The 64,804-nt window shown below is 32.5% G+C and overlaps 7 protein-coding genes across 9 annotated transcripts in view; 4 read left to right on the top strand and 3 right to left on the bottom strand.

Annotated features, from left to right (window-relative positions):
* The first annotated feature begins 15,159 nt into the window (after nt 1-15,159).
* Nucleotides 15,160-29,313, top strand: LOC106773153 (proline-, glutamic acid- and leucine-rich protein 1). Its single transcript, XM_014659849.2, has 13 exons — nt 15,160-15,538; nt 15,639-15,755; nt 16,738-16,802; nt 20,583-20,688; nt 20,987-21,058; nt 21,757-21,816; nt 23,100-23,229; nt 23,305-23,498; nt 23,595-23,779; nt 24,088-24,215; nt 25,255-25,541; nt 26,214-26,457; nt 28,290-29,313. The coding sequence occupies exons 1-13, from the start codon at nt 15,269-15,271 to the stop codon at nt 29,066-29,068; spliced, it is 2,637 nt and encodes an 878-aa protein (XP_014515335.1). The 5' UTR covers nt 15,160-15,268; the 3' UTR covers nt 29,069-29,313.
* A 2,237-nt stretch (nt 29,314-31,550) lies between these two features.
* LOC106773178 (serine acetyltransferase 5) lies at nt 31,551-33,446 on the top strand. 2 transcript variants are annotated; one of them, XM_014659893.2, is made up of 3 exons: nt 31,551-31,659; nt 31,735-32,159; nt 32,617-33,446. In XM_014659893.2, the coding sequence occupies exons 2-3, from the start codon at nt 31,791-31,793 to the stop codon at nt 33,106-33,108; spliced, it is 861 nt and encodes a 286-aa protein (XP_014515379.2). In that variant the 5' UTR covers nt 31,551-31,659; nt 31,735-31,790; the 3' UTR covers nt 33,109-33,446. The 2 variants fall into 2 exon arrangements, with proteins under 2 accessions (XP_014515379.2, XP_022641941.1); XM_022786220.1 differs by having other exon boundaries at nt 31,570-32,159.
* Nucleotides 33,447-34,321: 875 nt separating this feature from the next.
* LOC106773129 (metal transporter Nramp2-like) lies at nt 34,322-38,699 on the top strand. Its single transcript, XM_014659820.2, has 4 exons — nt 34,322-35,551; nt 35,934-36,070; nt 36,201-36,853; nt 38,068-38,699. Exons 1-4 carry the CDS (start codon nt 34,908-34,910, stop codon nt 38,293-38,295), a joined length of 1,662 nt encoding a protein of 553 aa, XP_014515306.1. The 5' UTR covers nt 34,322-34,907; the 3' UTR covers nt 38,296-38,699.
* Nucleotides 38,700-40,328: 1,629 nt separating this feature from the next.
* Nucleotides 40,329-42,526, bottom strand: LOC106773130 (cytochrome b561 and DOMON domain-containing protein At3g07570). The gene is made up of 4 exons (XM_014659821.2): nt 42,347-42,526; nt 41,747-42,149; nt 40,756-41,033; nt 40,329-40,662 (listed from the first exon to the last, which is right to left on the bottom strand). The coding sequence occupies exons 1-4, from the start codon at nt 42,524-42,526 to the stop codon at nt 40,387-40,389; spliced, it is 1,137 nt and encodes a 378-aa protein (XP_014515307.1). The 3' UTR covers nt 40,329-40,386.
* A 350-nt stretch (nt 42,527-42,876) lies between these two features.
* Nucleotides 42,877-50,443, bottom strand: LOC106773158 (cytochrome b561 and DOMON domain-containing protein At3g07570-like). Of its 2 annotated transcripts, XM_022786467.1 has the most exons (7): nt 50,070-50,443; nt 49,571-49,976; nt 46,034-46,206; nt 45,438-45,843; nt 44,339-44,622; nt 44,022-44,241; nt 42,877-42,914 (listed from the first exon to the last, which is right to left on the bottom strand). In XM_022786467.1, exons 1-7 carry the CDS (start codon nt 50,238-50,240, stop codon nt 42,892-42,894), a joined length of 1,683 nt encoding a protein of 560 aa, XP_022642188.1. In that variant the 5' UTR covers nt 50,241-50,443; the 3' UTR covers nt 42,877-42,891. The 2 variants fall into 2 exon arrangements, with proteins under 2 accessions (XP_022642188.1, XP_014515345.1); XM_014659859.2 differs by lacking the exon at nt 42,877-42,914 and having other exon boundaries at nt 43,477-44,241.
* Nucleotides 50,444-50,592: 149 nt separating this feature from the next.
* Nucleotides 50,593-56,519, bottom strand: LOC106773179 (ribonuclease 2). The gene is made up of 9 exons (XM_014659894.2): nt 56,233-56,519; nt 55,739-55,767; nt 54,820-54,893; nt 54,366-54,467; nt 54,253-54,256; nt 53,897-53,988; nt 52,756-52,917; nt 52,259-52,355; nt 50,593-50,996 (listed from the first exon to the last, which is right to left on the bottom strand). Exons 1-9 carry the CDS (start codon nt 56,427-56,429, stop codon nt 50,950-50,952), a joined length of 804 nt encoding a protein of 267 aa, XP_014515380.1. The 5' UTR covers nt 56,430-56,519; the 3' UTR covers nt 50,593-50,949.
* Nucleotides 56,520-63,096: 6,577 nt separating this feature from the next.
* The window catches only part of LOC106773133, a 6,351-nt gene continuing 4,643 nt past the window's right edge, over nt 63,097-64,804 (top strand). Inside the window, exon 1 of the mRNA XM_014659822.1 lies at nt 63,097-64,077. Within this exon, the coding sequence (XP_014515308.1) occupies nt 63,097-64,077 (981 nt within the window). The remainder of the gene's footprint in view (nt 64,078-64,804) is intronic.

Below are 64,804 nucleotides of genomic sequence, written 5' to 3' on the forward strand. Positions count from 1 at the left end.
ATCGTTATTGGTTTAATACCCATAATGGAAGCCGTTTCAGTATAGTAAGGATACATATGTATCCGCGTGTGAAAATTCGTTAATCTAATTTTGTCTTCTATTAATGATAATAAGTTTTTGTGATTATCTATTAGTTTATAAAATCTATTTTAATTGTAAATGGATGCAGGGAAGAGCTAGTAGGACCAACAAAGGCACTAATTATGCATGAAATATCAATAATAGGGTTAGAGAGTTCCACCACCTTCCACATATGCAGTTCTTGAATTTTTTTTCTATACACATTTAATACTTCAATGTAATCATTTTCATTTTTCAGCATTACTAGTAAGAAAAAATAATTGTTTCATAACTTATTACCTTCCATTGTCACTATTTCTTTTCCTGAAAAAGAAGTTGACTAAGTGCAATCATTTGTATGCAGCTTGATAATGCAATGAGAGCAAGAAGTCTTATCTTTGATGGTGCAGAGACCAAATGTTACTTTCGCATATGTGGTGCAGTCCCTAGAGTTCAATTTGAAGATAGTGTGTTGGAAACTTTATTAAAGTCGATTAATCTTGGTGTTGGTTGAGTTTGAAAACCCTTTTATCATTGTAAATGATTTTGACATAGTGTCAACTTAGATTATTAAATTTATTTATTATGAATATATATTAAAATTGTGGTTATTGAATAGGTAACATTGTAAGAGATTTATTAATGTAATTGTTTAAGAGTTTGTTAAAGAATAAGAGTTGTATTTGTTTTTTTGAATTCTATTTATAAAAAATAATCCATCTGTTTGACTTTTACCAACTATATAAAACTCCTAACTATTGAGTGTAGATGTAGAATCACATATTTTATTTTTTTTACAAAATCATAATTACATACAGATTTTATTTACGGACTTTTTTTGTATGTAATTATATATGAATTTTACATACGGTTTTTTTCGTATATAATTACATACAGAAAAATCTGTATGTAACGTATCTACGCCCCTTTTATATACGGATTTTTGTCCGTATATAATCCGTATATAACATTATTTTATATACGAATTTTAGAGGTTACATACGGATTTTGGTTGTATGTAACTACGATTTTTCTTGTAGTGGTTAGTCTTCATGTTTTGTTGATCATTTTAGTCCTCGTCTTGCTAAGTTATCTCTTTGATCATACAAATATGCTTTTTTAGAATTTCCTATATCACAAAATGGATGCAGGTGTTTATGCAAATGTCACATTCAACGAGTCGTTTTTTTACTTTAAATGTCTTTTTTCTTCTTATATGTATATGTCTAATACAATCAATATTCATAATACAATTTTTATTTTGTGCTTCTAAAGTTGTGCCTAAGCTTCAACAATCATCAGGTGACTCAATTTAAGTGTCAACTACCATGTCTCCTTCGACTCTAGCAACAAAGTCAAACCTCCCAATTTTTCTTCGTAAAGGTCTACATTCTACTCGTAATCCATCTACCTTTTTATACCCGTCTTTCATTTACTTTTTATATTTTACCATTCCAAAACCTATCAGTGATGCCTTAGCATCTTGGTTGGCGTTATACCATGCTAGGTGAATTAAATGCTTTACAAAATAGTAAAACATGAGAGCTCATCCCATTACTGTTTGGAGAAATTTTTGCTAGTTGTAGGTGGATTTTTTCTATCAAAGTTGGTCTTGATTGTACTATTGATCGCCTCAAAGCTCATCTTGTAGTCAAAGGTTACAAACAAATTTTTGGGTTGGACTATTGTGATACTTTTTCTCCAGTGGCAAAGATGACTTCTATTAGTTTATTTATATCCATGGTTGTTCTTCAACAATAGTCTTTTTATCAATTGGATGACAAAAATGTGCTCCTTAATGGAGATTTGTAGAAAAAGATTCATATGGAGCAACCTCTAAGATTTCTTGCTTAAGGGAAGTCTTTTTGATTTGTATGACATCTTCACAAATCTATATATAGCCTAAAACAGACTCATATGGTTTGGTTTGGAAAATTTAACAACAATTTGGTATGACATAGTGTGAGGCAGACCGTTGATAATGACCTATTTTACCATGATTTCAGTATTGAATTTAGAGAAAATATCAACTCTTTCTTAGCTTTTTGCCTTGTAAATCCTAGTTTTCCTCTTAGTTTAATAAGTGGTTTCATCTTAAACTTTAATTATATAAATTGATCATTAACCCCTTCATTTACACGCTTAAATTAGTTGGAAGAAGTCTTTGCATCAAATGAAGGTGCTGGAACCAAAGTAAAGCAGAAAGAATAGCAAAAATGCTAAACTAGAATTTTGCGAAGTCAGGCTCGAGCTCCCCTAGCTTAAGGGGGCTTGAGCGCCAGTGCACCACGACTATCGTGCGCTCGAGCGCCCCTCACCCTGGGGGCTTGAGTGCCAACTTTGCTGACATGGCAAATTTGCCCTATTTAACTCAGAGGCGCGAAGAACTTTGGATCTTTGGCTGCCCATACACGATTTCTCTCAATAGGAGCTCTTGGAGGCGGGCTAGGAGCTGTGGGAACAATCTTTCTTCATCCTTGGGTCTTCTTCCCTCTTCCATTTCCACCATTGTTGTAAGCTTGAGCTCTCCATTCATGGAGAGCTAGTTTCATTGTTGTTGAGGGATTGATGTAGCCATTAAACTATTATGTAAACTAGTATGTTTTGAATGAATATATGTCTCTTTCATTGATTGTTAGTGTTTAATTTCTTCTCTTAATGCTTGTTGTGAAGCTGCTACCCATGACATGATTTTAGGGTTTGCTTGATATTGGGAAATGTTGGGTAAATCTGGACTTGAATTAAACACCTAAAGGAAATAGTATCTAGGGATAGAACTAGGACCTTTAGTTGTCTTAAATCTCAAATCTTAATGCAGAAATACTTGTTAGGTTTTCCAAGGGATTTGAGTCTAATGAGGAAGTCTAGGCTCTCTCTACCAAGGGATTGGGGTTTGAGTAAATTAGTAGATTGACATTGACATATTAATGAAGAGAAAGTGATTTTTTATACATAAGAGTGAAGTAGGTGAAATCATACCCCCAACAATACCATTCCATATCATTTCTAATCTTTCCATTTCGAAGTATTTGAGTACCTAAGATCACTTTTATCATTTATGTTTCATGTTCATTTTAATTGCACAAAAAACCCAAATTATGGAAGAATTCTTTAGTTTAGGTTAGTTAGAAATTATACGATTGTCTAGTGAAACGAGTCTCTTGGGAAGCGATATCCAGTCTTACTGGTTTTATTACTTGAAACAATTTGGTACACTTGTCAAAGTCTCAACAATCGTTTAGTCTTTTATTGTAACTCGAGTATTGGATGTGTCTACTTGATAGTTTATGTTGATGACATCGTTCTTACAAGCATTGAAAATCATGACATCTCTCATATGAAACATCTTTGTCACCATTTTCAAACCAAAGATCTTGACTAACTCAGATATTTCATGCGTATTAAGGTTGCACAATCCAACGATGATATTCTTATATCTCAAAGGAAGTATGCATTGGATATTTTAGAAGAAACTTGGTTGATGAATTCAAAATCTATTGACACATCATAGAGCATAATACCAAACTCCTACCAAATCAAAGGGAGCTTATGTAACACCTCGATCTGGGAGTCATTGTTTATTCGTAAAACACTCATTTACTTTTCAAAATTTTGAAATTTCAATTTCTTTGATAAAAACTATCTTTAATACATCATAAATATTGAAAATCGAGTACACAGCTTAAAATAATATTGATTTAAAATTACAATCCTTAAGAAAATTTCCAAATATTTTTCCTAGAATATATCTCATTTCTATGCATGTTCAACTTCTTCTACAACATCATTTACTCCCATATAACAACACGAGTAATACAATCATCGTACAAACACAGATACAAACAAGAAATGGTGAACTAACTAGAAACACAAAAGAGCATACAACAGAAAACACTCACGCACACTGCTAAATCATTCATTTCAACATACATCATCAAATTTCATATACATGACCACACAATTGCCCTCAATTTAATTTCGTTGTTATGTCTTTAATTTCCCCATATCATGTCGTTACTTTGGCCTCTCCTAGAGTCACTCTATTTAAGCCCAAAGCCTTACTAGGAAAACCAGCAACAATCATGACTTTACAGTTACAACATTACAACCATAACAAACAAAAAGCCTCTACCTCAACAGATCATAACTCAATCATACTCATTCTTGATTTAACGTCTAGCACCAACCTAAATCATCAAACTTATCAATGATTCACAACTCGTTCAATACACATACTCATCATATAGATATATCCATCACATTCACATCATACCCAATCATGATTCCAACAATCAACATGATAACACATCATATAGAATCATTCCTTAATAACAACTGAAAAGACATATCTCATTATCCTATTGCTAATCACAACAACATCCATACACATAGTTTTACACATGCATATCTCATCTCTAGTCATTTCCATGTTAATCCAAGATAACCATCTAAATAACACACAAGTATTCTCAAATAGTCCATTTTTATTAAAACATTCATCTTACCAAAGATTATTAACATTGGTTATGCCAAGCGTTCAGTAGGAAACACTAAAGGTTGACATCGTTTCCAACACCACAATAGATACATCACTTACTAAAAAAAATGAGCAACTTTTCATTTCAAAATTAAAATTCAATAAATAACATACCAACAAGGATAAATTAGTACCTCACTTACATATCTTCAATTCATGGACCAAGCAATATCAATCTAACATTTATCATATCACAAAAATGTTTATTTAACATTAGTACTTTGACAAAGAAAATTACTCATCACATGAACACACCAAATCCACGACTCTCACATGTAATTACTCAATCATTCAATTGTTCAAAACACATTTATATTCAACATTTGCAACATCAATTGAATCTCATTCCTTCTCAAGCTTCTCATGCAAACATTATAATGACTTCATTCATATTCATACTCATAATTGTCTAGGCATATATAAATAACCATTCAGTTTAGCAAAAATGAACGCTCATACACATTATATAATTAAAATTTCTAAGCGCTCGAGAATATGTTTAAATCCATTAATAACCCAAATCCTCACTTTTCAAGTCTCTTATAATATACATAAATTGTGGACCAAAGACTTGACTTACTTACCCAATAAGTGGCAACAAAAGTAACGTTATTAATCATCAATTTAATTTATCTATTTATTTCCTATTTGAAACTCATCTTGTATGACCATTACGCTGGCAAGCTTCTACACATTACCATAATTTTTTTTTTTTTATTTATCATAACATAATATTTCCCTAAACTTATTTTTATACACTAAAGCACCAAAAATTGCTACACAAATAAGTGAATATTTCTATTTAAAATATACACCAAAAACACCATATAACAATCTTTCAAAAACAAAACAATAAGTCATAATACAAGTATTTATATTGTAAAATCTGCACCAAAAATAACATGTAACAATTATTTTTTTGAACAAAAACAACAAGCTAAATACCACAACCAACATCACATTTAATTATAAATAAAGACAACATGTACTCTTTATTTTCTTGAAAAGATATAATTGAAAGCTTGTTGAGTAGACTTCCAAGAAAGAGAGGTGTGTCTTAATGGACAACTTAAGTACATTGTCTTTCCTTAGCCAAAGTGTTTGCCAACAAGTTTCACAAATCTCACATCCATTTACACACATCATGTTTCTAACAAAACTTAATAACTTACACTTTAAAACACTCCATATATCATCACTATATTGGCCAACAGTCAATAAAATTTCATACTTAACAAAACAATTGCTCAAGAGGTATATTTTCCAAACAACAACCAACATTCGTGTCCAACCAATAGGCTCATATCATCATCTTCCACAAAAAAAAAAAAAAAGATACATGGTTTAGCTCCCCTTACCTCTTGATGAACTACTTTGATCCTTTTTCTACGAAATCTGAGCAACACCTCCCTTCTCTACCCTTCAAAACCTTCTACACTCATAAAGACAACCCCTCTTTACAAACAACTTTATTTCCAACTCAATTTAAACACCCTTTCAAAAGTTCTTCCAACCTTTTCTACAACTCAGATCCTAGCCCTCAATTCTCATTATTTGCTATTGAATTCTTTTTCTCTATTCACAAATTTCACTCCAATGATGAAAAGCTTCATTTCCTCACCCTTATTTATAGTTGAAGTTAGGGTTACTGTAGCAGTATTGTAGTAGTATAGTTGTACTACATTGTTACTATAGCAGTACTGTAGTTGTACTACATTGTTATTGTAGGAGTATTGTAGTTCTACTACATTTTACTGTAGCAACACACTTTTCACGAGATATTTTCACTATAGCACCATACATATTTTACAATAGCATTATATGTATTTTACCGTAGCATTATACGTATTTTACTATAGCATTATATTGTAGCATTATACAAAATTTGCGTATTTTTTTAAAAAATATAACATCTCAAATGCAACTATTTTCAAGGGTCTTACAGGTTATGTCAAATTTTAGCAATATAGAAGATGAAGTTGGAAAATTGAATTATCTTATAGTTACTCGTCTTGACATTTCCTTTACAGTTAGTGTAGTAAACCAATTTCTTAATTCCCCATGTGAAGATCATTGGAATGCAATCATCCGTATATTAAAGTACATTAAAGGATTTTTTGGAAGAGGATTGTTATATGGTTCCAATAATCATACATGAGTTATTTATTATTCAAATGGTAATTGGGTAAAATCTCCATCTGATAACATATCTACTTCTAAATATTGTGTCTCCATTTGAGGTAACTTGATTTATTGGAGAAGAAAGAAACAAAGTGTTGTGGCAAGATCTAATACAGAAGCATAATACAAAGTTGTGACCTCAACCACCTATGAACTTGTTTGGTTTAAGCAATTGATTATAAAGTTATAATTTGAAGATATCACTTAAATGACACTTTTATGTGACAATCAAGTTGCTCTTCATATTATTTATAACTTTGTATTTCATGATAGGATCAAACACATTGAGATTGATTGTCATTTCATTTGAGAAAAAATTGTATATGAAAATATCAAGATTGTGCTTGTTAACTCAAGTGACTAGTTAGCAAATACTTTTACTAAACCTTTACGAAGATTGAGAATTAATTTTGTAACAAGGTCGATACATACAATTTATATGCATTTGTTTGATAAGGAATGTTAAATAACTTATATTTATCTTTTATATTCAATTATTTATCTTTTGTTATTATTTTTTAATTTGTATTTTGGATTTAATTCATATTTCCTTCTTTATAATGTTTATTTATTTTTATATAAGGGAGATTAATTTCATATATAATTTTTCACTATATTCAATGATTTTTAAGACATACATTTAATTTATTTTTAATATTTCTATATTTTGCTTGTTTTTATCTAGTAGAATATTGTTTTTATGTTTTTTATATCATTATTTCTATTTTCTAATTCATCATTATAAACGTGATTCTATCACTATACATGTATAAAAAAATCATTTTACTATAATATAATAATTTAATGTTATTGTCATGAATCTTATTTATCATTTTTCAACATATGTCAAAGTTGAAAAAAAAATGAAAGATTTAGGTTAAATTTAAATTATTATTAATTTAATATTTTTAGATAAAGAAATCTAATTATAATTTAAAGTGCAAGAGTAATAATATTTAAAATATTTTTATATTTAATTATCTATTTGTTTTAGTACTATTTTTAAAATATTGCCAAAATTTATTTCATTAACTTTGCAAATTTAATAAATGTTTTGGTCTTATGGAATTTTATTTGATAATTTAATTTGAAATGTATATCGTTATAATTTACTTTTATATGTTTGATATTGAAGAACGATATGTTTAATATTTGATAATATTATGTTTTTTTTTGTAAGATATTTTTTATTTTATAAAAATTATTCATATTAAAGAATGATATTAAATATTTAATAATATTATGATTCTATTTTGTAAGATATTTTTTATTTTTATACATCATTGTGATATTAAACATTTGATAATATTATGTTCTTTTTTAAGATATTTTTTTATTTTATAAAAATTATTTATATTAAAATATAAAGAAAATAGGTATGAGTACAAATACAGATATTTGTTAATAGGTGAGGAAGAGGATGAAACACAAATTTCATACTAGTTGAACTTAGGTGTGAGATAAAGAAATTCATCTTGGTCTTACCCATTGTCATCTTTAATGACATCTATCAAATCATTCACAAAATTTCTTAAATTATTCTTTCAAATCTTTACTTACCCATTTCTATCATTTAAAACAAATAGCATGACAATCTCCTCTCTTTCTCTTTATATACGTTCACTTATTGTCTCATAGATGTATCATTTAAACAAAGTGTATAAATCGATTATAACATCAGAATGAATAACTTATATATCCCAAAATTGAAACTTATCTTTAGTATTAATTGGGCAAGACAAATAAAAAAAATTGTGTTTTAAAAAATAATATAAGATGAGAACACTTGACACATACTATTTCTTTTATAAAATTTATTTTGTTTAAGAAAATTGAGAGGCGAGATATTTATGATAAAAATCACTTTAACGGTCATAGTTAGTTGTTTTATTTATTGACAAATTCAAATATTTTTTATTAAGTCAAGGAGTATTATAATTTCATTTGGATATTTGATATCACTATTTACTTACTATGAGTATTTATGACACCTTTGATTTGTTGTTACTTGGACTGGGTAATCTGAATTATACTGAATTATATTGATAAAACCTGTACATAACCAAAAACTACTTCTTTTGAACTGAAATAAACTAAAAAATAGTTTAGACGGACCAAACTATTTTTTATCTTATTAAGTTTTCCTGCATTCTTTACTTCATATTCTCATTCAAAGCCCTTTGTCGTTGCTTGCCAATTGAACTCAAATAGAGATAAATGTGAAGAAAGAAGAAAGAGTGTTGGTTGTAGTACTTTCAATGCAAATTTGAAGCTAACATGTCTACCCTTGTTGATCTCAACAAATTTGAAGCTAAAATGAGGGGTGAATTTGGGATAGGATCGGCTGCATTTTGCTTTACATGTCTTAGGTTGGTTTATTTCATTCCATTTTATCTTTACGGATTCATAAATAACACTTTCGGACTAAGTTTTAGACAAAAACAAAACTGAATTGTCTTCGTAGATTGTTTTGCAGGAAAACAGTCCATGTGAATGAAAATTTCAGGTAATTTTTTATTTCAATTGGCCATGCGTTATAAAAAAATTAGAAATGAACATGATGCAATTTCGTGGTTGACAGAGGATGCAATGGACAAAATCAGTGTTAATAACACAAACAGTTCATACAGACCTGCATTAAAATGATGTAAAGTTCATTTTTTTTAATTGAATTAAAAAATAGTTTAATTAGTTTTTTTTAAGTATAATATAATACATATAACTGTAGTTTAGTATAATTTATTAAATTATGTCAACCTTAGTTGTTACAAGTTATACATTTCATATTACTAAAAGAAATGTACAGACTTATTATTACTGTTATAAATATTATTATTATCACATATGTCCATGTCATTGTTATGAAGCAATTAAACAAAAATATTACTAAACATTACGTTAATTTGTTTTACTTATTAAAGAAATTCAAAGTACAATGTTATTTTTTGTCTATAATTCAACCATGCATTTGAAAACTCAGTGTAAACAATAGTGTAAAAATGGTCTTTAACATCACGCATATAACGTCCAACCACCGAAAATCCAACGAAAAAATGGTCGGTAATATTTTTGTAAATAAAACGTTATTATGGAAGTCGGTTCCTCTAGGGTCAGACGTCAAAATCTCCTTTAGACGTCGACCCCCCCTCCCCCAAATCAGACGTCAAATCCTTTTTTAAACGTTGACCCTTTAGATCAGACGTCAAAAAAGTCCAAAAATATCTCATTTTAAGTGTCAATGTTAATTTTTTTTACGACATAGACGTCGGGCCCCCAAAATCAGACGTCAAATCCTTCTTTAGACGTCGGCCTCCCAGATCAAACGTCAAAAAGGTCCGAAAATATCTCATTTTAAGCGCCAATATTAATTTTTTTACGACATAGACGTCGGGCTTCCCCAAATCATACGTCAAATCCTTCTTTAGACGTTGGGCCCCCAAGACCAGACGTCAAAAAGGTCCAAAAATAAATGTCGGTGGATTAGATGTTAAATCTTCTACCAGAAGCTGCAAAATCATAATTGAAAGGTCATTTTTGCAGACATTAGACATCGAACATAAAAGGGGCTGACGTCTAATACACATTAGACATCGGATCCCCTTCCTCAAACATCAATAAGCTGCGAAGATATCCCAAAAGTAGCGCCAAAATGATTTTTTTTACCAACTAGGCGTTGGATCTAGAGGGGGGCTGACGTCAAATGCCCTTTTAAACCACAAACACTCAGAATGTGAGCCTCACTTTCTTTCAAGTTTGAGTTTGAGTTTTTGCTTCATTCACGTTCGCCAGTTACGTGTTTTCTCTCTCGTTTCTTTCATCTTCTTCCTCTACTTTCTCTCGTTCGCCATTAACGTTCATGTAAGTTTTCTTCCACTTTGCACCATTTAAAATTATTTTGCGACAATTATATTACGTTTGGAACCATTATCTTTCATTTGCAGCGATTAAAATTTGTTTTCATTGGCTTTTGGTCTTTGGCGCATTCTAACACAGTTGCGACAACGATTTTTGAACTGCTATTGTGTGCGTTTTTCTCCTCACCCTTACAGCGACACTTGTGTACTCCTTTACCTTCATGGTGGATAATTTAAAAAAAAAAACCATAAATTGACGAATGTTATTCTTATAACAAATGTTAATTAACATCTGTTATAAATTTATAAATGCAACAAACGTGAATTGACGTCTCTTCAAAGACAACAAATGTTAATTTAACGTCTTCTGCTATGAAATCGGACATTTAACAAACGTTAAAAACCGACATTAAAAGCTATTTTTATGTTTATGAAAGTTGATAAATTATATCACAATCGTGTAAAAGACCTAAAATTTCACCTTAAAAAGTTTGAAACAAAAAATCGTATCAAGGTGTGTGACAAATCACAAATAAGTGTCATGGATTGAGATAGTAAATTATGAATTAAAACTAGAAATAATGCATACAATCAAGAGACCTACTTGAAAAATCAAAACCTTTAAATTTAAAGCTTTAAATTTTTAGGTTGAAGATAATATCATTTCACATATACAAAGTTATTAAAATTTACTTTTTATCCTTGAACTTTATTTATTTGTCTTTAATTACTAATTATCTCCAAACTTACAGTATTATATGGACATTCGATTTTAATATACATATAGTTAGAAATGTAAAATATATATAAGTGGATGCTCTTTACTTTCAATAGTATGACTAGTTGTATTTTTTATTACATTAATTTGAATTTTTGTTATTAATTTTAAATTAATATTTTTTTTGTCATATATAATATTTCAAACATATCTCTGGTGTTTGTATTTTTAAATAAACGATTTCAATCTTTAAAACTTAACATCATAAAATTTATAGAAAATGTTAGACTAATATAATATGTAATCTTTATATATAATTATCACATTTAATGATATTCATTTACCATAAAAATTTCATAAAAAAATTATATTCGTATATCTTTTAACTAGTTAACTAATTTTCAAGATAAAAATTTAAACTAAAATTTGATAGAAAATTCAATAAAAGTTAACACTCTAATTTTTCTCTTACTAAAATATATAATTAACACAAATTAAATAATTAAAATAAAACTTCATTTCTCTCTTGTTTGAAATGTAATAAAAAACAATTGTTATACAAAAATCGACTTTATTGAAAAGGAAAAAACTAATACTAAAATATTCCAAACATCTTTTCATATTAATTATTTTTCTTAGTTTTATGTATCTTTCTTAGTTCCTCTAATATCATATACTTTTGTATATACCTATCATTTGAATCTCATTTATCTTTTGCCCATTCAATAAGGAGTTTTCTGAAGCCCTAGCCCCCCAAACTCATAAGGAGTGAGTTGAGGTCGGGTTAGGATGAGACTGACCCTAAGTTTGAAATTCCTTCTTTTCATTCAACTATTTTTCGTGAATTCTTGCTCTTTCACGATTCAATCAAGTTTCTTCGTTCTCTCTCTTCCACGAGATCAAGGGACTCACCTCTTCTATCATCTTCGAGGGTGTTAACAACTAAAGAATTGGTTGTGATTCACCGATGGTGCGTACTCCTTTCCCTTCTTCAATTGTGTTCTACATTGTTGTAATAATTGATTCTTTATTACCATCTTTACTCGTGCATTGAACTCGTACCCCTATTTTATTTTTTCTTTGAAATTTTATATATCATTTTCTGATTTTGTATATACATTTGTACAAATTTAAAGTTTGTAGACATGATTTGTCTTTGTTGTTGTAGAAGTACTTTGTCTTCTTTGCAATTGTGTTTATGATTGTTGCAACTGACAAATTAAACTTCATATAGGTTATTGATATCTGTACAATAAATGTCAATTGTAAACACAAATTCTATGACTAAAATTTGCTTATCTAATCTTTCAATATACATATATATATATATATATAACCTTGTTGTCAAATGTTGTTACATGAAAAAATGGCTGAGAAAAGTGAGGTTCTTTGATTATGATCGCACTAAAAACATCAGCCAAACATTTAGAGTCACACATAAGCAAAATAAATGTGAATTAACATATAAACAATTAACTTTACAATCACATTTCACAATTAAATAATATAAAAGTCATATTATATCAATAGACCAATCTATGATATCAAAATAATAATGTAATAATTCATGATCTTATACACAAGTTCAACACACAAATGTTTCAATGCAAGGTATTGACTCATACAAAACTATTTGATAAACTACTTTCGCAATTGTTATATCTTTTCAAAGTTTTCAACCATTCATTCTCTAAAATATCACATTCTCAATTGTGAACTAAAATTTCTTATTACTCCTTATGGATAAAGTTCACTCCTCTGTTCTTTCTCAAAGATACTTACAAACACCATTCATACATAGAGTCACCTATTATTAGAAACACATTCAAATATGTCAATAGTCACTTCTTGCCCATACAACATTTTTCATGCAACATCAATACACCACCAAAAACTCATTGCATATTCACAATTAACAAATAAGATAGAAAACACAAGTTAAAACATATTAAAATATTTAAAACAGTTAAAAGAGGTAGCTTGCATTCACATTGATTTGTTATTCTTACTCTAATTCTTAATATTTTTGTGTTTCCTTTTATCCTACCAACTTCTAAATACTTCTATATATATTATCCAAATATTCTAATCAAATAAATTATTTAACTTATTTCATCATTTTATTTATACTAAAAATTATAATTTAAACTTACTTCATCATTTTCATTATTTGACTTTTTTAATTTAATTAAAGTAATTCAGAATCAAAAGCAATCTTCAATCCATAAATATTTTCAAGAAAAGTTCTCTTAAACTAAAAGGAAAGGTAAATGTGGATCAAATTATCTCAGCCATGTTTTCTTATTCTTGGACAAGTGATTTAAATTGCAAAAAAAATTAAAATGATTATTTCTGTACTTTGCATTATTTGTGTTTGTTCAAAAATGGTCATTTTGAATTAATTTTTTAGTCATATTTTAACACTGCACAAAAACTATTTAGTGATGAAGTTGTATTATTAATTGATTTATCTTAAATATTTAATAATTTTCTTAACAGTAATAAATAAATAAATCGCGCTGATCATTTAATAATTCTGTATTTTGCATTATTGTGTTTGTTCAAACATGATCATTTTGAATTATTTTTTTAGTCATATTCTAACACTGCACAAAACTATTTAGTGACAGAAGTTGTATTATTAATTTATTTATCTTAAATATTTAATAATTGTCTTAAAATTTGTTGACCACTGAATCATTCAGTTTGATAAGATACAATCAAATTTTCCCTTTTTTTATTTATTTATCATGCTAATTAATTTGTTTTAATACTTTTACGCAGAATACTAATTATATTAAATTAAACACTGAATACAAAAATAATTACAAAAATAATATAAACCAGTGATCATATTATGCATGATTATTATATATTAAAAAAATGGTATAAAATGATAAAATTGTAAAATATTAATTAAATATAAATATAAGTGCATCACTGTTTTTTTTTTATAAATAAAATTAAGTTATTATGACAATTTATCAAATTTTAGTTTTATATGTACTGGAAGTTAGACTTTAACTATAATATAATTAATACTACATTTAATATTAAAATTGAATGTAATTATCATAGTTAATGCTGACAAATTCAAAAAAACAAAACAGTGCACATAATATTTAAATTATCATAATTTATAAGAGAACATTTTAAACAAAATATATTTTTTAATATGAATAGTTAGATTTTAAATTGGTGTGACACAAACTTAATCATATTATTAACCAATTGTAACACCTGAATATTAATAGTAGAAACTATAAATATAATAAAAAAGAAAAAAATAAATAAATTTTAAAAATATTTTATATAGAACATTTCAAAAAAATTGTTATATTTAAAAATATATTTTAAAAAAAATCATTTAATAATTATATTATAAAAATAAAATGAGAACAAAATCGTATAGAATTCTTTTTTTATATATAAATATAAATTTATATTTATATTTTTTATTTTTTAAAAATAACGCACATCGTCTTAAGTAATAGGTTAAAATATAAAAAAATAACTAATTTTATTTTAAAAGGTATCTTAAAACATATTAAACCTATTAGCATATATATTATTTCTTCGATCAGTAGTATGTAAATTAAAAAAATATAGAAGATGTAAATAATATTTTTGTGTCTCTGTCAACCCTAACCCGATATAATGTAGATATCGGGTCCCCTTATAAATCCGGATCAACCCGTGAATAAACAAATAAAACATAATATTATATATATATATATATATATATATATATATATATATATATATATATATATATATATATATAATTTTCTTTCCCTTTTCCTGAGAAAATGAGGCACTATCTTTGGAAGCCGCAGCACACAAGCTTTTTTTGAGGTTGCTTCTCTTCCGCCGCACCCCTGTTCACCGTCTCCGAGGTTGCAGGGTTTCACGGCTCCAATGGCGGCTTTCCACCACTTCGGGAACATGAACGAAGTCGCATTCAAGCCCCGCCTGCTTCTCTCACTCATAAGAGACCATCTTCCCGACGAGAAAAGTTCCTTCTCCGACCCCTCTAAACTCTCCAAGGCCGTGTCACTTTTAAAAACCCACTCTCTTCTCTCCGAGTCTTTTCTCGCAGACTCCACCTCCACCAAAGTAATCGAAGCCTGGAAATCCGCATTCTCTTCATGGCTCAACCGCATATTCTCCCTCCTCTCCACCTCCATGGTGTGAATCAAAAGCAGCAAGCTTTTAAATTTTCTTCATTTTTTCCTTTCTTGTTTTGAATGATTTTTGTAGTTGAGATGGATGTGTTGTTCTTTTCTAGCCTGATAAATGCTGGGCGGGGATCACTCTGCTCGGGGTGACATGTGAAGAGTGCAGCTCTGAGCGTTTTCTGGAATCTTACTCTGCGTGGTTCAACAAGTTGCTGGCTTTTCTACAGGTACAGAGATGTTTTGCCTTTCATGCTGATGATTATTTTGTCAGACTTTGGGTTTAGGAATACAAAGTGCTGTTCACTGCAGACATACAGTTGCATAGGGTAGTCTTGTTTGGATGAACATTTACATAAGTCTAGGAAAAAAAAGTAAGGCTTTGGGAAATAAATTTCTTCATTAGTCAAAATTAACATATGTATTAGTTTAAAGTAATCTTTTAGAGAAGTTGGAATGAGAGAATTTCTATAAATTAATGTATGCATAAACTATTTTTAGTTTATAGAGAAACTCATTTAATTTTTTCTTATTCATCTTCTTTTTCTTTGTGTTTCCGGAGAACTTTATCCACATTGATCGTAGATGAATTTAGACTTCAGTAAAGCTCACATGTGACTAGTACATTGGTTGTTTTGAGCATATGATACGGGTTTGATCTCTTATCCGTGGTCTCACAGTGAGAATATCTCTGGTCCAGTTCTGGATCTAAAACATAATGATTCTTTTTAACTGTAATGTTTGGTATGCTATCCTGCACATATTTTAGCCTACAAGCCAATGCTGGGACTTGAAAGAGAAGTTAATGCATTTGATACCGAGTAAATCTAATGTGCTTGTACTACTCACCTTTACAGATTTCAGGCATCCTTCCTGTAAATTGTAAATGGGCAGTCCATCTTTTACTGATGTCTTTTGGAATTAGAAAATGTGCTTGTTCCTTCTGTATGTCATTAAAGAGCTCACAAAGCTTCCTTTCTTGTATTCGATGAGGGTGCCATCTTTTTCTACATGATATGTTACTGATTAACACTATACATCATTTATGTGATACTGTCTTTTTTCTTTGACTTTCTTTTGAATCTTTTAAAGGACGAGCACACTCAAACAAGATGTCCATGTTTCCATTCATCTTTGTATAAATCTCTGAAATGAATTTTGTATTTTTGTATGGTCAATTGTGATTAGCTCCTTGATCTTTGTTTGAAACAGTCACCAGCAGATTCACATCTAGTGAAGGTAGCGGCTTGTGCTTCATTGTCTGATATATTTATAAGGTTAGATATTTCTTTTCCTACCTTGAGACTATTAGTTAGTACAACTATTGGTCTGTAATGTAGAGTGCTCATGCTTGATGCATCTGATTAATCTCTCTCTCTTTGTGCATGCTACTGCATGGTTGTCACCTAGTCAGCAATAATTTTTTATTTCTCTTTATGCATAATACTCAATAGGAGGAGGTCAAGGTTGTTGGACTTGAGTCTGCATAAACTTGTCAAACAAACCTGCAAGAGTTTACTTGATAAAAAAACAGTATTAAAATGTTTTTTGCAGTATCTAAATTAAATGAATACCATAAATTAATAAAAAGAAATTCCATGCCCCAAGTTTCAATTTATTACGAGTCTTATTTTTAGGGCATTCCTCCTTGTTTTGAAAATGAGCCTAGCAACTGTATTGCTTGAGCACCTCGACCACCCTCTAATGTGAGATATCTTTTGGACTACAAACCAAACAAATTGGGGATATCAATTACACAATCCACTCTTTAACAGTGATCTCAGTTCTCAACTAATACTGCAAGATCAGAAAGAAAAAAGAAACAGAGACACCTTTTTCACAATTTAGGCTTCATAATGGCAGTCAACCAACTAGATGGAGGCCAGTAGTAGTTGCGCAAGTTCGAGTGTGTTAGTGAGGTGACTTGAGATTAAAACCAGAGAAATATAATTTTAGAGGACTTAATAGACCCTTCTCATGTTCTACTATATATATATTGATAAGGAGTTAATATAGTAGGGAGATGGAAGATCAAGAGACTATCTTAGACTGCAAGGTACCATAAGTAGAGATAACCCACACACTACTCCCTACTTTAGTGCTTTCGACTTCACTAGCATAAATAGACTTAATAATTATTCCAACACTCCTCCTCAAACTGGAGCATACAGATTATAAGTACCAAGCTTGGAACAAATAAACCCAATCTGAGGTCCCCTTAAGGACTTGGCCAACACATTTGTGAGTTGGTCATTTAATCAAACAAACTTTGTACATATTTCTCTTGTTAACAACTTTTCACGAACAAAACGACAATCAATTTCTATATGTTTAGTTCTCTCGTGAAACACTGGATTTGTTGTAAATGAAAAGCAGCTTAATTATCGCACACATCTTCATAGGCTGGATGTCACAGAAGTTAAGTTCTTGAAGGAACTGCTTCATCCATATAAGTTCACACGTTAGTGACACCATTGCCCTATATTTAGCTTTAGCTATTGATCGGGAAACTACACAATATCCAGTAGTAGATTGTTTGTCAATAGGCGAACCTATCCAATTCGCATCACAGTACCTGGAGACCTGAATGCCTCCTCTATCTTCATATAACAACCCTTGCTTGGGAGCCTTTTTGAGGTACCTTAGAATGCGAATGATAGCATTACAGTGGCGAATATATGGAACCTGCATGAGCTAACTAACCACTTCAATTGCACAAGATAAATCAGGCCTTGTAAGAGTGAGATAAATCAGTTTTCCAACTAGCCTCCTATATCTCTCCGGATCAGAAAATAATTCACCTTCTTTTGTCAATAATTTCTGATTTGGGTCTATAGGACTATCTACTTATCTACAATCAATCATACCTTTTTCTTGTAATATATCAAGATCATACTTCATTTTGAGAGATTACAACTCCATCTTTTGACTGAGCTACATCAATGCCCAATAAGTATTTAAGGCTTTCAAGATCCTTGATTTGAAAATTTCTACACAAGTACTCCTTCAGTTGAGATATTCTAGTAGTATCATCAACATATGCTATTAAGTAAACATATTTCCCGAGAGATGTATGACAGTAAAAGACTGAATGATCTGCTTCATTGCGTCTTAGCTCAAATTTTTGAACAATGGAGTTGAATTTTCTAAACCAAGCACGTGGTGATTGCTTCAGGCAATATAGAGTGCGATGCAATTTGCATACTGTACTAGACTTCCCTTGAGCAACAAACCTAGGAGGTTGCTCCATATAAGTTTCTTCCTCAAGATCATCATGGAGGAAGACATTTATGATATCCAATTGATGAAGTGACTAGTGACAAATTGCTAACATTGCAAAGAAAAGACCAATAGTAGTCATCTTGGCCATTAGAGAGAAAGTGTCACAATAATCAAAGTCATAAACCTGAGTGTACCCTTTTTGCAACTAATTGGGCTTTGAGCCGATAAACTTCACCATCGAGGCCAACTTGAATTGCATATACTCATTGACAACCAACTGCCTTTTTGCCTGGTGGAAAGGCGATGAGCTCCCAAGTATTATTGTGGTCAAGAGTTTGCATTTCTGCAATCATGGCTTGTTGCCATCTAGGAGGATCAAGTGTTTCATTCACATGTTTTGGGTATAACCATAGAAGACACTAAGGATACAAGAGAACAATAGGAAGGCGATAGCTAAGAAAATTATAAACAGGATTTGGGTTTCGAGTGGAACGAGTACCTTTTCTGAGAGCAAAATGGGTCAACTTGAATCATCTTCACTAGGAGTCGTGGTATTAAGTGACAAGGGATAAGAATCTAAAGTAGGGAATTCACCATTTTCTTAGAGTTGGCGGATATCAATATGTGGAGATGATGGTTCAGGAGGACTTTGATCAATACTTGAATTGACAAAGATATGAGAAATATTGGAGTCAACCACTAGAATAGGAAGGACCTGCTGTATGACATGAACATCTTGAACTGAGGGAGAGAAGTAATGAGTCTATTCAAAGAATGTAATATTGGCAGACATGTAGTACTTCTTGGTTTCAAGAGAATAACACTGATACCCTTTTTGAAGTCGTGAATAGCCTAAGAAGATACGTTTGATAGCACGAGCAAAAAACTTGTCTAACCCTCGAGACATGTTACGAACAAAACATACACAATCAAAAACTCGAGGAGAAGTGTGAAAGAGAGAATTATTTGGAAATAGAATGGAGAAAGGAACCTTATGATTGAGAGAGGAGGAGGACATCCTCTTAACGAGAAAACATGCAGTTAAGATGACATCTCCCAGTGATGGACAAGAATATGGGCACTTAGCAAAAGGATACGAATAATTTCAACCAAGTGTCTATTTTTTCTTTCTACCGTTTTGTTGTGGCGTATGGAGATAATTGGCCTGATGTAATTTATCATGTGAACTCAAAACTGCAGAAAAAGTGCATGAGAAGTACTCTTTGGCATTGTCACTTCTTAAGATTTTGATTTCTTGACCGAATTGATTCTTGATTTTATTCAAAAAAGATGAATGATCTTTCATAGGATAAACCCATGTACATCTCGAATATTCATCAATGGACATAAATAAAATACTTAAAACCAAAAGATGAGATGCGACTAAATCCCCAAATATTAGAATGGATAATAGAGAAACTAGAATCACACTTTGATTGAAATTACACTTTAATAGAGAATTTCACTATCATAAATAGACTTAATAATTATTCCAACAAGCCCAAATTTGTAATCTTAAACTTACAAGTTTACGTGTGAGTTTGAGAACAATGGATGGTCCTATGAAGTTGCTTAGATTTGACATTCCATCTACCTAACCGCTTATTAAGTTTAATAGCTTGCAGGATCTCTACAGAAACAAAAATTAATATAGACATGCACTTATTCTATATGTTTAAATGTTTCCAATATTTTGTTTGTAGTATATTTTTTGTCACTTATTGCGTGAGTCAAACTAGTAAATCTTGGAACCAGTCTTAGTCCTATCGCTGGTGAGATCTGTCTTCATTAAAATAGCTTGCAGCTTCCTGTACTAACTTTCTGTTACAAAATAGGTTAAGTGGATATCCTAAGATCAAGAAAGAATCATCTTCCTGTGCTGTTAAAGTTGTTCAGCCTACATTGAAGATGTTGACTGATGAGAACTCAGAGGCAATATGGGTAAGTTGGTTTTGGCAGTTCCTAGATTTGCATTCGGAATCAGTATATTTGAAGGTATTTTATATGTGCAATGTGTTAAGAGATGTAATGTCTTTTTGTTTTAAACTTATCTAATGAGGAAGATAAATGTTTTGGTTGAGTGTCGACAAATCTTTAAATATAAGTTCTGTTTGCTGTTGACATTAGATACCCTACTTTTATTTGTCAATTCTCATATGCCTGTTATTCTTTTTTTTCCCAGAAATTATATGCTTATTTGCTTACAGCGTTTTTAATATTTGAATTGTGGTGAATGCAGGATGCTGCAGTTCATTTGTTATGCACCATAGCAACCTCATTTCCATTTTCGATTCGTAGTCATTATGATGGTGTAAGCTTCTCATTTTTGGAAGTCCTTAGTTTCTGTTTGCATGAGTAGAATTTTGCTTTAGACAAATTCCACTGCCTCCTTCTATACTTTTTCCAGAGCAAGAATTTCAAACTCAAGTGGTATTTTTGATATGTTCCTTTGCTTTTTTGCTCTTATTATTAGGCTGGTAGATATTGACATGCTGTAGGTAGAGTTTGGCATGTTGTGCTGTATGCCTCATTCTCAAGTTTATGTTATTTTCTCTTACATATTTTTTTGGTGTAGAAGGATTTATTATTGTCATCCCTTTGTATTTTTCCTCACTTTCTCATTGAAATTCTTTTCCATTAAAATAAATACTCGGGATATACTTATGTTTATTCAATGGTTCCAATGGGGTTTTATTTTGTATATTTACTTTAATAATCTTAAAAGTTAGTCATAAAACAAACAAAGGATGGACATTTGTTCTGAGATTTACATAATTGGGATGTTAATGCTTTTGCACTATGTATCCGCATTTGCACTTGTATTGACACAGATTTATAGTCCTCTGACGTCTCTCTGCATGTTTGGAAGATGACGAGCATGCCACTTTTGCATGTGATTAATACCAGTTATTTTTTTGTTTCTTTTACGAGGGAAAGTGTTGAGAAAAGAAAAACTATTTCCCTTGGTGCCTGGATTCACATTTTGATGAGTGATTCTAATTTATGTAGGTTGAATCTGCTATCGCCTTAAAACTTTTGTCTGGAGGATGCAGTCTTGATATGTCGCAGGTAATATGTTCATAAAAATTTGTTTGGACCATTGGTATAAGAAGGGTGAAAGGGCATTATTTGTCTGCCTCTATATGTTAGCAGCAGCTACAATTTTCTTAAAAATTAATTTCACTATTTTACTTTTATTTTTGTTTTATACTTTTTATCAGAATTGATCAATATGTCATTGTAAATTTATATCCTACCAGTTTCATTCCATTTCTTATAAAACTTCCAAACATTGTAGTTGAATTGCGATGTAAACTATGTTTCAGAGAGCTTATTTTTTGTATTGTGAATCCTTTTGTATACTGAATCATAAGATTCATAAACATTTAAAAAATATAACATATAAGACATACAAACATGTAAGATGTAATTAATAATAACCACATTCAGAAAGAGTGGTTGTATGAGAGAACACAATCCTAATTTTGTCTCTTTCCGTTCCTTCCATGGTTCAATTCTTTGGGCAGATAAATGTTTGGCCCAAGGAGAATAAGAAAGGATACAACTAGGGTTGTCTCATCTGTGCCATTGTCTCTTCATTTTCCACTCCTCCTGCAGTCGGCTCTTGGAGCTATTCTGCCCTTGCAGCTGTTCCTCTCCTCCTGTAGTTTGCTCCTCTGCAATTTGCTTTTTCTGCTGCTCTTGCAGCTGTTTTGCTCCTCCCACAGTCTGCTCCTCTGCACTTTTCGATCCTTTTGTTGTTGTGATCGTTGTGCCCTTTCACTAAGTTTGTGGTAATGGCAGATAGAAGAAGCAAATAAACCATTACAACACATTTCTATTGTGTTTTGAGTGGAAAAATAAAACAAATTTAGGGTTTTTATCAAACCGGGTTGTGTGACCTGGTCCAATTCAAGGTAGAACCCAAATTCATATTTAGTATGATTCAGGGCATGATACACACCAAAATCATGGTTCATGCCATTCTAAGAACGAATCACATGATACAATAGTGATATGGGAGTAAAAACAAGTGTTTCTGCGATTCTTATTGTGAGGGAGAAGAATCGTATTGTATCATACGATTTGTATCATGTATCGCACGATACTTACTACCATGCTTCCAAACAAGGTAAAACAATTCTACCAGCACCCACATTTTGCTGGGTCAATATTCAACATGTGGGGGCAACATTTATGATTTTTTAATTCTCTTATTTTTAACAGTTTAAAAGAATTCCTAATCTTTTATGTTTAACTCACTTTTGTATGGATATATTTTCTGATAAATAGAAAGAATACCCTCATAGTTTTAATCTGATGTGTTATCTTATCTTCTTGGCTACATCTAGAAACTGGCTCATTGCCTTGCACTGCTTCCAAAATCAAAAGGAGACAATGAAAGCTGGTCTGTGATGATGCAGAAAATTTTGGTGTTAATAAATGATCAATTAAATCTAGCTTTTCATGGTCTAGAAGAAGGTAAATATTGATAATATTTGTTTAATAAATGCCTCCCTTAAAAGCAGTGTGATAATCTTTTTCCATGTCTTGCAGAAACCATGCGTGATGGGGTTACTAGGCTTTTGGTTTTACCAGGAGAACATCCTCCACCACCGTTAGGAGGCTACATATTGGCAGAAGAAGTTAGAAACAATGCATCACAAATGACTGAGCAATCCTTGATGTCTAATGTCTCTACCCTTATGTCTGTCTGTTGTCTAATGCTTACAAATTCATATCCTGTTAAGGTACTTTTTAGTTCATACAATGTGTTCCTACAATTGACTGTCAGTTCTGTGTACTTACTTTGGAAAAAAAATGACAAAATGCAATTACATTATTAGGTAAATGTTCCTGTTCGCCTGTTATTGGTCCTGGTTGAGAGAGTTCTGAAGGTAAACGGTTCTTTGCCACAAACGTCAATGCCATTCGTGACTGCCAAGCAGCAAGAGAACATTTGTTCAGAACTTCCGGCTTTGCACTTGAGTAGCCTGGAATTGCTTACAGCTATCTTAAAGTCTCTGGGCAGGTATAACTACATGATAGCTTCTCTCTCCCTTCAAAAGAAAATGAAAAAAGATAAACATAAAAACTGTGGTTGGGATAAATTAAATCTAATATTCTTCAAACCTTAACACTTTAGAATAATGGCTGTCTTTACTTTTAATGCCATTGTTAATGGTCCCTGTTATCATCAAAGAGTTTACCCTTCACTGTTTTGGTGTTCCTGTTCCTGTCTCTCAGCATGACTTTCAAGTTCTTTCCTCTGATATGCTTTCATGTATTTATTTCTTGCTAGAGGAAGAACTCTACTTATTGCCAATATTTGTATTGCAGTCAACTATTACCACATGCTGCCTATATTGTACTTATCATTACAAAGTACTTCAAGACATGTGAGTTGCCGAAGTTAAGGATTAAGGTCTATTCAGTGACAAAGAATTTGCTCATAACCATGGGTGTTGGTATGTAAATTTCTCATTTTAATTGCTTTTCTGCTTACGCTGGTATGATCTTGTATTGGAATGTCTTTCTTTATTATTGTCATACTCCTTGTTATGCTTTTTTTATATTTTGGGAAGATATACTTTTCTAGAGGAAGGGCCCTGGCTCAATGATAAGGTTTGTTGCCTTCTAACTTAAAGGTCACTGAATTAAATCTTGGCTACTTGTGGTGGTAAATCTGTATGCATCTACTCTCTCCATTATATACCAAGCGAGAGCCTTGTGTGTGATCGTCTTATTTTCTCTTATATTGTGTCCCAATTTCTCATCCATCAACCGTTATATGCAACCACTACTTTGAACATCAATATCAGCATATTTGGGAAAGTGTTGTGGGGCCCCAGAGTCATTTGAAGTAAGAAAATACGACTCTGGGGAAAAACATGATGTTTGGTTGTTTATTTGTCATTAAAAGTGCTTTTTGCTTCTAAAATCAAATGCTAAAAATTGTAGCTTTTAGTGGGGCTTAAGATTTTATACTAAGGTAGTGCTCGATCCAACTTTTTGGGCTTTCCTCTTAAAAGAATAATCTCCTCTGGTTAGATTTTGAAGAGGATATTTGATTTTGCGGATTTTCCAAAAGCTACTTGTATGTTTTTGAGCTTTGTGGATATTTTTTTTGCCTAACTTCTTTTAAGGAAGGAAGCCCGAAAGTGTTGAGCCAAACACTACCTTAAAATACTCGCTTGCTTTGAAATTAAATAACTTTAAACCTTAAAATACAGGCAGAAATGGGAGAGGAAGAGTGAATGGTAAAGCTGGAAAGGGAAATGCTTGAGCTTAAGTGTATTAGGCTTAGTTCCATGTCCTCTCTTCTGTTGACATCTTGTATCTGATTTTATGCAATACTATTATTAGGCTGCATGGGCAATTCTTTCCTTTTTCAGCTTATCTTTGTTGACACACGATTTCTTCTGTTTCCCTTATCTTGATGTAAGATTACGATGCATTTAATTTGACCATGCATACTGGCCTTTACTAATCAGTCATCTTGAGCAGGAATGGCTTTATACCTTGCACAGGAAGTTATCAACAATGCTTTTACTGATTTAAGTAGTATTGAGCATACGAATGGTGACATATTAAATGGTTCAATTTCAAACGCCCCTGCTGGAGCAAAGAAACCATCCAGTCATAGAAAAAGGAAGCACATCAATGCAACGGGATCCCTTCAGGAGCATGATCAAGGTGGTGGTTTGGGCTTGGAAGTTCCCAAGAATTGTCCATTGACTCCAATTTCTCTGAGAATAGCTGCACTGGAGACATTAGAGGCTCTTGTTACCGTGGTATGCATGTGTCTGAGTAACTTTATTATAAAAATAGCTATTTGTTTCTTCATCAACCTTTCCCTACCTTCAGTGGTTATTCTTGTTCATAATTTGTGTTGTAATTTTAGGGTTAGATGGAAAAGGATAAGAACCATATTTAACGTGACTTTATAGCTGTGATGCAAAAGATGGCTTGTGACTCTTGTTATTTGCACAGATATTTTAGGTAAAATATACCTAGTACGAGCCCATCAAGTTACTCCATATATAATAAGAATCCCAACAAGGTAACCTTCAAAGGGGCTGAATCCAAGGTGGGTTAAGGGTAGCCACAATTTTGGTGTCTTTCCAACAAAACCACACAGATGAGAACACGAAAAACAGATAAATGTACAGTGAACCTGCCCTATAAACTACATACCAGAGATACTGACCTCTTTAAACAGCTATAATCAGAATAATAAAGAGAATCTAAATGGAGTAAAATATTGTAGTGCTTACTTGCAGCAGTTTTTGTTTTGTACCTGTGGAATGCGTTTGGTGTCTCCCTTCTGAAACATTTGGGGATGAATTTTTCACATAAAAGCCATCCCTTAAATTGTCCTCTTAAGTTAAATGGGACATCAAAGTGACCCTTGAGATCTCAATTTTAAGAGATCTGTATGATTGTTTTTTTATAATTTTTCACAGGCGGGTGCTTTAAAATCTGAACCCTGGAGATCAAAAGTTGATAGCCTTTTGATAGTCATTGCAACGGATTCTTTTAAGGAAGGAACAGTTGGTGAAGAATTCAGTGTGCTTCATCTAAAGGAACCTGCTGCTACTGTCACAGATTTGCAGCTAGCTGCATTGAGGGCTTTATTAGCATCTTTTCTTTCATTTGGTCGAGGGAGACCTCCATATTTATCCGAGGGGCTTGAACTTTTCCGTAGAGGTACTTCAATAAATATATATATATATATATATATATATATATATCAATTTGAATTTATTTTTATTCTTACTTATTTTGATACCAAGTATTGGTATTTTAGCAGGTTGTAAAATATTGGGTTTATGTGTCTAAATACGAGATTTTGGTGACAGTCGTTGTCATTAATATTGATGCTTTTAATTATGCCAAAAATGGTGAATATGGTTGCAAGATGCTTAGGATTTTATAATCTGCATATTTGGTGATATTGTTGGAAGTATATCCTATTTCATGGTGTATTTGCTGTTAATTAAAACTTGATTTGCATATTTCAATTTATGCCTGTTTTTGTGGACAAAAAAGGGAGAGAAGATTTCTGAATTGCTTGAGAAAATCCTTAGCATGGTACGTTTTGTAGGGAAGCAGGTTGCAAATCAAATCCAAATTATCAACAGCAAATATACAACCCTTAAATGTGGGATATTTTCCAACATACAAATTATATGCACTAAACATTTTACATAGTGGTTACGGCAACCACAAGAAGACCATGTTGCACTCTAATCACTAAAGTAAACATTTTACATAGTGGTTACGGCAACCACAAGAAGACCATGTTGCACTCTAATCACTAAAGTTAACAGACTTAAGTAATTTCCTTTGAAGGAATATTTTTCTTGAATAAATTGACTATCAATTTCTATACATTTAGTCTTGTCGTGAAAGATCGGGTTTGAGGCGCCCTATACATTGTAAAGCTGCTTGACTACCCAGTATAGCTTCATATAATCTACATTTCCTAACTGTAATATGCATTAACTATTTATGTTTAACTTTTGCATTAGATTGCATTAGATCTAGCGGCATTCTTACTTTTTCAGGACACAAGGTATCTCCTACAAAAACATAGTATTATGAAATTTTGTTAAAAGTCTTTAGGAGCTGGTCACACAACGACCTTAATGCGTGGTCCAGTTTTCAAAATATTGGGTTTGACTTTAGACATTAAAGTTTCTGGTGTCAGAACAGGGCTGAGTTCACATTCTTATTATGTGATTTGGAAAAATGCATAGGATGTAGTAGACTGAACTAGTGCTTGATAATGTGAAGTGTAGGGATGGTTAAACAGCATCGAGGAATGTATGTTTCACAATTTGATTATTATACTGTTAGCATTGGTGTATATATGTGTGTATGATAGTATGTGTGTGTATATATTGGGTTAATTAGTAATTTAATCTTTATATTTAGGTTTATGATTCACTTTGAATCCTATTTTCTTTTTTTTTTTGGAATCAATTGAGTCTTGATATTTTTTAAATATAACTAATTTGGTATTTTTTATTAAATTGGCGCTGATGTTATTTTGAAGCGTCACGTGTAAAAATTAGGAAGGTGTTATATGTTAAACCAGAGGGGTTCCAAGGTAGAAAATAATTTACATTTTAACATGACACTTTTCAAAAAGGGTTAACCCAATTTAATGGAATGAACCAAGTTGACCCTATTTAAAAAATATTGAAACTCAATTGAATAAAAAATTTTATATATATATATATATATATATATATATGTATGTATGTATGTATGTATATATGTATGTATATGTATATAAAAAGATTTAGCAATAGGAGGAGGATGTTGTACTAAGGTGTATTTGTAATATCCCATGTCTTTTAGATAAGATAAAATCTTATCAATATAATGTTCACTTTCCATTTATTTGGTTTTATTATTGAATATAGACTCTGATCAAGTAAAATAGCATTTATGTTTCCTTGTACCTACGATTTCATGAAATTTTATTTTTATCCTGCATCGCTTTTGCTTGAACATGGAATCTTTGTTTGCAGGGAAGCAACAAACTTCTGTAACAAAGCTAGCTGAGTTCTGTGTCCATGCTCTGTTAACCTTGGAAGTGCTTATACATCCTAGGGCACTTCCATTGGTAGATTACACCTATAATGATAACAATTCTTTCGGTGAAGCCCATAGTAATCTCCAACATGAATATTTTGGCCGAAGCAACAAAACCCCATATGGTTTACCTCAAGTTTCTCCTGACTATGATGACGATGTTTATGCTGAATGGCTTGAAAATGGCAATGAAGCTGATGTGCCAATGGCTAAAGATACAAAAAACAACCAAGAGACTTCTGAAGCTTGCAGAGATAATGATCCTGAAGTGCTTCCTGTGCATGTATCTTCTGACACAAATATACAGAAGAGGGCCCAAATGGATTCTGAGGCTGCCACTTCTGCAGATGTTGAAATGAAAACTGTTGGGGATGAAACCAATTTCAAGTCATATCAACCTGGAGAATCTGCAGTGCAATTTCAGGATCCTGGATCTTTCACCCTGATGGAAGATCACAATGATATAGTGTCTGAGAAGATTCTTTCAGACAGCACTGCTCCTCATAATGAAGCTAGTCATACGGAATCAGACCAAGGAAACTCTGTTAATAAAGACTTTGCTTCTCAGAGTAACAGCTTAAGGCAAACAACCACAGGCTCCAATATTTTTCAGGAATTTTCTTTTAATGACAATTCACTAGCTGATGAAGATGGTTTTCCTGATATTGTGGATGGAGACCCAGATTCTGATTACGATGAAGGAGAGTTTTGGTAATTTTTGTTATCCATAGAAGCATAAGAAATACATAGGGTAGTTCAAATTCATTCTCTTTTTCCATCTTTTTCCCAAAGGAAGCATTCGAAGTTTTGACCTCTGCGAAAAATGAAATAGTTTTCAAACTTGAGTTCAGTTCGTTAGAAAGCAGTAAATTTGTGTCTGTTATAGTTTTATCATTTCTTTATAATCAACAGTTTGTTAGAACATAGTAAATTTCTTTTTAATCAAACTAATGTGTCTTCTTTTGGTATTTTTAAATTTATGTCTTCTTTTCGTATTCTTTTTTTAACTTGATTTTGGTATTGTTGATTTAACTGATACCATCAGATTCTTGAAATGATTTTTTTAGTGATGTCAGTTAAAAAATATTTTTTTAGTTTATTTTGAAAAGAGTTTTTTCTTTCTTTCTGTGGTTAACATTATTTTGTTGTAAATGGTTTTTCATAATCAAGACTAGTGTTATTATTTGTTGGTAATTTTATTAAGCTTATTTTTCTAATGCTAATCAGAATTTTTTTTAACATTAACTTAAAATTCTGCTTTCTAATGTTGACCACAGAAATTTTTTAATTGATATGGATCGAAAATCTAAATAATTTCATTTTATTGATATAGTCTAAATAATCGTGGATATTATTAATTACAATATATTAAAAAAATTTTCAGCAATGTAAATTACAATAATCTGACGAAAAAAAGACCATAAGTGTTAATTAATATTAGGTTCAATACCAATTTTAGTCTCTAGTTTGAGAGGGTTTGTTCAATATGGTTTTATCTTTTTTTTTTTATAACAATTGATCTCATCTTTTGAAAAAACTCTTCAATTGAGTCCTCTTTGTTCATAGTGGTCCATATTCAAGTTTAAATTATTTATTATAGTCCTTATCGTATACGATGATGACATGATTTTTAACTTAACATTATGTCAGTACTGTTAAAATAACATTTGGATAGGTGAATGCATGAAAGAACTTAGAACTTATTGACGTCGTAACCAGCACCGTTAGAAAATTGACGTTGTAACCAAAAAAGAGTTAATTGAACAGTTTTTTCAAAAGTTGGGATCAATTGTTACTAAAAAAAGTAAGACATATTAAACAAAACCTTCCTAACTAAAGACCAAAAGAGCCTTAATATTAATATATTTTAATTATTAATAATAGTTCAATACTTAAATCATTTTCTACACGTACTTATAATTAAAATACTTTATTTAAATAATAAAAAGTTAAAATTGAATAATTTGAATTATTTCATAAAAAATGTTTAAAAAATAAATAATTTAAAATAAAATTAATTTAAATATTTCATCCAAATAAAATATTTAAAAAATCCAACCTTATTAAATACTAAAAACAGTAGTGTAAGAAAAGTGGAACCTTTATTCCGTGCAGGGAAAACCAGCTCGAGAATGGAAGAAAGGCCGAAATGTGGGAGAAGAAGTGTGGGGTTTTGTGGGGTCTTTCTTCATGCCCATATAATTTTTTAGTCCAGATTTTTATTATTTTTTAAATATATCTTAAAATATTTAAAAGTATTCATTGTTTTGAAAACACACACAAAAAAAATCCAATATAAAATCTAAATTCATAATTTGCCCATGAACCTTTAATTAATATATCCTCGTTTTAATTTAATAAAATATTTTGTTTCTAAATATACAATTACTTTATACTATATATTAAAAGAAAGAATATAATTGTTTTTAAGAGGAAGAAATATAGGAGTTATATAAAGAGGTAAACATCAAGAACACAGGAACCATGCTCATAATCACAACCAGATTCATGGATAGCTTCACATGTCATTGCAAGTTGCAACCACTGGTAGTGAAAGTTAATGGAACACATCACTTTCTGCAAGAAAAAACACACATTCAAAAGACCAAAAAGAAAAAAAAAATTAAAAAAAATCAACTTGTTTCTTTTTAATGTTTGAAGGAGGACCCTTCAGACAAATTCTGTAAATTCTCTCTGCCAATATTATCATTAAGAATATTACTTTCATTAAATGTTCTTAGAAAATAGTTATTATTCTTAGATAAAATGAAAATAAAGGACTATTTTAAAAACCAACTTTCATCTTCACAACAACAGATAATATAAGAAAAGAAATGAATAACTAGATTTAAAAAAGAAACTATGTTTATTTTTCTTTTTTAATTTCGGATGGAATAAGAATGTTTTCTTCTTATAAATAATTATGTAAAACTTGAAACAAGAATCCTTCACTTTATTACGTGAAGATTTATTAATTTTGTTAATACCAAATTTTATTATAAAAATATTGACTAAATTTATATAGTATCCCATGTCTGGTCAACATTATCTTCTTTCACTAAATTGAGAAGTGACATTTATTTCCCTTGTTTTTTTTTTTCTGTATTATTTAAACATTGATAATTAATATTTATAAAAAACTTTTTTTATATAATACGTCACATATATATATATATATATATATATATATAATTTTTAATATAATGAAGTTGAAGGTTACAGGATTGCATTAGGAAACATCAAGCGAAGAACAAAGGAATATGAATGCTTTGGAAATGCGGTGATTCGTGAATACCCAATGAAGGAGTGAGTGGTTGTCTTGTACCTCTTCGTTTCTTCGACTTTAATCGTGTTTCTCACAGTACCATACATTTCTCACAGTTTCTCAACCGCACAAACCCCAACGCCAAACCATAATCGCAACACATCACCAAACAATGCCGACGGGGCTACCGGCGGCGATCACCGTCGTCTCCAGCGACGACGAGGGCTGGGTGTGGGCTCAGATCAAGGCGGAGGCGCGCCGCGACGCCGAGTCGGAGCCGGCCCTGGCGAGCTACCTGTACTCGACGATCCTCTCGCACTCCACGCTCGAACGTTCTCTCTCGTTCCACCTGGGTAACAAGCTCTGTTCTTCTACGCTACTATCCACTCTCCTCTACGACCTCTTCCTCAACGCCTTCTCCTCCGACCCCTCCCTCTGTTCCGCCGCCGTTGCGGACCTCCGCGCTGCGCGCGAACGTGACCCTGCCTGCGTTTCCTACTCTCACTGTCTTCTCAATTACAAAGGCTTCCTCGCCTGCCAGGTCCAATTCCTTGTTCCTCCTCAATTCTAGGGATCTGAATGCTTCAGTTCTAGGTTTTTGTGCTAATTCAGTTTAATTTCCATTCACATCTTCATCCATTCAGAGATCATGGATGTATACTTGAAGTGGATAAACTTGTCGTACATAACGATTTCTGGTTTGATAATTTAATTTTGATTAATTGACAGTTTCCGGTTTATAATTTTGATTAGTTGAGTTTTAATTTTGAATCTACTGTCATGATTTCTAAAGTAATTATTATAAAGTTCATTAGTTTATCCATGACGATTTCTTGGTTGACTATTCATCATCGTTTCTGATTAGATTATAATTTCTGATTGTCAGACATGACAGTGACAATTTCTGGGGTGACAATTTACATCAGTACACGGACTATTTTTACTCTTGTTAATTATTGAATCTTAGGATTAATTGTTTGTTTGATTGGGATTTACAGGCGCACCGTGTGGCACACCTGTTATGGCGGCAATCGCGGCGGCCGTTGGCATTGGCACTGCACTCTCGGATTGCTGATGTGTTTGCGGTGGATATTCACCCGGCGGCGAGGATTGGGAAGGGGATTCTGTTTGATCATGCCACTGGGGTGGTGGTGGGGGAGACAGCGGTGATTGGGAACAATGTATCCATTCTGCACCATGTTACGTTGGGCGGGACTGGCAAGGTTGGTGGTGACAGGCATCCCAAGATTGGGGATGGCGTGCTTATTGGCGCTGGTGCTACAATTCTGGGAAATATCAAGATTGGGGAAGGTGCAAAGGTCGGTGCCGGCTCGGTGGTTTTGATTGATGTGCCGCCAAGGACCACCGCGGTTGGGAACCCGGCGAGGTTGGTTGGTGGGAAGGAGACACCCTCTAAGCATGAGGATGTACCTGGGGAGTCCATGGACCATACTTCCTTTATCTCTGAGTGGTCAGATTATATCATATGAATTTCCAAGGTTAATCAATTAATTAATGAATACTCCAAATGAAATACTATGTTGTGCTGTTCTAAAGTTTTGTAATTTTTTTATGTTTGGATTGAGATTTGTAGTCTACACTCTGTGAAAAGTGAAACTGTAATAGGGTGAAATAAGAGTATGATGAGCAGCCGTATGAAAAATTTGATCACTGCATAGTATACTGTATTTATTATGAGTTGAAGTTTTGGCTTGCTTTTTTGGTTATTGTACCAGGACTCAGTTGTAAGCCCTAAATTTTCGTATCATTTCCCGTTGTATATGCTCAAGGATTATACTATACGATGGTATTTATGCAGTTGTTGATATTTCCTATTACTGATGAAGTTTCATAACAGAGGAGACTGTCATTAGTTTTCTTCTTAGTGCTGTCTTGACGCTCTCAACTTCTGCATGTGTTCTCTATGTTTGACAAAACAGACACCTTAGAATCAATCTTTTTAAAAGTAAACTTGATTTTTGTTTGACGAACCAAACAAGCACATAGGTAAAACACCAGTAGTCAGTAAGTAGTTTCTGTTCTCTTTAGTGTGTCTCTGGCTAGCTTTAATTGATTCAATTATATCTTTTATCATTTAATTACTGTTTTGTTCATCTTTATAACAACAGTTTTAATTTAAATCTCAAAATTGTACGTTTTTATTTTTTATTAATTAATTATTAAATAATTAATGGTGTGATATACTATAAAAATTATATATTTTATTTTTTAATTGATTATCCAGTGTGACAAATGGCTCATGTGAGACAATTTTTACAACAAGATGAAATATAAATAAGGGGAAAAGTCAGAAGATAACGATATGCCAAAGAATAACAATACTCTATGTTGAACTATTTTTGTTTAATTTATCACATTGATTTTCTTAGGTTAAAAAAATATCTGAATAGTGGTAAAATAACTTAATGAGAAAAATATAGATGAATTTGAAGTACGTACAATTTTAAAACTGAGATAGTAAAATTTGTAAAAGTAAAAATTCCGACAGAATTTACAAATATATAAAAATTTTCATGGCAGAATATACTTATTAAGCCTATCTAGTTTTAGACAATTTACATATAAATAAAATAATATTGTAAATATTATCTTTTATATTATAGTGCCATCCTACAAAATCTTTAAACCTCATAATTACATGTAACACCCAATGTCAACTTTTTTTCTTTTTTTGTTGGAATTCAAAGACAAAACTAAGCAAACCAACATTGCAACTTCCTCGTTGAGGTTAGATTTCATTTCCAAATGGGTTATGCTCTCTGGTTACATTATTTTTTCCGAAGTATCAGATCATGTTCTCATATGCCCCTCAATACAAAGAAGAATATTGGAGTTTACTCTTTTCGATGTGGAACAGATCTTCTCAACTGGAAAACTAAAACTTCAACTGATCAAATACAAAGAGCAAGAAAGTTTTACTTTTGATGGGTTTGGTTTGTGTTAATTGAGCTTGTAACAATTTCTCAGCAATCAGTATTGTATCTGGTTTCATTCACCAACTTTTGCAACATGCGAGGCTCTCAAAATAGCGAATCAAATTATCTGATTAGTATCTCCAAAAATATAGCAGTTTGGACATAAACATAGGAGAACTGTACAAAAATAGCATGCGGTCTCAATTATTGATTGCGCAGCCATAGATATTATTGCACTTAATTCTCTCCATCTTCTTCTCCCATCCCACGTAACCAAAACAAGATGAACAGGAAAATATATCAACCCCAAACACCATAAGAAAAGATGTCGTTATCCCATAACTGCATGCAACATGAACTCTCAGTCACAACAACAGCAACAAGGCAAACAGAAGAGCCGAGAAGAAGAGGAGGAAGAAGAAAACCATTTGTTACAATCAGAATGCGAGTCAATACCGTTGTCTTCGCCCCATGTATTACCCTCAAACTGGGAACATGCAGACAAAGAAGAAGAAGAAGAAGAGAAAGACTCCGTGTATGCAGCCAAGGACAAGGTGCAGATATTTGACTTGGAGTCTTCCGGCGCAGCAGGGTCCACGGCGGTGCCGCCGTTTTCGTGGAGGAAGCTTTGGCTGTTCACGGGGCCAGGGTTGTTGATGAGCGTGGCGTTTTTGGACCCGGGGAACCTCGAAGGGGACCTCCAAGCTGGTGCGATTGCAGGGTATTCCTTGCTTTGGTTGTTGATGTGGTCCACCATCATGGGGTTGGTGATACAACTTCTGTCGGCGAGGCTCGGGGTGGCGACCGGGCGGCACCTGGCGGAGCTGTGCAGGGAGGAGTACTCCAATTGGGCAAGGTTGGTGTTGTGGATCTTGGCTGAGATGGCTCTCATTGCTGCTGATATTCAAGAGGTTATTGGCAGTGCCATTGCTTTCAAGATTCTTAGCCATGGTCTTATCCCCATTTGGGCTGGTGTGGTTATCACAGCCACGGATTGGTAAGCTTATCAGATTGAGTAATATCATATATATATATATTCTAAAGGTACTTTTGGAAAATGATTCTTTTTTGTATCTTTTATTCTGAACGTACTTTAAGGTTATCTAAGCATGCACCAAATCTTTTGAAGATGTAAAACGAATTCGACAGTTACTATACAAAGGAAAAACAAAAAGATTATAACAAGATGATGTATGCTGGTTTAGAATTACTCAAACAATCTTTTGTAAGACTTGTGTTAAGCTTTTCTGTATTCTTATCCTGGCTGTTAAAGTTCTCAAATCATACAATAACATCAGTTTACTATGCTTAATTTAAAGATGTGGAAATTTCACTGTTTTTAATTCTGCTTTTTTTCTTTTTTGTGTCTGGTTGAGCAGTTTCTTTTTTCTATTTCTCGAGAACTATGGAGTGAGGAAGTTGGAAGGAGTTTTCGCAGTTTTCATTGGAACTATGGGCCTTTCTTTTGCGTGGATGTTCTTTGATACAAGCCCCAGTGAAGAAGAATTAATGATGGGTAGAAATTTATCAAACGACTTAGTTTGAGCACGTTAATTCATTTGATTATAATCCATTCTTATTTCCAATGTCCAAAAACATGTTACCACGGATCTTCATATGTTTCTCCATATTGGTGCTTCTTGCAGGTCTTTTAATCCCAAGACTTAGTTCAAAAACTCTTCGCCAGGCTGTGGAAATTGTGGGGTGTGTGATAACCCCACATAATGTTTTCCTCCATTCTGCATTGGTACAATCAAGGGACATTGATATCCGTAACAAAGGCCAGGTTCAAGAGGCTCTCAACTACTACTCAATTGAGTCCTCAGTTGCACTTTTAGTCACACTGTTGATCAATCTATCTGTGATAACAGTTTTTGCTAGAGTGTTCTATGGTACAGAACAGGCCAATGGCATAGGATTGGTAAATGCAGGGCAATATCTTGAGGAAAGGTATGGGGGAGGGTTGTTTCCAATTCTCTACATATGGGGTATTGGTTTATTAGCGGCTGGCCAAAGTAGTACCATAACTGGCACATATGCAGGCCAGTTTATAACAGAGGGTTTTCTTAAGCTCAACATAAAGAAGTGGTTGAGAGCATTGATTACCAGAAGTTGTGCAATTGTTCCAACTATGATTTGTGCTATTGTTTTTAATACATCAGAAAGTTCATTGGACACCTTGAATGAATGGCTTAATGTGGTCCAGGCAATACAGATTCCTTTTGCTCTTATCCCCCTTCTTACTTTGGTGTCCAAAGAGGAGGTGATGGGAACCTTCAGAATAGGGCCTATAGTAGAGGTAAGCTCTCTATCTAACCTTTTATTTATATTTATCCAATTTGTTTAACTTGGTAATTGTTATTATGATGCTGTAAGTTCCAAATATCAAGAATTTGATAACCAAGCAAAGCAGAATGTAAGACTGTTCATACTTAACAGTGACCTTTTTGGCTGTAATTTTATTCTTCAAAAGTTAGTATGTTTTTTTATTGATTAGACTTGGTATAAGGACTTAATGCCAAACTTGAGTTATGCATGAGAATGCTGGCAACTTTTGCCTAGCAATTTTGATGTGCCTGTAATCAGTTTTCAGTGGCAAAAAATGAAATGGCAGATTAATGAAGCTTCAGTTGGCCATTTCACATAATTTGAGGATACTTCCTTTTCCCTGAATAATTCTCTCTCATTATATTAAATCAAAGTTGGTTATGAAGTCTGATTTTAGTTGTTTGATAAAGGACTCTTTCTTTTCACTCATATTATGGATTTTCTAAGCTGAAGGCATCAGACCTTAAAAACTCGGGGGAATTTTGGTCAATGAGGTTGGTTTGAGAAATTCTCCTGACATAACAGGATGATTTCAGTATAATACAGCAAATAATACAGAGTTGTTCTTGTATTGCCATTTGTTCATAAGATAAATGAAACACCAACAAGTAGAAACTCAAGAAAAGGAAAATGTAAATTAAACACCACTGTCTAGAAGCTTGTCAAATGACAAACAGAAATTTTGTATGTAAAGCACTTCAATCATACAAAGTTTAACTTAAATATTAGAAGAAAGAAACACTTCAATATGTTACTTTTTCATATTTTTATTATGATTACTGAAGTTACCTTCACTGCTACAGTAGTTGACCCCACCAAACTCCAATTTAGTTTCTGATATGCATTACTTAAATTAAAAGCTAAATTTGATTTCAAAGGAAAAGTTACTGATATAGTTCTACTGAGGAAGGAGATTCAGTAGAGATATACAACACTAATGAGACCTGAGTCTAATTCAGATAGAAGATTGATATCATTTCCAATCCCAAACCTTAAAGACAATAATAGATTTATGGGTCTTCTACCTTGCATGTTGCTCAACTTTCTCATTTTTACCTAACATATAATTTAGACTCACTTGAATTTCCAAATGTTACCAACATAAAACATCTCATAATGATTTGGTACTGGTTTTTGAGTTAATTTCCATACTTAGCTCTTAACTTTGTTCATTTAATGATGCAGAAAGTGGCTTGGAGTGTGGCTGTGCTGGTAATACTAGTTTATGGATATATGTTATTAGATTTCTTCCTGGAAGAAATAGATGGAGTATTGTTTGGTTTTCTGGTCTGCCTTGGTGCTGCAGCATGGATTTCATTTATAGTATATTTGGTTCAACACAGTGGTGCCATTCCTTCACTCATGACCAGGTCACCTAATTCAAGAGGTTTTTTCTCTCTTTCTGGGAACTAAGCCTGCAAATCCAAACCATTTTTGGGGGCCAAAATGCAAGGAAGACTGTAGCTGTAAGGATTAGAACAAACACATTTTATTGATTTGGAACGACTAATCAGCATCCAATTAGCCATGTAGAAGAAGAGAAAATAAAAAAGAATAACCATAAGTATTAGTCATATAGAAGAAAAGAAAATAAGAAAAGATAAGGAAGGATTGAGATTAGACTGATACAAATACGTTTTATTGATTTAGAAAGAGTAATCAACAACTTGTTTCTAGAATCTAAGTATTCTGTATATTCTATAAATTGTATAGAATAAACCATTTGTTTGTAAGTTGAAACATGTTAGGATGTAATATTTAGTCAAATATATTTGATTTTGCAGTATATTTGGATTATCACTTTCGATTTGTACCTGTGATTATATCCAGAGAAATATAGTTGTATTGTTATCCTCTTTTTCTTATTAATCTCCAAATCTAGTTGTTATAAGGAATTAGAGCCATCCACAACTATATGGGATTAGTATTAATGAAAAATTGCGTTTATTAATCTATGTTTTTTTTTTATCTCTTATCTCCTTCAGAAATATTTAGAGAGAAATTTTTCTAAACTAAATTATTGAAACTTTTGGTTAGCAAACTAGTTCTTAACATAAAAGTATCAAGTGTGAAACTTTCACTAATAGCAAACTAGTTGTTCACACAGAATAGTAATTTTTTACTCATTAATTAGAATTTGATTTTTTTTTATTTAATTTTGAAACACAATGATTTGAAAAAAAAAAAAAAAACTCACAAAGATTCAATGACAATTAGAAAAGTGTCAGAGAAAATGACATGTTATTTTAATACTTTTCGTGAAGAAAAATCATGCATGCAATTATTCTTCAGAATTATGTTCCATGCAACCATATATAATTATAAGAAAGCCAAACCAAACCAAGAGGTAGTTTGTGGCCAAATTTAATCTCTTTTATTTATCTTATTTTCCAACTCATGTCTCTTTAGCTTCTTCATAACTTGGTCTTCAGTTTTATTTATTTTTTTTTTGTTAAGGCTGTTTCTACTTTTACATATAAGAGATTTATAACTAATTTACATTTATTAAAAAAAATTGTTAATTTAGTTTAATACATCTTATTTGTTTTTTAACTATAATATAAAACTACTCTGAATTAATTAATATAGAGAATAATAATATACTAGAGTTTTAATTTTTAATCTATGATTAAAATCTTGAATGTTTCTCTAGTTTCTAATGATTTTTTTAACCTTTCGTTCTCAATAAAAAGAAACCTATTTGGTTTTTAGACTATAAAGCTTTGTTTACATAACTTTATTTCATTATTTAAAGAGCTACCTGAAAAAAAAAAAAAGAGGAGACAGAAAAATAATGAAAAACGTATTAGGGAAGCAATCATAAAAAAATAAATTATTAAGAATAAAAAATATAACTCCAACAATTTAACAAAGTTAAAAAGTACATTTAAGTCTTCTCAAAATCTTCCATCTTCCGAAAAATGATATCTCATATGATTTATTATCTATGATCCAAAATAGTTAAGAATATTTTTTTATCAAAATATAACTAAGACAAGAGAACTAAAAAGAAGGCTTATAAAAAAGAAAAATTGGCCTTACAACCGATTTAAGAGTTTTGTTAAAAAAAAATAAAAAAAATTCAACATCAGCTTTTCAAATCGAATTTTCAAAATACTATTTAAAAATCGATCTATTAAATTGATTGCATTGAAATCTATTAAAATGACGACTTTCAAATTGGTTTTCTCCAAGGTTGACTTAAAGTGGTATTTTTTAAATTTTTACATCATTATCTAATTTGATGATAATGGGAAATATATCAAATTTGGAGATCAAGAGTTTCCATAGCTAACAAAATATAAAAAAAAATTAATAAAGATAAAAAATACTTTAAATTAATTATACTCCTTTTTGGTGCATAGTTTAAATATGATTCTTTAAATTAATTATATTCCTTTTTGTCTCATTTCCATTGAAACTTGCATTTGGGGATGTGTGGTAAATAGTTATGATACATTACAAATTATGAATGATTTTGGATTAAAAATAAACATGTTTAAGCTAATAAGGAATCTCCACGGATTGAGGAGATAACTTAGTCTCTCTTCTTGCAATGATTCTCATTCTTATCTCCAAGAACACAAAAACAATGACCAAGATAGCAATAGTGACTCCATAAGCAAGAAACCACTTAGATCCTTCTCCTCCCAAATGGAGTCCATAAAAGGTGTTCAATATTGCAAAGATAATCAAAATCCTCCCCACATTATGATGATACCAATTCCAATACTTTCTTATCTTTGATTCTCTTCCTGGTCTTAATATAATGGCTAACACCTACCAAATCAAATCATAAATAAAAAACATGAGTGAAAATAACTTTGATTTTATATCAGAAAATGAGTTCGATAAAATGGTTAATTAATTAACCTGTAGGAAGCCAAGGATGATGATGAGGAATGCTACATTTTTGTGATGAGTGACTTGGAGATTCCTAGCTAAGAGCAATCCACATAAAACTCCAATTATGCCAGCAAGGAACCCAAATGCTTGAATTGAAGCATGTAGATAAAACCACATGGGATCCCTTTCTTTGAAGTATCGTGCAATTATGGATCCTATAATCATTAGAATGCTCCATCCCATAATGTTCAGAACTCCATGGCTTCTTCGAAGATTTAGGTTAGAATTTTTTCTAGTTGAACCTCCTGCAAGAGACCCAAAGTTGTTACAACATTCAGATTTAAACACACCAGGAGATATATGCCAAACATGTGTAATTCATAGTTTAAAAATGTGAACTTTAAGTCTAATTCAGTTTTAAAACCAGTATGTAAGATGAGATTTGTATTTATTTGTATATTATAAATTTACATTATCTCTCGTTGATGTAAGATCTCCAACACATTCCCTTACACTTAAACATATACATTTTGAGTATAGACTAAACATTAATGGTGGTTTAACAACGCGACTTTATGACGAGTAACACAGTCGTTCTAATAAATAACAGATCTTGTTAAAATAAATTTTAATACCATTTTAGAAAGTAAACTTTAATCTTAATTAAATTCTATAAAATCAGTTTGTAAAATATTCAGTAGTTATATACTCTAAATTCATCTTACTAATCTACGTGAGATTTCAACACAATTCATCACTTTCCAATTCATCAAATCCTATCAGTGCTACTTTATATGAAGGCGCTGTGTTCCAAAAACTTTTTTCAACACATGTATAATGTGTATTATTCATGTATAAAGATCTGCAGATTAATATCGAAATTGGTTCATTAAAAGGAGTAATTTCAATCTATGATAAGAAAAAACAGTAATTAATACTTTAACAGACTCATGATTTATTATGCATATGTGTCATGTATTGATGTTGATGATGAACAACAAAAGGGTTCTTCACTAACCTTTTGAATAATCAATGGTTACTGATGTCTGATCAATATGTTTGGGCAAGTCATAGCTTGGATAATCAGGAAACTGGCCATTGGGTCCAATGGCAAATATGAGATTGGAAGAAGGTTGAGTGGTCTTCAATTGAAAGATCAAGTAACCAAGTGAACCAGTTGCTGGAACAAATGATGCATTCATAATATAAAGATCACTTCTGTCTTTAATCACTTCATCTTTTGATTTTCCACCCAGATAGTAATATTTCATGCCCCCAGCACCTGGAGATGGCATCCACCCCACAATGGCACTAGAACCCACCATGCTTCCATCTTTTGAGAACCCTATTGCTGCATAAGCTTTTGGGTCTAATGGGAATGAAAATATGAAGCTCCACACATCTGATGAAGCCTTAGCATACTGATCAGAGAACCAAACAAAAAAAAAAGATACCTGATTAAATTTTTAATGTTACACTCAAGTTCAGTTTATGTATATTTCAATTAGTCTAATGACTATGTTTAAAGTGTTGTTATTCATATGATGAAGCTTTATAAAACCAATGCTTCTGAAAAGTTTATTCAGAGTCTGTTGACAGAAAAATGTAAGTCACATACTCTAAGAATGAAACTGTGAGCAGGCCAAACAGAACTGCAGAGGAGTGAACTTGTATCGAAAGGGATAGGAAGCTGAAGTTGCTGCAATTTAGAGGAGCATGAATCTTGAGAAGTCACAAAGGTTGATGAACTATAGAGCATAATGAACAAGATTATCTGACAGAAACTTCTTAACTTCATCTTTGTGTGGAGGAAGATAATTAAGGACCAAAGACGGCAGAAGTAACTACTCAGAGTGTGTCACTGATTATGTTCAATTTTATAGTGAAAAGGTATGATCATCCTTGAAATTATAAATGGTTGTTTTTGACAATTGGCATTGCCGGCTGGAACCAGACATGCAGGCACTGCTATTGTTTCATTCAAATGTTAGAGAAGACCAACCAGCCAACTGCGTACGGTGTTAATTTTAAGCTGCAAAATCAACCAAAATGGTATCATAATAAGTTAGTTTGAGGAGACTTTGTTGTTGGAACTACTGTCTTGTAGCATGCCACTTATCATGGTAATAATGATATACCTTCATAATGTGACTTGAACTTCTGTTATGTAAAATAAGAATATTGAACTGATAAAAAATAAAAAGAGTTGACATCAGTATATCTTAATAATATTTTTAGTCATTTTAATTAATTTTCTTTGTGTATGCAAAATAATAATCAGGCATTCATGTATGCATGTGAAGACTCATAATTATGTGAATCTTGCATAGGAATATGCTGAAAAAAAAAAAACAATTCTGATGTATAAATTAGACTTAGGTTAAACTTTGACATTAATTAATGTTATGTTTACTTCATATTCTCACTCTATATGTTTATCCTTAAATTTAATAATACTAGTTGGTTGGTTTTTGTTTCAATTTATGGGATCAAAGTCAAGTCTTCTTCTCATAATAGTCTTCAAAGTCACTGTTTGGTTAAATTGAGAAGCTGTGTGCAGAAGGCACTCCATTATTAAAGTTAGTAAATATCTCATAATATTAACAATAAATGTGCAAGAAATGTAAAGAATGTAACCAACTTACCACAGTACCACAAATCTATGATTACGTCCAATTGATAATGGTTTAGCTTAGAATTAACATAACTATTTTTAACATTAATTCCAATTTTAGTTCGACCATTCTGTTTTCCGATCAATTCCCATGAGATTGTAGCCTGTTCAACCGTCCAATTCTTGAACTGATCGGACAGTCTGATTCTTGAGTTGACTAGATAACTATACTATACATTTTTTATTCCCACGTTTAGGAGATTCGAAAAAACTGGAGATTTAATTTCATTATTACCTTATAACTACTATGTGTAGACTTGTGTCTTTTGTTTATAAAAAAATTGCAAACTTCTCACAGTATTTAGTACAACACCAGTTATTAAACGTTGGGGGTGGAAATCTATTTTTTAATTAATGTATGTTTACTTTATTAACAACAGAGTTTTGTATAATCTCATTTTTATATAATGTAATGGACTACTGACAGCAATTTGTCGAAGCTGGCTTTGGCATTAAGAGGAAGAGGAATGCATAATTAAAATATATGTTAAACATAAAATTAATAGTATGAGCAATTCTCTTGGTACAAAATTAAGTTACAAATGGAAGTAAAGTTGCAAAAAAAAAGGGCAGTGGTGAAAGAAATAAAAATGTATGAAGGAAAGAATTTAGTCTTTACTGCAGAGTTGTGTCTCAAAAGTAAGTGCCATTGTAAGTAATATGGCCAGCACAATACCATAACCTATATTCCATCCACTTCCCTCCTTCCCTAATTGGATTCCATAGAAAATGTTAGCCACGGCTAGTATAATCAAAATTCTCCCCATGTTATGATGGTATAAATTCCAATACTTTCTCACTTTTGATTCCTTCTTTGGTCGACCAAGCAAAGCCATTACCTACAAAAACCATATAAAGCTTTTGAGTATTCTAAAGGATACATAGTTTGAAAAAGTTTAAGACAAAGTGCAGAATTACGAAAAATGTAAAGTATACCTGGAAGCAGGATAGAACGAAAATGATGATTCCAAGAGCCTTGTGAAGACTAACGTCAACATGGAGTTGATTATTCAACACAAAACCACTAATTACACCAATTACTCCAAGAACAAAACCCAAGAATTGAACTGAAGCATGAAAATAAAACCAAAATGGATCCCATTCCCTGAAGTAACGAGCAACTATTGCTCCCATTATGATTAGGATGCCCCATCCCAAGATATTCAGCACTCCATGGCTTCTTTTCAGGTTCATATATGAGTTTCCTAATGCACTTGAACCTGTTTCCAATAATACCATAAACAAACCTTTTCAATGTTTGTTCCCAACAAAAAAAAAAAAAAACTTTTCATTGTCATCCCTAATATTCAAATATGACTACTACATCTATTCACGAACTTACTGAGGGCAAGCATGAACAATAGTAGCATTTCTCATTTTACTGAGGCCAAGCTACTCAACTATATACATAAATATATACATACATACATACATACATACATATATATATATATATATATATATATATATATATATATATATATATTATATAAAAAGAAGAAGAAGAACATATGTGGGTTTGGTTTGGTGGAAGGTCGAGTCGGATTTACATTTCAACTAGATTATTCTTACATGAAGATGAGAAAAGAATGTCCTCTCAACAACCACAAACCACTGCAAATAGTTTTTGACAGCAAGAATGGGCCAGGTATTGGTTCAATCATTTGTCAAAATCAACTCAACCAAAAGGTCATTGCTAGAATAATCCTAATTGGTCTACCTGTTTTCGAAATATCATTTTTTTCAAACCTTGTCATATGCACATATAAAATCATGAGAGATGAATAATTTATGCAATATACTGCACAATTTATCTGTCCATCCATCTTCATCGTATCACTGATTTTAGCATATTTTTCCATTTCATTTTCTTCTTCTTACCTTTACTGTAAAAAGATTGTTTATCCCGGAGTAAAATCTGTGAAAAAGGGATTAATGTAATTTCTTCTCATGCATGCTCCGCTAGCCCGATTCACTCAGTTAATTTATTCACAAGAATGTGCAAAAACACCTGCATGGCTGATTTTTTACTAACCTGTTGCGTAATTCATCGTAATGGAGACTTTGTCTTGGTGCTGTGTTAATGCAAAACTTGGTGGTGAAGGGAACACACCGTTAGGTCCAAAGGCATAAATCAAGCGGGACAGAGGTTGGTTGGTTTGTAACTGGAATGCCATGTACAAACGTGAGGACTGTGATGTAATGAAGGTTGAGTTGGTGAGAACTTTTAAGTTGCCTCTATCTGGCACCACTTGGTTTGGTGCGAGTCCTGTTAGATAATACTGTTTCATGCCTCCACCTGCCCCATTGGATGAGATCCACCCCACAATGGCACTTGAACCCACCATGCCTCCATTGGGAGAGAACCCCATTGCTATATAAGAATTTGTGTTCGGTGCTGACAGAATGAAGCTCCATATGTTTGGAGAAGTCTGAGAATACTGCACAGTTAATGCATATACAGTTAGTGTTGGTTTGATATTAATTTATGATTGGTTATCGTTAAACTTGTTATCCAAACATTGATCTTGAGATGGGATACACAATCATATTATAATGACACTAACTTTGAAGGGTTATTTTGAACTAACTTATAGAAACTGGTTAATTCAAGAACTATGCACGACTTACTCTAAGGATATATCCCTGAGCATTCCAAACAGGAAGACAATTGAGATTGGTTGTGTCGAAGAGGAGAGGAACACTGAGGTTTAGATTGGAGACACAGGAGTCTGGTGCTTGTGAAGTACTACTTCCATCTACTTGTGAAGAATTTCCATCCCCTTGTGAACTTCCAATGTTGGCTGAAGCATGCAAACAAATAGTGAACATGAGAAATGCTACAGATATCTTCATTTCTCTCTATTGTTTATGCTTGTGTTGTGTGTTTGCAAACGTATTCATGAGATTGTTAAAGCAAGAAAGACGTACTGCTATATGATTAAGTAAAGGAAAGGAAAAGATTGATACAATAAACAATGGTACAGGTAGCGGTGTATCAATAATTATGGTGAAAGGAAGGCTAGCTAACTTAAACCATTAAGTTTCCAATAATGATAATTTTGACACTCATAAAACTTTTCCATTCATTTGATATTCTTTTTTATTATTTTTATTTTTTTCTTTCTAAAAAAATATAAAAAATTACTGTTACCATCTTATTTTTGTACTTGTATTATATCTCAAGTGAATATAAAAATGTGTTATCTTATCATTATTCTTAAGTTTCCTTTATTCATAACAAAATATTGATTTTGATTATGGAAAAATCATCATGTTCTCAAAGAAAATAAAGTGTTGTCAACGTAAGGTAAATTATGAAAAGGAAAATGATAGATGAGTCATTTGGCAACATACTGTTAAGGATAAAATAATCGTTTAAAAGGTCAACTTTTACATTTATAAAGAAAAAAAATTAAAATATAACGCCAAAATGAGTATAAAAAGTTTTTTATGTCAAAATATCACTTTTCTTATAAAAAAAAAAAGAAGCAATCTCTCCCTATATTTTCTTAAGTTATATCTACTTTGTTTTTTTTTTGGAAAGAGAATAATTTTTTTTTTCAAATTTAAAGCATCCTTTTGTATGGAGTCAGTGATCCTTAGTACGCTAACCAAACACGGTATTTTAAAGAAACAGTATTTGTCTTAATAACCTCCATTTTCCAAAGAAATAAATAATGTCATGTTGGAAAAAAAGTCGTTATAGTCCTCTATACTTCTGGTTTAATGTTGTTAAATTCATTAATAAAAAGGGTTAAATCTATATTTTTAAAAGTTCAAAGACGAAATTATTAATACAAAATATTTTATTGGAAGAATAGAAACTCAAACCATTTTTTTTCTATCATATTGATAATTTTATTAACACTATGAAACTTCAAATTTAGAATGCATGAAATGGAGTGGGTGAAGCGGAATTTGCTTTATTTTCTTTGAGATTTTCTCATGAATTTTAACTTTTGAGTCTCGTCTACGTATGATTTGAGAAGAGATCAAAATAAAATCTTAAATTGGGAATTTCAATATCATTAAATAGAATTATAATAATTATATTTTTCTATTTGATCTTTCCATCATTAACTCTTTGTGTCGTATATTTGATTTCTGTGTCCTCTCTTTGTATATCGTAATGTATATGTATATATGTATCATTTCTATTTCAACTTAGGTCCCTTAAAGCACTCAACTCTCAATAAATATTGTCCGACTTGTTTTCTTTATTCTTTCTCTTGGGTCATTGGGTCAGTATGCTTTCCATCTACCAAAAAGTTTAAAGTCAATAAAAATTAATTGATGTTAAAAATATACTAAAAACGCATAAAAATTAAAGTCAATAAATAAATAAATCATATTTGATTCAACCTTCACTAAAAGTTACTAAGATTAAGATCAACAACATGAATTTATAATAATAATAAGTGTATAACCAAATGATGAGGATGCGACTTTTTAAAATTAAAATACATGTTTATAATTGACTAAAGGATGTATGGACTGAAACTTCTAAATTAGTGGGAAGAGGAAAAAAAGAGTAATACATCTTACTAAAGTTTTATTTAGACACAAAATAGGTTCAAGGACATTTGAAGTCCTAGGAAAAAATATACAACGGGATCCTTTAATAGTTTGAAATATATTTTTTTTTCCACAAATGATTCGATTTTTATTTTACTTTTGCAGTTTAATATAATATATTAAAATTTCAGGTAATAAAACATTTAGTTATTTAGTTTTTCGTTAAAATAGATTTTTTTTTAAAATTATTTTATTAATTTTGACTTTGATTTTCTTAACTAAAATGAGTGCAATAGAAATAGCTAAAAGATATTATATATTTGGATAGAGAAACTACAGTTTTATAAATTGTAGAATAAAATTATGAACCGAAAGTTTTTAATATAAATATAATATATGCATTTTATTGACCGGGGAAATAGAACGTTTAAGGTGGACCCTACCAAACCTAAGGAAAGTTAAAGAATCAGATTGCTTCAAATGAACTCGATCTGGTAGTTATCCCATAACTTCCAAGTCGGAGAGAACATAAAAGAACGTGTGAATCTAAGACTAAAGACTGTTGTTGCAACACAAACCAGTTTGTCGGCTGTTTTCTTTTTCTCTCTCCCTATGTTTCGAAAAGAGGATTCAATGTTCCAAGAAATGGAACTGTCACAACCAACACATGAAGTTCCACTATTTACTCTTCTCTACTTGTTTTGGCTTTTACTAGTATAGTTTTTGATTGAACACTTCACCCACTCTATAATGCCCAACCAAAGAATTCTCCGGCTGAATCAATGAATTCTGAATAGTATGCCGTCAAATTTCAACCACAGGCATAATGATATATAATGACCCATACTTCCATATTAGCCACTAATCATATATTATGATTACCTTGCACAATAGAGGGTTCAAAGTAAAGTAAAGAAAAGAAAATCATATATTATTTACTATAGTTAACTTTATTTGTTTCAGTCATAAGAAGTTTGTTAAAAATTAAAGGAATTAATTATTTTTGTACTCTATAATTTGTTTATTTTATTTAATTTAGTCTTATTAATAAAAAAATAATCAGGTCTTTTCATCTTAATATGCACCAAGTTAATATTACACAATTAACAATATAACCATTAATCTGCACCAAGTTAACATTAATAATTTTAATTTACAAGTAATATAATTTATTTTCATTATAATAGTGACAATTTATACAACCAATAAAATTAACTTCAAAAAAAAAAAAACCCACCATATTGTTGCATTTTTAAAATTAAGGAATTTTACTAAATTTGAAAACAGTTACATTATTGCATTTTTAAATTGAGGGATTGAAACTTATATTAATTGACATACCAGATTGAATAAAGACTAAGTAAATAATAGGAAAAAAATCTTAATGAAGCCAAAGCATAACTAAAAAATCTTTTTTGATTTTGCCTTAAAACTCAGTTAAATAATAGAAAATTAAGGTTTACTGTTCAAGCAATACGTTTTTTTCAGATCATGGCTAAAAAAAATCACAACAGCTTAGTTATCACCGAATTGTAAGGAAAATAATCATAATATTTAGCTCATATACGATTAATAAGTCCATAGACTGTCGTTTAGAAAATAAATTTATTTAAAAGAAAACAATTATTTAAGAGAGTATTTCCAACTAACCTTTTGAGTAGTCTATTCTTGTGGAAACCTTGTCTAGGTGTTTGGTTAGTGCAAAGCTTGGTGGTGCAGGGAATAAACCGGTGGATCCAGTGGCAAATATCAGCGAGGACAAAGGATCAGCAGTTTGTAACTGAAACACCATGAACAGACGAGAGTTCTGTAAAGTGATGAAGGTTGAATTGGCTATCACCTGTAGGTTGCCCTTATCAGGAACCACCTGATTTGGAGTGACCCCACCAAGATAATACTGCTTGATCCCTCCACTGGCTCCTCTTGATGCCACCCACCCCACCATGGCACTTGAACCAACCATGCCGCCACTGACAGAGAATCCCATGGCTATGTAAGAATTTGTGTCTGGGGTAGAAAGAATGAAACTCCAAATGTTTGCATAAGTCTGAGCATACTGCAACGTTTACACATAGGTTAGTATATACATGCGGTGCTATTGGAATAAGGTCATATACATGTGATTGAAATTAAAAAATGGTGCACTTACTCTGAGGATGAAACTTTGAGCATCCCATACAGAAAGGCAGAGAAGGTTGGTTGTATCAAAGGGGATAGAAACATTGAGGCTTAGATTGCTGGTACACGAGTCTGCTTCCGGGCTTGGAAGAAAGAATGAACAAAGAAAAGTAATCACGAAGAGAAGTCTTAGAGCCTTCATTTGTCTCTATTATTATGCAAGTGGTGTCAGTTTGAAAGATGTGGTAAGCATGAGTAAGTCTTACTAATCTTATTCAAGCCGGGCTTACTATTCCTACTGAAGCTAGAAAGGGGAAAAATAAACGATGTAATGATTGTCATTTTGTAACTAACATGGTGCAGGGCCTATTCTCAATTATGATCATAAATTGAAGACGAAGATTGAAGTACATGAAAGATTAAAAAACGAAAAATAAAAATGGCAAGTTTTTGTCGGACTGAAGTCTGTCTGGTGTTTCACTCATCTAATTAAAGGCAACACGAACTCGTACATGAATTCATACGTGATGCAAATGTATGCAAAGAAACAGAGATGTAGGGTAAATTATAGGAAAAGTAACATATTCATAGTTCCATATATGATACAACAACATATTCCATTATACGGTTGTACACTCTTCCAATAATAAAGAAAATGATAAAAACCCATACTCCAAATACATGGCAATAGGCTCGGGACAGCTCCCAATTCCCAAATAATACTTTCAAGCATCGCTTCATTTTTCTCGGCCAGACTTTAGCACGTCTAGATCCCAATCCACATGTCCAGGTCTTCATTCAATTCACTTGTCTCCAAATTGATAAATGGTACAACTAAATAATTTTATTCGTGTGCCTTTGTTCTTGCGCAAGATACAGAAATTTACAGATAGAATTACAGTACCATAACCTTATATAGCTGCATCATCAGAGGCCTGACTTTGAAGTCCGTCGCGCCCTACAAACGCATAGATAATTGTGGCATTAATAAATTGCAATGGATTTCCTAATCCAACGTAATGATCAACGTTTTCACACAAAATTCACGAGATAAAAAAATTCATATTAAAAGGTATGTTTAAATCAAAGAAATTTCATCCACTAGGTAATAATACTTGACAATAGAGACTGCAATAAAATAGCAGCAGATAACAATTACAGACTGCCTAGTACCTCAACATAAACCTGGACAAAAGCAGCTCCTTCTACAGGAATGACCCCTTTCAATTCTCACTATAATTTTGAAATTTGAGGTAAATTTTTGGAACAAATTAGCAATTAAGTTGAACACCGTCTAAGAATGCTAGGTATCTATATATGATGCATGGGTATTTAGGAATATTTTGTTTTACATCAACTGTTAGTTACTCTTTTGAGCCTGTGTTATGCCCTGGCTTGGGTATGCCTCGCAATTTTAAAACATTCATTTCTAGGGTATACTTTCACAAGTTCTGAAAAGTCTCACATGATTACAAACACGTACCAAACATCGGTGATACCCTTGGAAATTCATACCGGAGGCATCTCTATTGACACTGGGATTCTCACTCAAAGCCACTAATGGGATTGAGATATTATTCACGTAATTGAGCAGTTTGCAGACTAACTACAATAGTTTATATTATACCAACAACAAAAAATTCCAATTCTATTAGTTATCTTCAGCCAGGTATGTGAGAGGGTAAGTATCTGTGGCAGTTGGAGAGGGACAAAACTGTTTTCAAGTGATTTCTTGGCCCAAAAAATGCTTTCTTGGCTCCCCAGTTGTTTTAAGCCCAGGACTACCTCAAGGGTGTAGCATTAGCAATCTTGGATTAGCAAGGATTGGGAAGCCTTGCTCATACTTAGTTCAATTAACAACCAACATGTTACTACAATTAAATCAAAAAGAGAAAAAAATAGCTAATGAACAAATCAATCTGCGGCCACCTACCATTGACGAAGTCTCAATAATACTCGATAGTTCAATTCACGTTAAATTAATCTAACCAAACTCGTGCGTCAGGTCAATCAATTTCAGATTTTCCCACGAAGTCCAAAAAATTATTAACCATTTTCCAAACAAATGCTTCATTACACGATAACTAGAATAGACTACAGACCAGCTCCTTCATCCTTAATCCACTGGTCACGTAAGTTATAGAAAATTAGTTTGGTGGCTAAGAGTAACTGAAACAACTAAAAATAAGGATATAAAAGATGAAACGGCAGTGAACTTACCTACTGAAACCGACTCAGGCAAGCCAACATACTTGGGACATCCTTTTGAAGTAACCATGTCAATTTTAACATCAGAACTAACAGCACAATCTCGGGGCTGCAAAACGGCAGACAATATATTCTAGAATTAATAATGGCCAAATTACTGTTTTTGAATAGAATCCCATGAAATCATAGCATTAATGGGGATTCTCTGATAATGTACATGAAAGTTTGTTTAACCAGTGGCGTATTTCTTAAATTTCTAAAAATAAACCAAATTCCTACCAATTATATACATTGAGTTAAATGTCTGTCATACAGATCTAAAACATCTCAATAATCTCACAACTATTACATGTGTCTTATGCAGTATTACATTAAAATTTACCAGAGTACAATACTGACATCAATAAGACAAATATGCCAATCTCCCACCATAAATAAGACAAATATTTGCACATATATTCGTTTCTTGTGTGCTAAACATATATTACAGAGTAGAGCAGATTTCATACCTGGAAGTCCTTGTAAAAGCATAGACGAAGTTCCTCAATATAATCTTTTGAGCAAATTATTAAAGGAGATGCATGAAAAGCATTCTCAATGGCAGAGATAATGCCTCCTAGGGGATACCTTTCTGTATTAGAGGGAACATATCCAGCATCATTTAGAACACTCTGGAAAAGTGTTGAAAAAAACAATACTCAGAGTGTGTCCCAATGCAGGCAAGCATTAGTTCTAACAATGAAAATGTTTTACAAACACAACTAGTAATCATTCTGAAAACAGAGTAAGCACCAAACCAATTAAGCAGTTTTTCAACAATTGAGAACCTGTGACCAGGATTTTAAGTCTTCAATGCTAATCAATAAGATGGCAGCCCAAGTTGCCAACAAAATTTTGGTATAATTCAGGCTCTATGCATGTACTTGGATCACACTAGCAACAGACTAATTGGAGTGGTTCAGCAGATAGGAAAAAGAAAAATGGAAATGTAATAGGTGCAGAACAGAGAAAAAAATGACCATATTCAGTAGAGCCAATTTGGGAGAACTTAGAGGCAGAATTGAAAAGAATAAAGCACTCACAGAGTACTTGAGAAACCCTAAAGTCTCCTCCCAATACTTCCTACTCTGAAACTATTCTCTCTCGTGGATAGCTTCTCCTTTATAGCCATGGCCTAACTCATCTCTCACATATTCTCAAATGCACATGACCAAATAGACCACAAATTAATTAATTCATTAATCAACAGACAAATTCTAGCAACCGGAGGAAGGTATTATTGGTCAAATAATCCATTAATCGGCATTGAAACATTATACGTATTGCAAGAGGAATCATGGGATGCCTAACTTATTAATCAGTATACAATTTTATTAGCTTTTATGGATGATTGGAAGCGGGAAGACAGAAGTAAAAATTGACAGTTGCATTGAATAATAACCTCTAGTTGTCTAACTAATAGTATTCAGTAAAGAAAGTTTCATGCTATATCTATGAGGAAAAATGATAATGATCAATGGAATGGAGAAACAAAAATTTATTTAATTATATCAATCAATGTATTTTGATCATTTTTCATATGAAGTCATTGCCTAAAGAAAAAACAGAGAAAATTCTGGTACTAAAAAAGCAAAGATTTTGCAAACTTACAGTAACATTGTATTTGAAATAGACATTCAGAACTCCCAGAAAATAATCATATTCATTTCGAAATACAGGATAAGAGCACGTGCCATGTGTCTCTGCAAATGAAATTACAGTATTAGAAAATAGGAAAAAGTACAAGAAAACCATATCATTTTGCCTCAGAAAACAGCCAAAAGAGTAAAAACAAAGATCTATTAAAAACTTTGAACATTCTGTTCTGCACCAATTTAACACCGGGTACAGCTCACTCTATCCACAAGTTGCAGGTTTTAGGAAAACAACACAACTAATACTCAAGAAAAACAATGAATAAACTCATTAAACCAGGTAAGCAACCAAAAGCTATGAAAGATTATTACCCCACTGCCGATGCCAGCCAGGTTTGATAACCCAAGAAGCGCAATTGAAAAAAGAAAAATTAGTCCATAATAATTTAAGGTTGAATAGGAAGCTAACTAATTCCAACAACCACCTCATGAGCCCAAAATATTCCTTTCCCACCATGGCATAATGATGGCTTGCCACAGCTCAATGATGGCCAATATTGCTCTAAAGCATTAGTCAAAGTCGATATCTACACACAAGATGAAACAATGGTGGAAATGAAGACACCAAATTGTAATAATATATAAAAGTAACACTAATGCAACCAACCAAAATACAAACAATTAATACTTGAAAGCATTAAAATATTGCAGTTTCAAAAGCAAAAAAGAGAACTGTCTTGGCTTTGTTCAATAGATAGTTAATACTTTATCATTGAACCAATTACATAGTAAAACTAAAAAAAGGCCATAAACTTTCCAGTACAACTCTGAGAGGCAACTCACTTTCATTCTTCACGAAATCTCTTATCAGTCAAAGCATGAAACTAGTGTATGTTATTTGTTATCAAATGACTTGAAAAATAAGGCTGGGCAATATACCTCTTTCGGATTGAAACTGGCTCTAGAACAACAGGATGGCCAGGATCCATCATTGTAGTCAGGCCAGAGTCCATCTATCATACACGTAGACAGAACCTGTTAAGCTATTTGTTGCTGGAACCTCATTGCTCAACGGACATAAGCAAAATGATCAATATGTTTTTTACCACCCAAAACAGATTTATTTTTAACAAACAAAGTAATCTAAACGAAAATGATTGATGAGGAAGAAATGACAGACAAAAGAACTCAGAACGAAAAAAAAAACCAAAAAGTCATACTTTAAGCTAATTTCTCAATGAGTACATTACTTTTCTAGACCGGACCAGGGATTCACACCTGAGAAAAAGATATTAACTCAGAACATAGTCAATGCAAGTAGGAAAGTTCAAGTAAAACTAGTAATAAGCACTTGGTCTTCAACATAGTGATGTTTTTGCATACTTAATTTCGTAGCAAAAAAAAAGAATTCCACATGGTCTAAATTTACAACAACAACCTCAAAAGAGGTTTTAACTCAGAACATAGTCAATGCAAGTAGGAAAGTTCAAGTAAAACTAGTAATAAGGATTCCACATGGTCTTAAACATAGTGATGTTTTTGCATACTTATTTTCATAGAAACACAAAAGAATTCCACATGGTCTAAATTTACAACAACAACCTCAAAAGAAGAAATTAAATCGGAATATATTCAATGCAAGTAGTAAAATTCAAGAAAAACAAGAAACGGGTATTCCACGCAGACTAAACTTAGAACGGCAAGCTCAGAAGGAGAAAATAACTCAGAACACAGTCGATGCAAGTAGCCAAATTGAAGAAAAAAAAGTAATAAGTATTCCATGAGGTCTAGATTCACAACAACATGCAAAAAGTATTCCACCACCACGACAATGCCGCATTTGAAACCTAGTACTCACGTATGGTGAATATTTTTGGAGAATTGGAGCTGCAATCAGAAACGTAAACATGTCAGCCTCTCATCAAGTGCTTCACATAAGTTGCATAACAAAAAAACAAAAGATAAAGCTTACATAAAGTTCCTTAGCTACCTTTGCCATTATTCTGCCATCAGAATTAGAGTTCTATTTTGCTAACTAGCCTAGATTTGCATTAAAGATCAACACAAATTACCGAAGTAAAATTCCAATTCTGGTTAGAGAATAACACGAAAGTAGCTGTAGAACTATAACTAAGTTTTGTCCTCTTAAAAATTCATTCCATAGAGTAATTATTATCATCAACAAAAAAGAGAGTCCAAATTCGATCAAAAAGGCACAATACAAACAGATTAATCACTCCACGTTTTCAAGTCAAAGTAAAATTACAAAATGATCAAACCTAAGAATTGAACCAATGGAACGTAACAAATTGAGAAATGGAAAGGAAAAAGTGGTGTAAAATACTAGATTACCCTCTGCAGCAACCGTTGGTGGGACAGCAACTGCGCGTGCGCTGGCAGTAAGTGCCGGGCCATTGCAAGGCCAAGATGAAATAGTCAAACTCTCGCTGATTGTCGAGCGACGCAACCGGCGCGGCGCGTGCTGGAGGCATCGCCAGCGCTGTCAGCGCGAGAATAGCGAGCACCAGCCACGAGGTCAAAGGAGGCATCGTTCGTTTTCCGTTGTTGGCGATGGTTGCGTCCAAGTAGATTGGAGGAGATCAAGGGTATTAGGCTATATATAGTAGTAGAAGAAAGGTGAGTTAGTTTGGCATCTGCATTTTAAATTACTTCCAACCTTTTCCAGTTTCATACGTAACCCAAATCAGACCGGGAATATTCTAAAATATATTCATCTAATATCAAAGTAATGTTATAAAGTACAATTTTAATTTGATAGAAATAATTTTTTATTTGATGGAAAGCTCTCAATTCTAAATTATATTTTAATCTACGCAAATTATTTAAATTACTATTCAAGATTAATTTTACCTCTTCGTATAAAATCTTTCAAAAGAAATTATTTCAATAATCAAATTAATATTTTGGGTAAATTTACCAAGAAAAGGGTTTTACGATTTTTGTAAGAGTACAAAAAATTTAGTTTTTAAAAAGGGACTCGTGTCTCAAAATAAATTTTGAGTATATAAATAGAAATTTCAAAATCAATGCTGGTCTCATTATTTCATACTATGCACCTCTCTAAAATCATAATTTTCTACTCTTCTTCTTCCTTTTCTCTAAAATTATTCATTGTTGGTTCATCTGATCGGCGATAAGGAGTTCTCTAGACGATCCAGACATCAAGAGCTTCCTTTTCCACCAATCAATTTCATGTTTGAAGTTGGTAAGTTTCGTTCTCCTATTCTTGGTGATATCAGATTTTCATACATGCAAGTGACAATGTTGTCTGCATGTGTTCCGCAATCCTTTTCTTCCCTTTCTGACTTCATTTTCCTTCATCAACCGGTGGTCCATAGGTGTTTTAGGATTTTCTTGAAGTGAAAGCTAATTTCTGGAGGTTTTAGAAGTTGTTCGGTTCTGTTAAAAGGATAAGGGAAGCTGGTTAATTTAATTGATGAATTTACTGTGAATGTGAATGTTGTGTTGAAGTTGCATGTGTATGAGTTGAGATGATTGTGTATTTGACAATGGTTGGGATCATGTTGAATTGTTCTGCATAATTTTCCTGATACTGTTTGGATGGTTGTATGTGTTTAAATTGAATTATTGATTGAAATTGGAAATGATGGAACTTATGAACTGGTTGGAGTCCTCTGCATAGTGTTCGACCATTTGGTTTTGAGGAAGTGAGTAGGTGGAAATGAGCATTTGGGGTTGGGATTGAAATTGGGTAGTGGGGAGAGTATGAGCAAATGTAACTAGACCTGTTAGAATCCTTATGTCCCTATAAAACGTGTAAAAAGTAGGAAAACAGATTTTTTTTAGGTTGTTGACTATGCAGAGTTTGGTGTGAAATCTGGTATGTGATCCTTTAGAATGATGTTAGAAAGATGTAGGAAATCTTGAATAGGTGTAAATTGTTATATGAATCATGTATGGAGGATTAGAAGTTGGGAAAAGTGTTTAGTTTGGAAAATTCTAGCGTGTTCTTAATTCTGCAGAAGTTCTGCAAAATTATGCAGAAAGTTGAGCATTCACTGTTGACCGCTCGACCATGTTCAGGTACTCGGTCATTAACTGGGTTTGATCTCTTTAGAGTCTTACCCGTTCATGACCGTTTGGTCTCTTAGTAGTTCTTAGTCTTACACTAGTACTCAGTCTGGTACTAGTGTTCGGTCTTAACTGAGTTTTGTTGTTGTAGAGCTTTTCAGTTAATGACACATCGATCTTGTGCTAGTATTTAATTGAATATAGTGTTCGGTCATGTCTTAGTGTTCGGTCCTAACAGAGTATTCTGTCTAAGTCCAGAGTGTTCGGCCTTAGGTGGGTGCTTTGTCTCAGTAGTGCTCGGTCTTGTACTGGCGCTCGGTATCTTAGTAGTGTTCGGTCTTGTACTAGCACTCAGTCTCTTCGTAGTACTCGGTCTCGTACTTGTATTCGGTCTTAACTGTGTTCGGTCTCTTATGGGTTTTACCTGTTAATGACCGTTCGGTTATATTTTAGTGTTCGTCCTAAGTTATAGGTGTTCGGCTTAAACTATGGGTGTTCGGCCTAAGCTATAGGTGTTTGGCTTAAACTATAGGTGTTTGGCCTAAGTTATAGGTGTTCAGTTTAAACCATAAGCGTTTGATCTAACTTGGCCTGATTGTAGTATTCGGTCATGTTGTTGTACTCGATATCTTATAGTGGTCGGTTCTTAATAGTGTTTGACCATCTCTTCATTGGAGAGTATTGAAGTAATTTTTTCCTCACTATAACACCAGGTTTTGTTCTCTGTTAAGTGCATATTGAATCAATATAATAAAGCATTAAACAATCAAACCAAAAACCCATTTTCATCATCTAAATGCAAAATCAAAAGATCAATCTCTCATTTCTTTCATTTTTCGTTGTGTTTAAGCTTAGGAGGAGAATTCCTTCTTACTCCTATTGATGGGTTGTTGGGTTTTTTGAACCTTCAACACGTATGGTTTATTTTGAAACTTCAAAATATACTAATTGAAAGCTAAAACTCTGAGGAATAATCCAAATTCGAGAATGCCAACCCATCAATGTTTGCGAGGAAGGAAGAGATTGAGGGAGAACGAGTTCTGACAATTGCAGAACCTTGAGTTCGCGAGTCTACAGGTTCGTGGGTTAGGGACGCCGGTGTAGCGACACTTTTTCCGGTGGGAGGAGGAGAAAGGAGGTTTGGTGGTGGAGGGATGGAGAATGCATCGTTACTGACAGAGGATAAAAAGAAGCGATCATGTGATGGTTGTGGAGAGAGGGAGAGTTTCTAAGTTTACAACGTGTCCATACGTTAGCCATGTCAGCTTCTTTTTAACGTCGTTGGTTTTGAAAGACGAAAAATTATGGTTTCCTTCAAAGTATACCAGAGTTTGAAAGAAGGATTACAAATAAAATCACTTGATAATTTAGGGACTAAAAACATATTTAATCCTTTTTTTATTGGTAATTAATTTTAAAATTAAATAACATAAAGAAAAAAACTGTAATTTACAAAAAATAACTTGTTTTGCAACTTTTCTTTTTATGTTAGTTAACTTTAAAATTAATTAGCAGTAAAATATTGTCAAATAAAAGTTATTATTTGGAAAATTATGTTAGGTGTTGTTATTTTCTTTATTGATTTACAAATTTTTTAAATTATTTTAAAATCAACTCCCTTTATATTATTTAATATAATTATTAGAATTTGTTTAAAAAAATTAAAAAATACTTCAAACATCCCAAATAAATAGTCTATCAATATTATTCAAGAATTATCACACGTCTAATATGATAAAACAATTAACAAGGCATTACATATAAATATAAGTTAAACTTTATATACAAACTTATAATTCCAAAACTTTGCACACACAAGGGATCCTTAAATACATCTAAAAGAAAAGGCAAATAAGTACAATAGTATCTATGCATCTATAATATCTCCATCCAAGACTTGCTTTAGAGATACATCTTCACCCTCTACTTACACCCACCAGATAATATTGTCACAAAAAATCCATGTATCCAATCAAACAACACAAAACACAAAAGAATGGTGAGCTAATAATAAAAAGAATAAACAATTGTTACACATTAAGATTCACATTATACATTCCATTTCATTCAAAGCAAACCAAACATCCTAATCATGTTATTCACCTAGGTAAACTCATCCAGATAAATGTATTGATCTCAGACTATGGCAAGTTTAGCACTTATAGTGGTGAAACAGTTACCCCTGAAGGTACTACACAAGATTAATCCGTCTAACACTTATGACCAAAGAATACCAGACCATAGACAAGGATCTCCTGCTACTCCTCACCACATAATCTCCTTCTCTATCTGAGATGGCGCAATTATTGGAGCGTCAACATAACTTCCAAGACTGAGTTCGTACATCAATACATCACCTACTTAAAACCACCACTAAGAATTTCACCCTAGAAATTCTTTCCAAACCAAATGGAGTTCAATCACATTGTTCATATTTAAAATCATAGTATAGAGTAATTGACATAACATTCCATCATTAAAAACCAAGCATAGAAGAGAAGAGAAATCAAAATACCTACAACAACTCAAACTCACTCGCTCAGCGAGCACAAATTGATCGTCCAACGAGAGCCCAAACAGAGGGCTTCCCAAACCCAGTGAGGGAACTCGCCCAGCCCCTAAACTTCATTGTCAAAAACTCACCCATTGAGCAATTCCCACTCGCCTAGCGAGAGCCAAAAGAGCAAGCTCCATGACCGCAACGAGTTGGCTCGCCTAACCACTGGAAGTTACTATTAACACTCAGACTCGCCTAGCCTGGCTGTATATTTATGCAGCACGAAAGTTGCATAATTAACACCCTTAAACCGCCCATAACCTATTCCAACCATTTTTACCAACTTCTAACACTCCTAATTTGGATTATAGACTACTACAGACCTAAACAAATGTGTGTAACATATCTTAAACTAATTATCAATTGTTTACAACAAAGTATTAACCTAAAATAATTAAATCTTCATCTTAGGGACCAAAATTCCATTCCATATGTTCTAGCTTATTTTTTATCAACTTAGGAACTCTAACAAGTCAGAAATGACTTACCAACATTGTCCAAAACTTCCATTTTCACACAGAATCTCTAATTCAAAAACTCATTATCCAAAACCTTCAAAATACACTTAAAATAAACTTCAAGACACCATCTATAATTTACTTTATATTCCTACACCAATTCTTTTCACATTAATCACAAACCAAGTTTCAAATATCCACAAAACAATTCCTAAATCACCATATCTTTAGTTAGACCACTATTTCAAGTATTCACCTAGTGAAACCTCATTTTTAAACCAAAACTTGATCTATCACCTATCTTAACCTTCTCTTCCTCAACTTCTTAATCAAATACCATAAACTAACTTCACAAGCACAACCAATTCATAATCAAGATTCATTCCAAAACATATTCATCCCAGTAATAAGAAATCAAATAACTATTATAAACCATTCCAATCAAAATTTACACAATAGCATGCAAAATTCTAGTTTTAACCAAATTAAACACAACCTAACCAATCTCGTAAATTTTAAATGGCATTAAGAAAGTTTATTAGCTCCCCTTATGTTAAACAGGAACGCTACCACCCTCTAAACACTAACACTTGATGCTTCAAACACAAGAAACTCTAAAAATGTCTACAAATCACCAAATTGTGATTGGAGTGAGTCCTTAGGTCCTAAGATTAACATGAAATCATAAATAGAAGACCAATGACACATGCAAAGGAGTTCCTAAGCATGGTCATAGACAAAAAAAGAAACTAAAAGGAAAAAAGGGGTAGAAACTTACTTGCTCTATACCAGAAATTATCGGATATGAATGAAGATTACTCTATTGTGATCTCCTAAGGACTTCCTGATCGTCAAACAGATGACTCAGGAATTAGATATCTTAGAGAGAAGGTAGAGAAAGTCAAGGAAGAAGTTTTAGATAAATGTTTTATTTTTTAAATAAGGGTTAAATATGCTTTTAGTCTCTGAAGTTTCACTAATTTTTGGTTTTAGTCCCTGCATCGAACATTGATGGCATTTCATCCTCTTAGTATGGAAACATGTATTTTTAGTCCCTAAATATAGACAACGTCAATTTTTTGGTGATGTGGCTAACAACCCTGCCACGTATTCATTGTGCACTGTTTGCCACTGCTTGCCGCGTTTAGGTTTTTTAACATTTGGATTAACAAAATTTGATATCCACGTGTGTTTGAGTGATGAGATCAATTAGGGATCAAGGTAAACAATTAGGAATTTAGGGAAAATTGGATTTTTGCAATTGGGGAAAAGCATGTTGGTAGAAACATTATTCGAACTCGAACTCGAACTCGAACACAGTCGTTGAAACCTTCTTCTCCAAGCATTGTTTCAAGGTGGTTCGTTGCGGTGCTCCTTGTGGTGGTCGTGAGAGAGACATCGGGTGGTGAAAGATACAAGGTGGTTCGTTCGCGCATTGTATCAAGGTAAGTGATCGTATTTCGTTTATCATTGTTGGGTCGATATTGTGAGTTAAGTGTTAATGTGTGAATGTAGGTATAAAAATGGTGTTCGAAGTTCGTTTGCATCACATGGGAAGGTTTGTTAGTGATAAGGGGCTAAGATATGTTGGCGGAGAGGTACACATGATAGTAGGGCTTGATCCAGATCGATGGTCTTATTTTGAAGCAGTTGGAATCGTTAAAGAATTTAAGTACGATGAAGACTTTAAACTATGGTGGAAGGGGTCCAGGGAAATGCTGATGAATAGTCTGAAATTACTGAGTGATGACAGGGAAGCAATGAACTTGTCTAAGTATGCAGAGGGGACTGGGGAGATGGTAGAAATATATGTTCAACATGTTCCTAGTGAGCCAGTGAAAGTTTTGTTTCTTAGTTGTGGCGAAGAGACACATGATGGAAACATGGAGGGTGTGGCTGACATTGTAGAAGAGGGTGGATTGAATGTGGAAGAAGGTCATGCTGCTGAGGAACATATAGATGTTCAAAGAGGTTCAAGTAGGTGAGGAAGAGGTAGAAATTGGTGAGGAAAAGGTAGAAATTGGTGAGGAAGAGGTTAAAGTTGATGAGGAAGAGGTTGAAATTGGTGAGGAAACATAGAGGAATGTGGTTGAGGGGGAAGTAGAAGCTTCAGCTGAAGATTATCTGGATGAGAGTGAAGAAGAAAGAATGGATAATGATGATGATGGGTTTGGTGTTGAGAATGATAGAGTGGATGACAGGGTGGATGATGTTCGCAGAAACATTAATCCGGTTTTGGAAAGGTGGAATGCAATGAAAAGAAGAAAAAAAAATGTGACTAGAAGAGGCAATGTTGGGGAAGGTTCATTTGTAATGGATGATGAAGTTGGAGAGCATAAGATCAATGAGGAATACATAAGTGATGAATTGGATTCAGATTTAGAAAGTGGTGAGGATGGTAGCTTGAAAAGGGGCAAGTTTAAAAAGTTTAGACAAGGTGATATGAACAAGGATTTCAGATTCTTATTAGGGATGGAATTTTGTTCATTGAAGGAGTTTAAAAATGCAGTAATGGAGCATAGTGTATTAAATGGAAAAGAGATTAAGTTTGTGAAGAATGACCTCACAAGAGTAAGGGAAAAATGTAAGAAAAAATGTGGCTTTGTTATTATGGCCAGCAAGGTAGGAGGGAAGGAAACATTTAGGGTGAAAACCTTAGTTGGACGACACAAGTGTGGAAGAGTTTTTGGAAACAAAAGTGCAAGTGTGAATTGGATTGCCCAAGTTTTAATTGATAGGTTTGTAAATGTGGCTAGCATGACTGTCAACCAAATCATTGATGACATTAAAAAGTCATTCAGTGTGGGAATCACTGCTTGGAAAGCTGGGAAGGCCAAACAAATTGCCTTGGATTCTTTGGTTGGTGATGAGGATAGACAATATGCTCATCTATATGATTATGTGGGGGAATTGCTAAGAGTGAAGTGTGGAACTTTTAAAATTAAAGTGAATCAACCCCAACCAAGTTTGCCACCAAGATTTGGCTCTTTTTATATGTGTTTAGAGGGGTGTAAGCAAGGTTTTTTAGGAAGTTGCAAGCCCTTCATAGGGGTGGATGGTTGTCATCTTAAGACAACAAATGGTGGCCAATTGTTGGTGGCGGTTGGCCGAGACCCTGTTGAGACTTTGGCAAGTGTACCAAATCGCTCAAGTAGTAAAACCGGTAAGACCGGATATCGTTTCCCAAGGGACTCGGTTACTACTTTACTATCGTATAATAACTAACTAACTTAAGCTAAAGAATGATTCCCTTTTAGTGTGAAATTGTGCAATGAAAGTAAAAGTAATGCATAAGTAAAGGTTTAAACTACTTGGGGCCAAAACACTTGAAAATGAAATGATTGATGAATATATGGAATGAATATGTTGGAGAATGATTTCAACTAATATAATCCTATGCAAATGCACTTAACCACTCTTCTTCATTAACTTGTTCTTGTCAACTAGCTAAGTTACTTAAACTCAATCCCTTGGTGAGAAAGCCTAGGTTTACTTGTAAAATCCCAATCCCTTGGCAACCCAACAAGTTCACCCGCATTATGAAAGGAAGTTTAAGAAAACCAAAGGTCCTAGCTCTATTCCTAGACACTATTTCCTTTATGTGTTTATGTTCATTTCAAGGTTCACAAAATATTTCACAATACTAAGTGTTAGCTCTTTGGCAAGTGTACCAAATCGTCTAAAGTAATAAACCGGTAAGACCGGAAATCGTTTCCCAAGAGACTCGTGAAACTAGACAATCGTATAATTTCTAACTAATCTAGACTAAAGAATGTTTCCATAATTTGAGTTTTAGTGCAATTAAAGTAATTATAAAACGTAAATGATAAAAGTGATCTTAAGCACTCAAACACTT

This window comes from Vigna radiata, chromosome 9, assembly GCF_000741045.1.
Source record: "Vigna radiata var. radiata cultivar VC1973A chromosome 9, Vradiata_ver6, whole genome shotgun sequence".
NCBI classification, from domain to species: Eukaryota; Viridiplantae; Streptophyta; class Magnoliopsida; order Fabales; family Fabaceae; genus Vigna; species Vigna radiata.

Bases quoted from the DNA above. Each gene is read 5' to 3' on its own strand.
- LOC106773179 (XM_014659894.2), bottom strand. From the start codon at position 56,429: ATGCCTCCTTTGACCTCGTGGCTGGTGCTCGCTATTCTCGCGCTGACA. The intron at 54,894-55,738 runs GTGAGTACTAGG...CGTGTATGATAG, and splicing joins TCCAAAAATATTCACCATAC to ATGGACTCTGGCCTGACTAC. The intron at 52,356-52,755 runs GTATGAAATCTG...GCCGTTTTGCAG, and splicing joins GCTTTTACAAGGACTTCCAG to CCCCGAGATTGTGCTGTTAG.
- LOC106773130 (XM_014659821.2), bottom strand. From the start codon at position 42,526: ATGAAGTTAAGAAGTTTCTGTCAGATAATCTTGTTCATTATGCTCTAT. The intron at 42,150-42,346 runs GTATGTGACTTA...TTCTCTGATCAG, and splicing joins CTCACAGTTTCATTCTTAGA to TATGCTAAGGCTTCATCAGA. The intron at 40,663-40,755 runs GTTAATTAATTA...TTGATTTGGTAG, and splicing joins TCATCCTTGGCTTCCTACAG to GTGTTAGCCATTATATTAAG.
- LOC106773158 (XM_022786467.1), bottom strand. From the start codon at position 50,240: ATGAAGGCTCTAAGACTTCTCTTCGTGATTACTTTTCTTTGTTCATTC. The intron at 45,844-46,033 runs GTAAGTCGTGCA...TTAACTGTGCAG, and splicing joins CTCAGGGATATATCCTTAGA to TATTCTCAGACTTCTCCAAA. The intron at 44,242-44,338 runs GTATACTTTACA...TGGTTTTTGTAG, and splicing joins TCGTTCTATCCTGCTTCCAG to GTAATGGCTTTGCTTGGTCG.
- LOC106773153 (XM_014659849.2), top strand. From the start codon at position 15,269: ATGGCGGCTTTCCACCACTTCGGGAACATGAACGAAGTCGCATTCAAG. The intron at 21,817-23,099 runs GTAATATGTTCA...GGCTACATCTAG, and splicing joins GCAGTCTTGATATGTCGCAG to AAACTGGCTCATTGCCTTGC. The intron at 23,780-24,087 runs GTATAACTACAT...TTTGTATTGCAG, and splicing joins ATCTTAAAGTCTCTGGGCAG to TCAACTATTACCACATGCTG.
- LOC106773129 (XM_014659820.2), top strand. From the start codon at position 34,908: ATGAACTCTCAGTCACAACAACAGCAACAAGGCAAACAGAAGAGCCGA. The intron at 35,552-35,933 runs GTAAGCTTATCA...CTGGTTGAGCAG, and splicing joins GTTATCACAGCCACGGATTG to TTTCTTTTTTCTATTTCTCG. The intron at 36,071-36,200 runs GTAGAAATTTAT...TGCTTCTTGCAG, and splicing joins TGAAGAAGAATTAATGATGG to GTCTTTTAATCCCAAGACTT.
- LOC106773178 (XM_014659893.2), top strand. From the start codon at position 31,791: ATGCCGACGGGGCTACCGGCGGCGATCACCGTCGTCTCCAGCGACGAC. The intron at 32,160-32,616 runs GTCCAATTCCTT...TGGGATTTACAG, and splicing joins AAGGCTTCCTCGCCTGCCAG to GCGCACCGTGTGGCACACCT.